We start from the raw sequence: 72,089 nt of genomic DNA on the forward strand, positions 1-72,089 counted from the left end.
AGTGTGTAAATTAAGTTGCTTGCAATGGAAAATCCATGTAGGGAACAGTAAGAGATAACACAGGACAGAGGCATTTAATTTGTATTGGATAGGGACTTAAATAGCAGGCCATTGTATTTGAACATTATCATGAAGGCCACTAAAGAGTTTTCCAGAGGGGACAGACCCATTATATGAAACAGCTGCTATATCCTGATTCATTTCCTCTGCTTCTTCCCCAAAGCTGACTCAACTACTGCAGGCTCAGCCCCATAGCAGTTTACAACCTCAATACCACTATTGGATTAGCCTTTCCAGATATGATGATCCAGCACTGACAGCTGGATTTCCTCAGGCCTATAGGCTCCTTCATCACCAACCAAAACTAAGGTCCAGTGAACTAGGTATAAGCCTGGGGCAATCATGTAGCCAGATGCTGTTGGCTCAGTCCATCAGACTGAGTGTATGTCTCTTATCTTCCTCTCTATTTCTGCCTAGATTAGCCTAAAATCCCAGCCCCCACATTCAACCTATTCCATCCCACCATACACAGAAACTGTAAAACTGGAATCCTGTCTTGAACCTCAATAACCCACAAGGGGTCCCTAATTCTCTGCCTCAGTTATGAAAAGCCCTTTCTTCACCTGATTACTGCACTCTGAACCTGTCCCCCACTGGCGAGGGATCTGCCAAATGGGAAGATTTTGTGACATGCACTGTGACCTTCCTGACTCCCAAAATTGCCAGTTAATATTCTTGATTGCTATTCCCCAGCAGAAGGAATGATTCCTGTTACTATAATTGCCCATTTACTGCTTGAGCTTGTGAGCTTGCCATGGACGAGATCATACATGTAGGTCAGCTTGCCAAAGCTCAGTTTCATCTATTGTATTTCCCTCCCTTTCCTAACTGGCTGAGAATTACCGTAGTCCCAGGATATCTCATAACTATGCCCATCCAAATTTAACATGGGCATCATTCTAGCATTTAAAAAAATCCTTTAATAATTTATCAATATGTAGTGAATAAGGTTCAATATGTACTGAATTCATGCTCCAAACTGAAGTTTCTCAAAAATCTGTCTCACCTTTCCTTTTTTAAATTATCTATTATTATGCAACAAAGCTGATTACTGAGCTACCTCCAGAGTGTTACTGACCTTCTCCCCATATCTTGGCTTCAGCTGACAATTCTTTCTTAATGAGGCAAAACCAACTACCTTCGCTCCTAATACTATAATCATATTCCTATTTCAAGACCCAGTTGAAATCCTACATTACCACCAAAGAGGTTTATTTAAGGGCAGCCTCCCTGGGCTGAGGTAAGAGGACACAATGCTAGGCAGTAGAAGCTACATTAGAAGAAAGTTCCACAAAGGAAGCGACCTCAAACATAATAGACTATAAAGGCCTCTTGAGAGTCAAGCCATAAAGAGCATATCCTTATCCTTTGTCCAAAAGACCTTGTAGACTTTACTTCTTTGTCAGACAAAAAACAGCTTTTATTATAGCCAAAAAGCATTGTTTATATTACCTTAAATTCCCTTTTAATTAGTTATGGCAAGATCAGAAGCAATGCAAATGAAAATGGCATAAAACACAGCCTATCACTTTTAAAAGTGTTAATGAATGCCCCGTGGATTTTTTTTTTTAATTGCATGAGAACAGACAAGGAAATGTCTCCATAAAACTGTTGCTTCTCAAGGGGAAGTGTTAATGCTATGCAAATTAAAATTTGAAAGTCTACTTAACTGAAATCAGCAACACCAAGAGTTGTGCATATGGAAAACACAATTCTTTAGCCCTGAGAAGGAGCTGTCCAAGCTTTGATAGCTATATGTATCTCTAGCTTTAGCCATTTAAGGGAATGCTCTAATTTTATGTTGCAAAGTAAGCAAGGAGTTCTAACAGACTTTGAAGAGATTTTCCCTGGTTGGGAACATGGTGGGGTGAGGAGGGAGGGCTAACCTGATTTCTCTCCTTGAGAAAATTTCATAAAGGCTAAAGAATTCTTGAGAAGTGGACGTAACTGAACATGCATGCCCTTAAGAAACTTTTCATCTAATGTGATTCTTAAATTTCTCCATTAGACAAATGTGATTTCTTAAAAGTTGGAAATGAAATATTTTGTATTTGGCTATAGATATTAAAACATATATTAAGTAGCATCCCTATTCTTCTCTTTACATAATTTAAATGTTTAAAAAGCAGTTACATTCCCATCCTTTTTCTCATTCCTTACCAGCTTCAGACAAAAGATTTTAACCATGTTACTCTCTGACAGCACAGTTAAAAGAAATCATTAGTCACAGTGTGTGTAATCTTTATAAATTTTAGCTTGGCATTAGCTAAGAGAAAGCCTGAGGCTTTACAAGCTTGAAAAGATATATTGCTCTGTTAAGAACTAATAGATATGTATTATGGATATATTGCTTTGGGTGACCAGCTAGAACACTGAAGAAAACTTAACAAGAATAGGAGTATTTTACATAAAGAAATGCAAAATCAGTAATTTAAGCTTTAAAAAAGCCTTTTAATTTACTTGGAGTAACATTTACTATACAGAGTGATTCACCATTTTTCAGAAGTATATATCAGTTTCATTTATTCAAGAAATATTTACTGAGCATCTGCCAGGTGCCCTCTGTGCAAGAAGCTGTAGAACTTAAAGAAGAAACAGAGACATGTGCTTGACCTCAGAGAGCACCGTCCAACAAGGAAGACCATGGATCTAAATATCAGTGGCAATGCAAAATGGTGCATGCTGTGATATAAGCTATTTACAAAATACTATGGGGAATGGAGAAAGCAAACATTTGGGAAGCTGTGATGGTGAACAAAATGGATGTTTGAAAAAAATTTCATAGAGAAAGTGACCTTTGAGCTAGATAGACCTTGAAAGATGAGAATGATTTCAGAGAAATAAGAGAAAGGTCAGTCTGGACAATGAGATCAGACTGATGAGAAAAGCCAAAGTTGCAGGGACACAATGTACCCTTCAGGGACTTTAAGTACTCTAGTACTATGCTTCTCAAAGTGTGGTCCAGAGACCAGCAGAAACAGCATCCCCTAGAAGCTTGTTAGGAATGCAGAACCTCAGCTCTTCTGAATTAGGGTCTGTGTTTTAACAAGATCCCCTGGTGAGCGGTAGGCACATTAAAATTTAAGAAGCACTAGTCCAGAGTCTATGGTAAATGGGAGAAGAATGATGCGAGAGGTGAAGATGCAAAGACAGATGGGCGTCCCTGATATATGCCATGAAGTTTATACTGATTAGAAGGACTTAAAGGGTTTCTTGAGCAAAGGAATGATGTAATCTGTGACTGAAAAGACAATTCTAGTAGCAATATGGAGATATGTTTGTGTGGAGAGGGAACTGGACACAGGAATATCAGATATGGGGCTACAATAACATAAGAATGATAACTACTATTTATTAAGTGACTATTACATGTCAGACATCATGGTATAAACCTTATATTTTACACATGTTATTTTAATATTCCCATAATCCCCATTCTGCAGATGAGAAACAATGTAGGAAAGGTTTTTAAAACTTTTCCAAAGTCATACAATAAGTAAGCTGCAGAAGAATTCTAACCTCAGTCTAATTTCAGATTTTGAGTTCTACCTCCAAAACCCACTCCAAATCCATCTACTTCACTTTATCTCACCCCAGTATATAATACCACCATTTTATGAATTACTGCAATAGCCTATCAGCTTCCATTCTTGCTTGCTACAGTCTTTTATGCAGCAGCCCAAGTGGTCTTTTAATAACAGAAATCCTCTATTTAGTATCAAACGTTTAGTAAAATGTAATTTTTTAACCATAGCCCACAAATCCCTAATAATTTGGACCCTGTCTTATATCCGATATTTCATTTTGTAACACACTCCACCATCACTGTATTCTGTCACACTACACACTGAATGACAGCAAGCTTTTTCCCTCTCAGGACTTTGCACTTATCATATGCTTTGCTTAGGTCACTCTTGTTTCAGCTCTTTGCATGCTGACTGGCTCCAAATCAAAGACAATTTGTTGATCTCAGTCGGCAGAAATCATCTCTCATCCCATGTGCCCCGTATAACTGTTTGCATGCCAGCTGCTGAGACTCTCCCTCCTCTTCTAAGGGCATTAGAGTATCTTTTTGGCTCCATTCAGTGGCTATTTTCACAACTGAATAAAAGTTATCAGCATAATTTTCCATTTCCCATTTTAGAAACAAAATAGCAAGTCGTGGGAAAGTAAGTGGGTAACCAGGGGACAGTAATAATGTATATTAAAACAACTTCCCCTCAACTATAATAATTCTCATTTGGAATTAAGGCTGAAGAACAATAGTTACCTAGCAGCATGCTTTTTCCAAGCTGGTAGAGAAGCTCTTGACTGAATACTACTCAGTAATCTGCCTTCATCTAGGATGCAAGGATGAAAGATCAAGAAGAATGTGCATTAAATTCATATTAAAACTCTCTATGCATACCACTCTGCAATCTAAAATCAGTTTGTGTACCTTTTATCTTATTTGATTACACACTACTCGTATGAATTAAACATTGGGCAACCAGAATTCTCTACTGGGTTACTCTCATCACCATATATTCTCTTATTCCTCTTTATATTAAAAAAAAAACCAAAAACTTCTCTTGAACCCACTTCTCTTCAGAAGCGACCACACTATGTGGTTCTCTTTGCACCAAAAGTCCTCTAAAGACCTCTTAAGTCCACTCCAGTCTGGCTTTTGCCTGCACCATTCCACAGAAACTGCTCTTGGCAACTTTGATGAAATTGATTAATTCTTTACAACACCCAAAGTATCACATCTCACACAAGAGGAAAAAGGTAATCTGAACAGTCCTATATCTATTAAAGAAATTGAATTTGTCCTTAAAAGCCTTCCAACAAAGAAAACTCCAGGTCCAAATATTTTCACTGGTAAATTCTACCCAACCTTTAATAAAGAAATAATATAGGGACTTCCCCTGGTGGCACAGTTGTTAAGAATCCACCTGCCAGTGCAGGGGACACGGGTTCGAGCCCTGCTCCGGGAAGATCCCACATGCCACACAGCAACTAAGCCCGTGTGCCACAACTACTAACTCATGTGCTGCAACTAGAGCCTGCGAGCCACAACTACTAGCTCATGTGCTGCAACTACTGAAGCCCACGCACCCAGAGCCTGTGCTCCGCAACAGGAGAAGCCACCACAAGGAGAAGCCCGCGCACCACAACAAAGGGTAGCCCCAGCTCGCCGCAACTAGAGAAAGCCTGCGCGCAGCAACGAAGACCCAACGCAGCCAAAAATAAAATAAATAAATATTTTTTTAAAAAAGAAAGAAATGATATAAATTATATACAACTTGTTGCAGACAGTAGAAGAGGAGAAAACATTTCCCAATTCATTTTATGAAGGTGGCATTACCCTGAGACCAAAACCAGGTGAAGGCATTATGAGGAAAGAAAAGTACAGATCAATATCCATTAGGAATACAGATGTAAAATTCTTCAACAAACTATTAGCAAACCCAATCCAGCAATAAATAAAAAGAACGGTGGATCATGACCAAGTAGGGTTTACACCAGTATGCAAGGCTGGTGCAAGATTAAAAAAAGAAAAATCAACCAATGGGACTTCCACTTCCATTCAAGACTGAATAAGAGGGGTTAGATTTACATTCCCTCTTCAAACAACTGAAAAAAACAGACAAAATATATGAAACAGCAGCACTCAAAACTTTGGATATCAGGCAATGAAGGACAGTGATCCTTCAGAGACAGGGAAAAGTTCAGGTGAGCCCTTTGATTACCTAGCTTACCGCCTGAAAAAATCTCCACGGTATTGCACAGGGAGGGGAAGGTCAGACAGAGACCAGGTATCTCCCTGAGTTAGGAGACAGAGCTGGGTGTCCAGGAAAATGAAGATGGCTAAAGTTTTCATCACAGAGTACTGGAAGGGACAATGTTTTACAAAGAGAGAACTCTTGAGATCTGCAGAAGTTTTTGCTGAGTATTCAGTGGAGTCCTGATCAGTACATACATAGTGAGGAAACTACCTGAGGCCAGGTAAAGAAAAGATTAGAGCGAGCAGCGTTAGGAGGCCAAACAGGGTCAGGAATAATGTCTGTCCCAACTGTCAAGAGTGTCAAATCTCATTATTAAGGGTCATTGTTCAGAGTACTAAGAAGGGTCCTGCCTCACTAGTTGCGGTGAATTAACTCTAGGCTAAATACAACTCTAGTTTCACCTAACAAAGCTTAAAAGCAAGATCCACATAGGATCAAATGGTTTCCAACTAACTGTATCCTAAAACAAGCTCAAGAATACCTTAAAGAAATACGAAAATAGAAACACCCAAGGTAAAATTCACAATGTCTTATATCAAATTTTAAAATTACCAGGCATACAAAGAAGCAGGAAAATATAATCTATAATGAGAAAAAAATCAATCAATCATAACTGATACAGAAATGACAGAGATGATAAAATTAGTACACAAGGCCATTAAACCAGTTACAACTGTATTCCATATGTTCAAGCAGTTAGAGAAGAGTTTGAAAGTAAGTAAAACATGGAAGATATAAAAGTAGCCCAAATGGAACGTCTAGAGATTAAGATTACAATGTCTAAGAGGAAAAATACATGAGACAGAATTAATAAATTATACACTGAAAAGAAAAAAATTAACAAACTTGAAGGCACAGCAACAGAAACTATCCAAAATGAAATATATAGAGAAAAAAGATTGAAAACATTAACAGAGTATCCATTAACTGTGGGATGACTACAAGCAGCCAAATATGCATGTAATCAGAGTCTCCAAAACGCTGGGAGGAGGAAATATTTAGAGCAATGGTGGCTGAAAATGTACCGAACTTGATTAAAATCATAAACACATAGATCCAAGAAACTTAACAAACCCCAAGAATAAGAAACATGGAAGAAAAAAGGAAAAAACTACACCAAGGCACATTATAATGAAATTACTTAAAACCAGTGCTAAAGAGAAAATTTAAAAGCAACCTGAGGACAAAGACAATATACAGAGACACAAAGATAGTGATGACAGATTTCTTTTTTTTAAATTTTTTTTATTTTTGGCTGTGTTGGGTCTTCGTTTCTGTGCGAGGGCTTTCTCTAGTTGCGGCAAGCGGGGTCCACTCTTCATCGCGGTGCGCGGGCCCCTCACTATCATGGCCTCTCTTGTTGCGGAGCACAGGTTCCAGACGCGCAGGCTCCAGACACGCAGGCTCAGTAGTTGTGGCTCACGGGCCTAGTTGCTCCACGGCATGTGGGATCCTCCCAGACCAGGGCCCGAACCCGTGTCCCCTGCATTAGCAGGCAGACTCTCAACCACTGCGCCACCAGGGAAGCCCGACAGATTTCTTGAAGAAAACAATGCAAGCTAGAAGACAAGTGCAGCAACATCTTTAAAGTACTAAGAGAAAAGTATGATAAACTCGAGGTTCTTTACCCAGGAGAAATATCATACAAAGCAACAAAGTAAAATAAAAACTTTTTCAGGCACACAAAAGCTGAAAGTTTTCATCACTAGAAGATTCACACTACAAAAAATGTTAAAATTCTTCAAGCAGAAGTAAAATGATACCAGATGGAAACCTATATCTACACAATGGACTGAAGATCATTGGATCTGGTAATCATGAGGGTAAATATAAAGAAAGTTTCTAACATACAAACAGCACATACAACTCAACAACAAAAAAACAAACAACCCAATTGAAAAATGGGCAGAAGACCTTAATAGACATTTCTCCAATGAAGACATACAGATGGCCAGTAGGCACATGAAAAGATGCTCACCGTCACTAATTGTTAGAGAAATGCAAACAAAACTACAATGAGGCACCATCTCACACTGGTCAGAATGGCCATCATTAAAATGTCTACAAATAACAAATGCTGGAGAGGGTGTGGAGAAAAGGGAACCCTCCTACACTGTTGGTGGGAATGTAAGTTGGTGCAGCCACTATGGAAAACGGCATGGAGGTTCCCCAGAAAACTAAAAATAGAGTACCATATGATCCAGCAATCCCACTCCTGGGCATATACCCGAACAAAACTATAATTCAAAAAGATACACACACCCCTATGTTCATAGCAGCACTGTTCGCAATAGCCAAAACATGGAAACAACCTAAATGTCCATCAACAGATGAGTGGATAAAGAAGATGTGGTACATATATACAATGGAATACTACTCAGCCACAAAAAGGAATGAAATAATGCCATTTACAGCAACATGGATGCAACTAGAGGTTATCATACTAAGTGAAGTAAGTCAGAAAAAGAAAGACAAATAACCATATGATATCACTTATATGTGGAATCTAAAATATGACACAAATGAACCTATCTGCAAAACAGCAACAGACTCACAGACATAGAGATCAGACTTGTGGTTGCCAAGGGGGAAGGGGAGAGGCAGAGGGATGGACTGGGAGTTTGGTATAGGTAGATGCAAACAATTACATTTAGAATGGATAAACAACAAGGTCCTACTGTATAGCACAGGGGACTATATCCAATCTCCTGGGATAAACCATAATGGAAAAGAATATAAAAAAAAGAATGTATACATGTGTATAACTGAGTCACTGTGCTGCACAGCAGAGATGGGCACAACACGGTAAATCAACTACACTTCAATAAAAAAAGAAAATTTCTAAATTATTATTTTATTATTATTAATCTTTCAAATATAATCAACCATTCAAAGTAAAAATGGTGACAATGTATTAGGTGCTTAATAAGATATCTAGAAGTAAACTGTATGATGACAGTAGCAAAAAGGCAGAGAGTAAAGTAATGGACGTATACTATATTTATATTCTCATTCTATATGTAAAATAGATTATCACTTGGAGGTAGACTGTGATAAGTTAAAGATGTATAATACACACTCTAAAATAACCTAGCAAGTAAGATGGCCAAGAGTTACAGCTAATAAGCTAACTATGGAGGTAAAATGGACTCCAAAAAAAGTATACAATTAATCCATTAGATGACAAAAATAAAAAAGAGGGAAGAGGAATATTGTGTATACTTGATATAACAAATTAATTTTGGAATTTCACAATACTAATTTCTTGCTCTTAATGCACTGACTTTTATTTACAAAGATATAATTTTCTCCCTACCTGCTATATTATAATCACTGCAAATGTCACAATCAGTTATTTAAACATGTAAATCAACACATTTTCTTATGGACTACATTATATTTTAAATTATAATATTTGTTTCCAAGCCTAACCCAAGATTCTTTTTTTGCATCATTCTCAAACATTCTCAAGCAATTCTCAGATTGTTATCTCTATAGAAAATAAAAAATATAAGACAGATATGTCAATGCCTCATAAAACAAAGTGGGAGCATATCCTCTAATTTACTCCTAGCCTCCACATAATATGGTAGGAACATTCTTCAGTGGCATGAAGAATGCTAACAAATGGTCATTCCCATTTTCTGTTCTATAATTCAGACTGGAGGGGAAAAATCATGAAAGTTAAATGGAGGAAATTTGATTTGACCTTTCTAACTAAACTTTCTGTTATCCAAATCTGAACCTCTTCACTGACTAGTAGGTTACCTACATAGCAGAAGCAATTATCATCAGGGATGAGACTAGATGTGCTACTGGTACTTTCCTCTGATGATTGCTCCGTCCTCTGAACCAGCTGCCTCTGAGCTAACTAACTACCTCAGCCTTAAAACTGGGGGTGGATTGGGGGGCACTGAAATTACCTCTCACATATTGATGGACAGAGGATATATCTACTGGGAGGGAGTTCCATGTACCTGGCTTCAGGTTTTATGTAGAAGTTCATCTACTGAAGTAACTAGCCTTTCTGACTTCTGCTCCAACCAGGTGAGGAATGATGTACCTGACTGGAAAGTTTGGGAGAATCAATTGGGCCATTCAATATAAGCCATTCCTCTTTCTGTCACAACCTGACCTCAGGAGCCATGCACAGCTCTCTGTGATGGAGTAAGGGACCTGCCATAAGAGTGAGGCTTGTGCTTGTCAGCTGTGCCAGTGGCAAGATGGGTAACCGTGTCTAAATTGGGGGTGCATACCTATTTGGCCACAGATCTTAAGAAATCCAAATTGTTATTTAACTAGGTAAAATTAGTAGACTTATTAATGAACAAATAACTAGTGGAGGCCTATATTATGAAAAGAATAAGTTTCATTTTGGGGTTAAGTAAGGTAGAAACAACACTCAGTGAACACACGGAAGCCAGAGACTAAGAGTTTAATTTAAAAGGACAATCTCTGGAATTCTCTGATTCTAGAAATCAGCTTTCTTTTTAATAAAAGTGATATATTAAGTGATTATTTTCTTCTCTTGGGAGCCTACATCTGTCTCTATATTGGTTCCAGACTCAGGATGGGGAGAAGGGATCAAGTACTTATTGATCCACTCAGACTCCAACATCTTGGCAAATGGGCAGTCAACCTTGAGAAATAAATAAGAAATGGATGAGGGAGGGGACAAAATAGCATGGGAAATCAGTGTTTTGATCAAGGCTGGGGCTTTACTGTGTTAGGCCATGTGGGTTTTCAAGCCTGAGTGGGGCACAGAGTCAGACAGGTAACTTGAGACTCTTTTGACAGCTTTGGCTGACCTTGCAGGTGTAGCTGAGGCAGGGATTAAGTGTTTTTAGGCATTGTTGGGTGGAATAATATTTGTAGCTTTTATTGTGTCTCTGAGCCAATTCTTCAGACCTGCACTGTGAAGTCCAAGAGTAGATGTGTGGCATGGCCTTAAGACGTGGCTGCTAGGTAGGCCTTGTCCACTTCCAAGACGTGTCACCTGCTCTGGGACCCTCAGGTCACTGTTCTTGGTGTGAGCCCCACACAGCAACAGAATGGGGGGAAAAGCTCTTTAGAGAGAGGAAAACTGTGTCTTTTCCACATGGTCCATTCGAGTCAAAGAGTCTTTAGTAGCAGATGAAAATGCACCCCAGAGGGTTCTGTTGCCTACACAAAATAAATGATGAAGAATGTGAGCAAAACAGAGGAAGTTATGAAGAGTTCTTTGACAATGATTATAACTACCTACGGCACTTGAAAGAATCATCTGGGCCCTATGTGCTTAAATCCAAAATACCTTCAGCATAACAGGAGAGATGAGAAAGAGACAACTTTAATTAATTCTAGGCCATGGAATTACTTTGCCTTAATCAGAGTTTGCATCAGAATTTACGGAAGATATTGAATTGGTAAATAAAACAGCTGCTATTTTGGGCCCTCAACTGGATTTGGATCCTGACGTTGTTGCAGCTCTTGGTGATGATTTCGACTTTGTTACCCAGCATCTATGTGAAAATGATTTTACCCTTCAGGCTGATGAGGAACAAGAGAGGAAGAGGGAATAGATGGAAAGAAATCTAAAGCTGAAAATGGCAGTGAGTGGAAAGATATGGATGGGAAGAAAAGTGATAGGGAGGAAGGATGACTATGATTTTTAAAGCCCATTCTCAAATGAAGATGATTCGTCTGCCTGTGCAAACCTCATGAAGTCATAGGAAGCCATTTTTTTAGGAAGAAGAAATAAAAAGTCACTTCATAGAGAATTCTATTACTTCCTCAGTCGCGAGAAGAAATGAGCAGCTGACCCTACATGAGCAGTTTGAGAAGTTTTATGAACAATTAAGATGATAACAAGATTGGAGCGCCAGATAATGCCAAATTGGAGGGTTCCATTCATGTATCAATAGACAGCAATCGGTTACATGAAGTTTTTAATGACGAATGCAAAGAGAAGGCAGAGAATTGTATAAAGCTGAATACACTTTAAGACTCTGAGGATGAAGGTCTGCCAGTTAATGAGATTGATGAGTCTGAGGAAGAAGAGATGGTTTCTCTAGTTCTAGAAGACGCAAAAGAGAAGTGGGATTGTGAATTCATTTGTAGCATATGCTCACATTTATTCAACCATCCTTAGCTTATCAAATATTAACCAAAGCCCAAACAAATCCAAGTATTTAATAAAACAGGAATACCTCTCAATGGCTTACCAAAGAAAGGACTTAGAGCAAAACAAGTTAATAAGTGCAGATGATTAATGGCAGTGATCTACTTAAGGTATCAACTCAACCACGTTCTACAAATGAAAGCAAAGAAAATAAAAGAGCAAGAAAGCAAGTTATAAAAGAAGAGCACAGGGAACAGAGAGCAGAGAAGAAAGCTAACAAATTAGCCTTCAAACTGAAGACACGAGAGCAGGAAAATGAGTGCTGCATTTGAAGAATGTTGAGGGTCCAAAGTTACAAAAATGGGACATTTAAGAAAAGGCACATCCCCCATTAAGGACTCCTCATTATGTTCAATCATGAATTACAACCTTCAAATGACAAAACTCTGCAATTTTTATTGATAGGTACTGAAAAAACAAGTGTAGTATTTGAACTAATTTTATAGCTCAATTATAAAATAATTGTAGAACAAGTTTTCCCTGCTGACCATCATGTACATCCTGTCATAGTTTTATTTTAATTGTAATGTCTATTTACATTGTTTTGAAGGTTTAATTAAATTTAATGTTATGCTATAAACTTTACATTATCGCTAAAATAAATAATTTCATGAATGTGAAATGTTTGGATAAATTATTAGAAAATATCTTCATGACTTAAATCCAAAGGCAACAAAGTTCCATAAGGGCCATAATACTAATGGGTGGAGTCTTAGTTTTAAATTCCTAGTGCAGGCCCTCGATGGGCAGGTGTAATTCAGCTGCCCTGATAATTTTCCTTCTTACTCTGCTTTAAACTATACTCAGGGCCAAGGAGAAATCTGTGAAAGGGTTCACTTCAGGAGTCATGCATCTTTGCCTATGGCCTCAAAACTTACCCTCTCACCACTATAACACAGACTGTCTTTAATGCACAGATTCTGATGGTAGTTTTAGATATGAGACCCAAACTATTATTTCACCAAGGGAAGAGTGATAGATTTTATCAATGAACAACTAAAAATGGAGGAAGCTGTTATAATAAAAAGACTATTTCACCTTCTTTTCTTAAGGTAAAGAAACAATCCTGAAAATAAGGCAACAAAGCCTAAGAAAGTGATTTAACAGGGATGTTTCTGGAACATTCTAAATCTAGAAATCAGATATGCTTTAGAAATTAGGAAGAAATGGGGGATTTCCCTGGTGGTCCAGTGGTTAGGAATCCACCTTCCAATTCAGGGGACGTGGGTTCGATCCCTGATGGGGAAATGGGATCCCACGTGCTGTGGGGCAACTAAGCCCGCGCACCACGGCTACTGAGCATGCAAGCCACAACTAGAGAGCCTGTGCTGCAACTGCAGAGCCCATGCACTCTAGAGCCTGCATGCCACAACTAGAGAGAGAAGCCTGTGCACCGCAACGAAGAGCCTGCATGCCGCAACTGGGACCCAACACAGCTGAAAATTAAATAAATAAATAAATATTTTTAAAAAAATAAATTAGGAAGAAATGAGAGTGGTTTGAAAAAGATGCCTGAGTCTTATTCGTAGAATTGGAAAATTTTCAGAATAGTAACAAACAAAGAAAAACAGTATCATTAAAATAGAACTAGAAGAAAGTCTGAGATCTTAAAGAGGCAGGTGAGACACAGTGAAAAGGGACATGAAATGATTTCTTCAGAGGCCAGACTAGAAAGACATAAAAAAGAGATGCCCTAAAGGCAGTTTTTGAAAACCCCCAAAGCAGCTCCAGATTACAAACTAGCTCTGCTAGCCAGCTTCAAAGATGCCCTCGATGTTCCCAGCGTCATAATATTCACGCCCCTATATAGTTTCCTCCTACTTTGTATCTGAGTTCGTTGGTGTGACCAATGGAATAAGGCAGAAGTGGTACGTTACTTTCAAGGGTAAGTCATAATAAGATATTGTAACTTTCTTCTTGCTCTCTCTCTTAAATCACGTCCCCTGCTGAAACCAGCTGCCATGTCGTGTGAACACTCAGGATGCCCTGTTAGGCCAATATGCAAGGAACCGAAACCTTCTGCCAAAGTCAGTGAGGAACCAAGGGGCCCTGCCAAGAACCATGTGAGTGAGCCATCTTGGAAGTGGATCTTCAAGCCCCAGGAAAATGGTCAGATGATTGCAGACACACACACAGAAAAAGACTAAAGAAAATGTTCATCTGTGGGGTGTTGTAACCATGAATGGTTTTTGTTTTCTCTGTAATGTTTATATATTCAAAGTTTTCTAAAACTAGCATTGTTTTAAAATTTAAGATTAGAAAAGGCAATGACATAAGTAATAGGCATGGAGGGGCATGCATGGCCAAGAGCGTGGCTTGAACAAAGGCACAGAACCAGAAAAGGATGAGTTTACAGCTGAGTGAGACTGGTGACCCCCCAGAAGAGCCTGAAACTAGGACTCGATGCAACTGATCCAGTACAGAAGTGGAGAGGTGAGACCAAGAAGGGAAGGAAAGCAATACTAATGTGTTCAACAGTAAGATACCAGTGTGGGCAACTGGAACTCAAGTCCATTGGAGACTTCTGGGGGATCCACCCAAAAGAGAAAACAGCTGGGGAATTTAATCACCAACCCTCTTTGTCAGTTTTACATTTTACAGCAATGTACAGCTCTTGCAAACTACCTTATACCTAGACTAAAGGCAATCCTGCAGCCAATGTGCTCATGGTAAGAAGTGTACAGGAACGCAGAGGACTGGGGAAAGATGGTCACACACACAACGAAGAGTCTGCTAATCTGCCACATGAGCAAAGGATATATGTGGGAGACACTGGCCAATGACACTGGGAGGATAGACTGGGATTGGCTTGTGGCTTTCTATTCCTAAATAAAGAGTTTGGACTTTATTTTACGAGCACTTAAAGAACTAAAGAGTTGACTTAAAATAATTTTTATTATGCAAAATTTCAAACATATATAAGATTATAAGGAACAGTATAGTGAACCTCCATGTGCTCATCAACTAGTCTAAGCATCAACTCTGGCCTATCTATCTACACTCCCATCCATGTTTTCTCACTCCATATGATTTGAATCAAATCCAGGGATCATATCAATTACTCATAAATATTTCAGTATGTATGCATAAAAGATAAGGGCCTCTTTTCCTTTCTAATACAACCTCAAAACCACTATCAGATCTAAAAATAATAATTCCTTGGGACTTCCCTGGTGGTGGAGTGGTTAAGAATCCGCCTGCCACTGCAGGGCACATGGGTTTGAGCCCTGGTCCGGGAAGATCCCACATGTCGCAGAGCAACTAAGCCCGTGCACCACAACTACTGAGCCTGTGCTCCAGAGCCCACAAGCCACAATTACTGAGCCCACATGCCACAACTACTGAAGCCCATGCACCTAGAGTCCATGCTCCACAAGAGAAGCCACTGCAATGAGAAGCCCGTGCGCTGCAACCAAGAGTAGCCCCCGCTTGCCGCAACTAGAGAAAGCCAGTGTGCAGCAACGAACACCCAACACAGCCAAAAATAAATAAATAAATAAATAAATAAATTCATTTATTTTAAAATTCCTTAATACCATCAAATGCCCAGGCAATGTTCAAATTATTAATTGAAGGAAAGTTTTTAAGAGAAAAATTCTGTGGGAAAAGTTACTCTCATACCAGTATACAAGATGTATTAAAACCAAAAGAACCAGCACAGAAAAGGGGGAGTATAAATGCTATCACAACAGGACAGACATGAGAAAGCCAAGGTGTGAGCTAATGTGATGGTAACTGGGATGAAAACATGGACCTGAGTGAGAGAGAGACCTGACAGGACTCAGTGAAAGCAAAGATAAAGGCGGCACAAATGTAACTGCCGGGACGTAGAGAAGCACAGGGGACAACTGACGTAGGATAAAAGATGATGAATTTAGTCAGAGATCTATTGGCTTTAAAGAGGAATATCTGGTTGGAAATGTAGAGAGACTACCTGGAAGATGCAGAACCATGGTTTGAGGGAGAGATTGGGATTAGGGATTTAGATTTGATTTAGATGAGAATCTCAGAGGTTATGGCTAACTGAGAGAAAGTGTATAAAAGAGAAAAATAGTAAAGGGCAAGACAGAACTTCATGCCTGCCTTAAAGAACTAGAAATTAAAACAAAAGCCATGAAGGAAGACAAAAATGGAACAATCAAGGAGGTGAGAAAGAAACAAGAACTCAGATTTATCACAAAAGCCAATTTCAAGAAGGATGAAGAATCCCAAAATATAAAAGGTATAGGAAAATACTCTGGGGACTCCAAAGTGCATTAAATACTCAGAAGTATTCTATCATATATTCTGCAACTCTTAAAGAGTTCCCATCGCGTGCCAAAGACCATGCTGGAGGTCCTGGGGATGAGATGGAAAATCTGGCTCAGACCTTTCCTTCTTGGAGCTAACAGTATAGTGAGAGAAGCAGTTATTAATCAATTGATTGTACAAAGAAGTAATTAGCAACTGCAATGAGTGCAATATGGGGAAATCCAAGATTGTAGGAATGAGAGTGCACATTAGGAGAATCTGATCTATTCTGGGAGAGTAGGGAGGATAAAGGATGGTTTCCTTGGAATCTTGAATATATTTGATAACCACATCCGCAGGAATTCTCTAGCATTGCTATTGGACTTGTTAGTAAAGAGTGACATCATTGTTTTTGCCATTAAAAAAAGAACATGGAAACATGTCATCCACATTTCCTAGTGAAGTCAACTAGACCTCATTTTGAAGGAAGGAGGACTTTAAGAAGTTTTTATAATAGGTTCCTTGTTGAGACATTTTGTACAAACGTTTACAAAGAAAAGAGACATCATCAAAAGCAATGTGTAGGAACATAAGATCTGACATATGAGTGTCATAATGCAAAATGTGTATTTTGCCTTCAATTTCTGCCATAAAAATATTTGTCACAATTGAAACAAATATTTTCTTTTGGAAATCAATATTTTGGTTCTCAGGGCTCAAGCAAAGGTTTTGTTCGGAAATTACTTTTGTTCATACTTACAGTGAGGACAGAGCTCTGCAACAGTAGAATACCATGCCAGCAACCACTGATCAGGCCTTTACTGTATTCCGACACTGCTCACATCTGATGAATTCATATATGTAAAGTTACCTCCAAAGAGATGAAAATCAAAGGCTTTAAGACCTCATCTATGCAACAAATAGTAAACTTTAAAGTTGATGTTTCTAAGAATTAAGAAAGCAAGCTCAGAGATTTGAGTGGTGCTCAAATGTTTTAGAAAACACTTGGATGCAAATTAATTGTTAAAATATCCTTGGAATACTCTTGGGATTGTTTTATTATTATTGGAATATTATACTTCATTATTTTTAAAATCAAAAGTCAGACTTCTTTTAGAAACCTTCCTTGAGAAATAGGCCAAGCTCAAAAGTATTAAAAGTTTATTGATATGGTTTCAGATTTCACATTGCAACTAGTCTCTAACAAACTATTACTTGTTGACATTTGGTGTAATATTAAAGAAGAATATCCACAATTAGCTGAAAAAGTTATTAAAATTATCCTCTCTTTCCAACTACATATTTGCATGAAGCCAAGTTTTCTTCATATACTTCAACCTAAATACCATATTGCAACAAATTGAATGCAGAAGCAGATAAAAGTATCCAGCTGTCTTCTGTTAAGGCATATATTAAAGACATTTACAAAAATGTAAAACAGTGCCACTCTTTTCACTACTTTTTGTTGTTATTCTGAAAAATCTGTATTATGTATTTTAACACATAATTGGTATTCATTATTATTTTAAGTGAATTAATAAATAAATATTTCAAAGATTTCTCAGATTTAATATCTAATGTGATAAATACTCATAGATATAAGCTACATAAACAAAAGCTCTCTGGGGGCCTTCAATAATTTTTCATAGTGTAAAAGGGTTGAGAAATCCTGGATAGATACAATTTCTGTTTACCATGTTTGTTTACTGTCTGTTATTTTGGGTCATTCCTGGGATGCTTTAATATACTCCTTATAGTTTACAGTCATTAAAGTATACCTTCCACTGAGTGGTTTATTTCAACAGTATGGACAAATCAGCAGTGCCAAGGAAAGAACAGGGTACTTGCCCCTACAGGTTTCACACAATTTCAAGAGAAAAGAAAAAGTTATTGTCAAACTATATTATAAAATTATTATCAAGGGACTTCCCTAGCAGTCCAGTGGTTAGGACTTCGCCTTCCAATGCAGGGGATGAGGGTTTGATCCCTGGCTGGGGAGCTTAGATCTCACATGCCTCACAGCCAAAAAACCAAAACATAAAACAGAAGCAGTATTGTAACAAATTCAATAAAGACTTTTAAAGTGGTCCACATCAAAAAAAATCTTAAAAAAAAATTATTGTCAAATTACGTATCACCTATGCTGGAATTGTATGTTTTTCTGAAACTGAAAATATTTATGTTTTTCCTAACTATAAAAGAATCATAAAGCCTATACTATACAGTAAAGAAGATTTAATAAGTCACCCCAAATCTACCCATCACCCAAAGATATACATTTCACTATATTTTCTTTCAGACTTTTTTTTCATACTATAGTGAATGTGTGTGCCTGTAAAGGAAGAAATAATCCATATATAAATTTAGCTACAAGAGTTCCATGAAAATGAAGAATTTCAGCTTGGAAATCTCTGGATTCTGAAAATCATTGGGATCTGAGTAAGAAAGCTATTGTATAAACCTAAGTGTTAATTTCATTAAATTAAATGTACACTGCCTGATATGGTATAATAATTAAATTAAGTTTAAAATCTAAAATGTAGCTGAGTAACAGATCTGGACATTAAACTGTCTTCCAGCTAAAATTTTTAATATACAGAAGTTCTTAATATACAGAAGCTATTCTACTAATCATATTGAAATGCTGTTACACATTAGAATAAGCGTGAGTGAACATCATAGTTCTATTTTGGTATCTGGTATTATTAAGAGTGGCTGTATTTTGGACTTCCCTGGTGGCGCAGTGGTTAAGAATCCACCTGCCAATGCACAGAACACGGGTTCGATCCCTGGTCCGGGAAGGTCCCACATGACGCGGAGCAGCTAAGTCCGTGCACCACAACTACTGAGCCTGCATGCCACAACTACTGAAGCCTGTGCACCTAGAGCCTGTGCTCCGCAACAAGAGAAAGCCACCGCAATGAGAAGCCCGCGCACCGCAATGAAGAGTAACCCCAGCTTACAGCAACTAGAGAAAAGCCTGCGCGCAGCAACGAAGACCCAATGCAGCCAACAAATTAATTAATTTATTTAAATGTTGTTTTTTAAAAAAAAGAAGGCCTGTATGTAAGAAATCTTGTTTCATTGCATCTCTAGCTTATCTACCAATTTAGCCTTAAAACCTTACTTAAAAAAGTAATATAATCCTATACATTTACCAACAGTTGTGTGAAAGGTAAGAAGTAATTAGCAATAAATGTTTCTTAAAGACCATCTGCTTTCAATTTTTCCTAAGATGTTTTTATCAACCTTCACTATAAAAAATATTAACTTTCCACAAATTAGGCATGTTTGAAACAATTTTTAAGAGGGGAGAAAAACTGGTAGAACTGACCATTATACAATAAAGTTGAATGGTAACATACAAAATACGCTGGAGAATGTTTTTTTTCTTAACTCTCTCGCAAATGTTTCAATGCCATGCTTTTAATTATGTAATCTGCTCTCCTAAAAAAGGCAATAGGTAATTTGGGGCCTCCTGAATTATTTTTGTATCACTTTCAGGCATCACTGATAAGTTCCAGCAATCACATTTTGAACAATGATTATCTAAAATAATTTACTGAAGCCTTAGAATTTTTTTGGTTTTACCATATTGAAAAGTATCTCACTACATTTCACTATCTTAGATTAAATGGAGTTGTGAGCAAAATTAAGTCAATTTATAGTTTTAACTTAATACACATTGCTTATAAACTTTAATTTTTAATTATTTCTTCTTGATTTCACAGTTGCCTCACACTGCCCATTTGCATAGAGCATGGGTATGAACTGAAAAGGCACCAGACATGAAAAAAGGCATTCACAAACTAATATAAATGCAGTCCAAATAACAAATATGAGAATCATGTTAACTTATTGTATTTTCAGTCTAAAAAAATGTTAATTTAATAATTAAGTTATTGTCATTGATGAGCATACTTAATAAACATGAGCACCTACTAAAAACATATACACTAGTTTTAGATGTTATCAAAATCACAGTGTAATTCAAATGGGTATTAAAATTTTGGACTTAAAATAGTTCCATTTATATGCATGTAGATGTTCTCACAGGCTGTAGAAAGTCCTCACCATGTTCATTTTAAGATGGATATATACAGCATTTACTTCAGTTCACAAAGTGTGGGCATAAAACAATCTACAGAAGCTTTTTACAGGGTTTAAAAGAGTTCTAATCACCCATGCCAACTGCACTCCTCTCTCAACACAAAACTGCTTTTGAAACCAAGCATTCATTTGCTAAAACAAGGCATCTGCTGTTAAAGAGATTGATTATCCTGGGGCCTGACCTAATTGGGAGATTAGATATGGTTCCCTACTCTGGATGGCATGGTTTATAGAGAGAGAGAGAAAAAAAGAACAAACTTCTTTTGAACTCCAGTGCACTTTTACTTAATTCTAATTTTCTTTAAATAGAAAATAAACAGCATTGCAAAGCAGTATTCACCAGTATTGTCAGGTTGGTGAAATTGGTGTATTATGAATTATGAATTCACTGAGTTTATCAGGTCATTTCGTTAGTAACAGGTACATATCCACTTTTATCACATAATCCAAACACTATCCAAAAAATGACTTTTTTGTCATATCCCACTGAGTTAAGATCACTATAGTGGATACACACACACGCACACACACACACAAATCTGGCCTTTTACTGATGGTATCATTTCAGTTTTTTCTATAGCCAGTTAGGTATCAGTTTTTCCCCCAAACACAGACATCACCTCATTGCTGTGGCTAATTGCATTTTTCTTCCTAGCCTTTGACAACGAGACCTTTGTTAATGCTATTCACCAATATATCAGACTTGGGTCATCCATCCAAAACATGACAAAAGACCCAGATGCTCATGTAAATTGCACTCCCCAAAAGTACTGCCCTCTTCCTCCATGCAGATGCAGATCCATGACCCCCTTCCATTTCTGTTCACTCGCTTTGTTTTCACTTAATCTGTCATGGTTGGAAAAAGTATTTATTCACAGACTTTACGAAACAGTATGCTTTGTTTACTCAATAGATCAAATAATCAGATAATTATGAAATTAGATACAATTTTCTATACAAAATTTAACAATTGCTTATTCCAGTTGAACTCCGAAATCAGATCCATTTTCCAGAATAAAGACTTCTTTCTACTCATTTTTTACTCCTTTTTGAACTCTCAAGATAAAACCAAGTTTGTCCTCTTTTACTGAAGGAAAAAGGTTTCAAGCAGAAGAGCAGGACTGAATCATTCATAAATTACCTCAGAATTAAAAAGTTAATGTAACTACTTGATGCTTTCTTATTGCTTTCAGTAAAATTGCATTAAGTATTACTTACTCAGAATTTCTACTTTCTAAAGTCTCAAGTAACTTAAAAATAATTTCAAGAGACTTAGAAACTATCAATACTATAATGATGCCTTTAAAGGGAGATTATTATGGATTCAAATGGCATCAGGATCATACTATGTGTGTAGATATATCTATACTACAGGATCAAGACTTCTTTCTATTCATTTTCACCCTTTATATATTTTCATCTCATATATTTTAATATCCACTATGTTTTAGATACTAAGTCACAGTAAGAGAAGGCAGAAATAGATAATTTTTTAAATAAAAAACAATTTATCCAATAGCAATCAACAGCAATATTTTGGTATTTTAAAGAGAGTTAAAAATCAAATTAAGGTATATGAATTTCTGATCTCAATTTTAAATGTTTTCAAATTTAATTAAAATTGAGTGAAAACTTAGTAAAATGGTAAGAAACTTCTAGGGTTCCTAGAGCTACTATGCAGTCACAAATACAACCACACTAAATTTACTACGCTCATCTGTTGGTCATGATACCAAAAAGAAAGGCAGAAATACTTTACTGAACTTATTTAATAAAATGATATCAAACACTAGTAGCCATAGAAAGCTTAGCAAATATTATGGAATATATATGTAACGTTAGGAATTGAGTGACGCAGGCCATCAGTTTATTGGCATTCTCTATGATGAGGCTGAAACGTGCAGGCCTCTCTCTCTGAATCAAGTCAAGACAGAGAGCAGGACAGCTTATACAAAAAGAGCAACGGAAGACAGGGCACACAAAGCCAAGAGGAAGGATAGGAGATTTTTTAAATGACTGAAAATTTGGAGGAGTTAAAGAACCAGAAATCAAAGACACCAAAGATGTCTTTGGAAAGGAAAAAAAGGAGGGAAATTGATGAATCTATGATAATGAGGCAAAACCTGGGATTCTCCTGGTAATCATAGCACTCACCAGACTTTAAACAGTGAAGAAATACTCGAGTGCTTCTTGCCTTGACTGTTACTATAACTCTGCAATCTGTACTTTACATCAGCTACACTGATGTTACTGAAACATCACTCTATGTTGTTCCCAAGTCCAAAAACCTTCAATGGCTCTCTAATGTCCTGGAACAGTACAAATTTTCCAGCCTGCCACACAAGACTCTCTAGAAAAAAGACCCAGATGTGATCTAATTACATGAGGACTGTGTCCCAGGTAAAGTGAGCTAGTTTGGTGCTTAAACTTTGGGTCTATCGATTTTAAGTTCTGTGCCTGTAATGTCCTACTTATATGTCTACATCTACTTTTTCTTTATGACTCAAATTGGAGTTAATATTCTTCATTAAACCTTCCCTAACCACCACCCACATCTGCCAGCCAGTTCCAGGCACTCTTTAAGTTCTCTGTCCTCCAAGAAACATTCCATAGTTATCTTTGAATTCATTGTGCATTTGCTGCATACATTCACTTGATACTCATCTGATACCTCCTATTTGCAGCTATTTTTCTGTATCGGCTCCCCAATTAGATTTGCCTGGCAAAGAAAGGCTGTTTTCTTTTCCCTCTTGCAGTCACACAGTACCACATCATGAGATAAATAGTACTCAATATCTATAGAGAAAAAATATCTATTGAGAAAAAAATGCTCAGTATTGTTATTTCTCCTTGGTTGACTTTTCTTCCTATTGCCCACAATGGCTGCTCAAAAAAACCTTGTCTATCTCTGCCCTCCCCCACTTCCCTATCTTGCCTCTTCCTCCACTGAGAACTAAAAGTTATTGCAATACTGTGATTTATAGAAAATTTATATATTTGGTCATCCAGATGACCAAATATATATGAGAAATATATATATATACAAGCATACATACACAATGGCCAAATATATATATATATATAATGATAAATATTTGGTTTTCATCCACAGTTCCTGGCTCACAGCTCCCAAAGCCCTTGAAATTTCCTGATCAAAAAGGGCAAAAAAGATAATATTTGGTCTCTTGCCTTCACTTCCAGAAAAAGCTCCAGGGAAGGTGACTTTTGGGTCCCACCCAAAGGATGGGGGCTGGTCGCCAGGAAAACCAACTCTGTGATTAGAGGGTTAGAACTTTCAGTCCCACCCCCTGATTTCCTGGGGAGAGGGGTTGGAGGTTGAATCAATCGCCATTGGCCAATGATTTAGTCAATCATGACTATGTAAAACCCATAAAAACCCAAAAGGACAGCTTTTACCCTTTTTCAGGGAGCTTCCATGTAGGGAAACCAGAACACCTCATGTGCCACACTGCCAGGCTCCCCGCTCCAAGAGGACAGACGCTCCTTTGCTCAGGACCTCACCCTATGTATCTCTTCATCTGGCTATTTATTCATATCCTTTAATATTCTTTTATAATAAGTTTGTAATTAGTGAGTAAATAAGCTTTCCTGAGTTCTATGAGCCGTTTTAGCAAATTATTCGAAACCGAGGAGGAGGATGTGGGAACCTCTGGTTTGTAGCCAGTAGGTCAGCAACACAGGTAACCAACCTGGGCTTGAAACTGGTGTCTGAAGTGGAGGGTGGTCTTGTGGGACTGAGAACTTTACCTGTGGAATCTATTTCTGGGTAGAATCAGATCGTGTCAGAATTGAGTTGAATTCTCAGACACTGCTGGCATCAGAGAATTGCTTGCTGCTGTACAAAAGCCTACACACACACACACACACACACACACACACACACACGCTGGAATTGGGTCCATGAACCCTTTGCAATTATCCTCAATGTTTCATTAAAAATAAAAATTTCTATACTCTCACCTCTTCTTTCTTGTATATTTTCATTTCCCAAGAAACTGTCTCTTTTAAGGCTTATTCTCCACTTAGGTCCTCGATGCCACTGTTTTCTGTGGCCTCTGGCTCTATTAGTTACACCTTTCCAACTTCCAACTTCAGTTTTTATATTTCTTCTGGCTCTCTTTCCTCTATATTCCTAAAAATAAAATTCCCAAGATCCAGCAATTGTTCATGTTATTTCCCCCACTCTCCAAGCCTCTAACTCACAAAACTTTTGCTTCTATCTCATTATCCCTCACTTCCGAACTCCTTGCAAAAGACTTCCATCCCCTCTCCATGCCCCAAATTGCCCCAAATTGCTTCCTCTTAGTTCACCAAAGATCTCTTGAGTGCAAAATCAAATGATGTTTTCCCAGTCATTCTTAGTTGTACTGAATTGCGTAACGAACTACTAAAATATTTTCCCACCCAACTCAGATTCACTAAGTAGGTTTTTAGGACATTCATTTCATGATTTGCCTCCTACTTCTCCATTTCTTCTGAGTTTCCTTCATTGTATCTTCTTCCACCATGTGACATTTTATTAGTTACTACCCCCAATTCCTTCCCTGTCTTTTCCTGACCCAAACTCACTTGAACTCACACAAACTCATCTCCATGTATACAATTCCACTATGACCTCTAAGATACCACACTTTATTCTTCAGAGTTCAAACACACGAACACATTTTCAAAATGTCTCTCAGATTTGTCATCCCTTTACATTTTTGTTGTACTGGACATCCTCACTTCCTTTCGTCGGAACTATCCACAGAGTTGGCGAGCTGAGCAGCCGGCTGGATTTCAATCACCAATCTGTTCCTTAGCCAGAGCATTTGTACAGTACACAGAATAGAAAACCATTTCTGCTGTTGCAGTCCTACTCAGGGTACCCTTTTTAGCTGCCTGCTCTTAACCTGAAGAGACAGTACTTCACCCTGGGCCCCACCTCTTGTCTTTCTTCCTCCACTTCTGGCCTCTTTCCCTTGCTCCAACCCCTATCCTAAGCCCAGGGTCTTCTCTCTATGCTGAAAACCTATGTTTCCATTAGGTTTCCAGCCATTTGGCTTCATTGTGTTCCATTGCTGGATGAGTTCCAGGAGTTTCACATCAAAAATGGAGGGAAGGACAGGGCATAAGGACCCCTCAAGCTAGATTATTGAAAATCTAGTCAGACCTTCCACACTTTCAGGATTCATATCCTGCTATCATCTAGATGGCCTGGACCTTGGATAAATTAATCCAACCGCCTTCTGCAACTTAGTTTCCTCCATTGTAAAAAATGCAGGTAATACTAGTATGTAATTCATGGGCCTGTGAAGGGGTTAAATACATTGATTCACATAAAGCACTTAGAAGAGCGCTTGGCAGAAAATAAGTGCTCAATTAATGGTAGTTAGCATTATTATTACTTCTTCTTTGTCATAATGTTAAGAGAGCATCTGTCCCAATCTCTGCCTTAAATTGCTTTACCTAAGGACTCCTTTAGTTATCCTAGACTAAACAAGTACCAGACAAGTACCAGGAGAGTTGCATGGGAAAGTGGAGGAAAAGCTACCTAAATAATAATAATAATAACTAATAATAACAATAATATAACAATAACAAGAATAATATATTAATAGTAAATCAAAGCTTCACTTGCATTATCTAAAGGAATCCTTACAGAAAATTTATGTGGCAACAAGTACTATTATTACCTCCGTTTTACACATAAGGGAAAAAATTCTTAATTTTTCTTAAATTGTCCAGATAGTCTGCCTCTAAAAAGTTTCTAGAACATGCTATTTTGGCATCCCTTTCTTGCACATTTGCCTAAGAACTCTGCTTCTGATAGATTGCTTGGAGAGTCCTGCTTCTTTAAGCAATGTCATGACACTCCACCTCCATGCTACCAGTAGTAAAGCTCTTTCTCTTGTGATCCAAATGGACTTCTACCACATAAGAATTTGTTGAAACTCTGAAGAGGGTTTTTATTCCATGCCTTCAGCAGACTTAAGTGGAAAATGAATGAATGGGATTCAAAAGTCTGGGGCACTCTTTCCCAATAAAGATAATGTATTTTCCTCATAGGATTGCTCTGGCAGAAGCCAGCAAGGAGAACGAAAACTCAAATTTCTATACAGGCATGCAAGTTGGCCAACCTAGCTACATCCATTCCATGTCTGCCTGGGAGAGGGGACAAGCAATGACCATGACCATCCCCAACTCCAGGTGACATATCCTTCAGCCAACAGGGTTTCTGCATACATTCCCAAAACCAATTATTTCCGAAGTGGGATGTGTGCACAAAACAATTCACTGGGGTACAGGAAGAAATGTAGAATTCCCACTTATATTGACTCTTTAAGAAAATAAACTAAGCTGTACTAAAATGTAACAAATGGATTGACACTGACACCCTTACAGTCTGCAGGACAGAAAGTCACAGGTCACGACTAGTATCCCCAAAGAAATGAAAGTCAACCATTGCAAATGTAATGGCTCTTTCTCTGTGCAGCTAACAGTTGGTACTGTGCTATCTAACAAGAATTTCAGAAAAATTAACATTCATATTCTTTCAGAGAAAAAGTGACTTTTAAAATGAAAAAATTTTTTCAAGACACTCAAGCTACTGAGAGAGCATGTCTGTGTCAATTATTTTTTTTAAAAAACTTCATCTGAAATTGAAAAACTTGGAAACAAGTTTTTCTAATCTATTTATAATATTTCTAAATTACAAATTAGTTCCAAGGGCAATTAAAAGATAAAAACAATTAGTTCAATTAGTTCCAAACTAATAGAAAGGTGTTGTGTTTTCATAGTTTTAAGAAATGGACCAAAACTGCTTAAAACTTCGTTTTAGACCCATTTTTTAAAATTATAACAATACAACACTTTTTAGTTTGTAAGAACATCTAATTGGCACCAGGAAAATGGGGAATTTAATAATAACTTTTCAAGGCTTTGCATAATTGCTAAATACAGGTAAATAAAAATAAGAAGTCAACAATGAACTCTCATTAGGATCTTCATATCTTTGTGATGTAACTTTTTTAGCTCTGATGGTCAAAAAAACAAAAACTCAAAAAACAAATCAAAAAATCCAAGTATTAAATTAAGCTGAAGTACCTGACTTTTAAATCACTCTTCACAAATAATTAAACCAAGATTTTTAAGAATAAGGAAGCATATTAACCATGTAAGTCTTAATACAGTTAATATATTTAGTGAAAGTAAAATTATTTTCTAGTGATACAAGAATCATTTTTTAAAATAAATATTTCTTTACCTCATCTTTCTTAATTTCCTACATACATATACATACACACACACACATATACACACACTATACCTAATACTGTGGAAAATCTCTATAATTTAGAGGTAGATAAATCTATATTGGCGTGTATTCATTATCTTCTCTGTTACTGATGAGATACACTATTTTAAACAAGATCTTTGAGAAAGAGAAGAGGAAGGTACATTTACACTTCCAGAGTCCTTTGAATAATCTTCCTTCAAGTTCCAGTCTCCCAGAAGGCATAGGCAAGTGTACTTGGGGCCTTAAGTTCTTCCCACTCTCCTGATCTTTTTCCTAAGGCAGGCAGCCATCCTAGGAATAGCAACACATAACTTCTTAATTCCCTAAGATGTTCAACTTCTGTGTTAACAGTAGCATTTTTGGCTGCTCTTGAGAAGTAAATATCATAATTTCTTATTATTTTAAAGAAGATTAAAGGTAACTCAAAATTAATAAGAATCTTAATGTATAATTCCAAAAACAAAAAGAAATCTATCTTATTAATAATTTTTTAGTTATACAAACTCATAGCCACACATTACTTTTAATAACAAAATTCCGTGAATACATTTTAAAAACATCTAAATTTATGTAAACTAAAATGCTACAGTCCATTGTTTCACATACTAGAGTCTGCAAGAATATTCTTGGAGATATACTAATTAAATGAAACTTGATTTCAGGTTTTCTTTTGTTTTGATAATGGCGTAACACAGGTTTAAAGAGGTATATACTGGATAACCCAAACAACTGCCTTAAAACAAAACTGCAATCTATTTTGGAGTAAAATGTTACCATCTATATTTACAACCATGTTGGGACTAAGCAATCATAAAAAGACACGATTTAATATTTAATCCACTTGATCTCCAACATTAAACCAAAAACTGTGGAATTCAGTAAGCCTTTTTGCTGTTAGTTGATGTTAAACAGGTTATACACATCATTCAAGAATTAAAAACACTGTCATAGCCAATTTATATGTAGAAAACCTCAGCACAAATAATAGAATTAATGTGCATGACTGATCTGTAACCTGATAAATATGGCTTGACTACTGTATTGTTTGAATGAGCTATAAACACAATGCAAGTTATAAGACAATTGTTTCAGTTGAAAAAGCCAAGTTTATCTAAATAGAAAAATATAAACGAATTTAAAGTAAAGTGATCTTCATGTTCTCACAAAGCTTTTTTTTCCCCATAAATGTTTTATAAAATGGTACTAACAAATATTTGAGAAAGACCCAACTTTATGGCTTATTTATTTTATTTTGTCTATGGAATGTCTCGAAAAATACTTTTCCACTTACTCAAATAACATCTTAGTTGCATTACTGGTTGGTAGATTCAACAGAACTAATTCACCTATATTTACATATTAAGCAATAGTAAAAATGACTCTCACCTACAAAAGATTCAGAAGCAACAAGCTTAAAATGTACTATAGGCATAAAATATTTAACCAAATTTAATATGTAATTATAAAATCATTTAATGCATTAAATCTGTTTTTATTAATTTAATTGCAACCATGGCTTTTAATTCTTCACAGATGCTTTGTGTTGCTAGTTTCCATTTCAGACACTCTCTGAGCTGTTTTCACTTACATTTTAAAATATACTCTGCTGTCAAAGTCAACTGATTGCAGAACCCATTCTTCATATATATATTACACACACACACACACACACACACACATATATATATATAAATGTTCCAGTCTCTGAGGATTAAATAGGAATAAGAGTACCTACCTTTCAAGTTATGCCTTTTGGTGCCTAATCATGGTTGAGCTATGGAAGACTTCTAAGTGACTATATATTACTTATCATAATAGAATTATGATAAAATAATACAACATGGTAATACTTTCTGATAAGAACAGCCCATGTTTTTCATTACAAGAAATTATGGAATTATTAATAAGTTTTCAATAATTTTTGTACTTAATTTTTACTAAAGATAAAATTTTAATATCCTATGTATGCAACTGGATCATTAAAAATGATGAATTATGCAGGTACAGAGATATATTTGTTAAGTTTATTAAGCCATTGCTTATTAATAAAATTTCATGATTCAAATTTGTTCTATCATTTTGAACATGTGGACCAACAATCAAAGAGTCCTCAGAAGGAAAGTATTTGGGTAAGATGGATCTTTAGGAGATTTACATTACACAATTTAATTCTTCAGCTTATGAAAAAATGTAAACATTCATTAGATCTACAAAATAAACCTTAAGTAATCAGAGTAGAAAATTTCTGATTTTAATTCTTGCTCTTCACATCAAATGAGAAATGATCGATATAAGAAATAGAATAACTAAGACTTATGACAGCATCCTTTCTTTTAAAGAGAGCAAATTCCCCACACTGACATAAATATCTATGTGCATAGAATTTTTACTCTAAATTTAGTGGATAAATTTAATTTAATTTTATTAAAATTATCATAAAGATAAGTATCCCTGTTTACCCATTTTAGAACAAAATGCTCTATTTCAAGATATTGGACTCAAGAATAAAATAACACCTGGAAATGTGATGGAAAACTGTCATAAGTCTATCAGAATAATGACTCAACTACCTAAAATGTTTTCTTTTTCCAGGTAAAAACAAATATGCAACTTAAATGTAAACGTAAATAAATATGTTTTCGGGCATGTGTGTATGCATACACGCTACATGTTTAAAAGAAGTGTAACAGTTCTGTAATATATTATGATCCAACATTTCATTCTGATGTGTTCCACACATACGAATACCTTAGAAATCACTAAATTCTTTTTTCCTCATTTCACTTTGAACTAAAGCACATATACATGGACTGTTTTTTAAAGGTATTATTTTACATGTAAACAGTGCCATCTTGTGGCGTTTGAAACTATTTGCACACTGGCATAAAATTCATTAAGGACTGCAATTGCCATTTTCTTGACAAGTATACAGGTTATTGAACACCCTTAGTCTAAAATCAGTTAATATTTTAAAAATAAGAGCATTTTCCAGCATGTCTTCAAAGAGAAATAATTTTAAAAGAAACTAAGTCAAGAACCCTAGATTCTATTACTATAAATCTTCTACTAACCCGATATTGAATCTTAGACTATGTAGTCACTCCGGACCTCAGTTTCCTCATCTCTAAGACCGTCCAGCTAAGTTATTAGTTAACTGCCTAAAATTCCATTTGATTCTAGCTTTGGAAATTTTTATGAGTATTTCTGATTTTAGCATTCTAATATGGAATACAGGTCTGTTTATGACATACGTTTTCATACTCATCTCTTTTATAATTCTAGGTTATTTGATTATGCACTCTGCTTGAATTTTCTTCAGAAATAAATCTTAATTTATGCTTCTCCCTGTCCAAATAACCTTCCCCTAAACAATACACATTAGAAAGATGTCACTGAATTGTGAATAAAAGTAAATTCAAGTAACTGAAAACAAGTTTTTTAAAAACCTTCTGTAAAGATAAGGGTGCATGCTTTAGGTAAGATGGGATCAATGTCAAACCAAGTACCCAAAAGCTAATGGGAAAGAAGTTCCACCAAAGCTTCTAGAATCATAAGTGTTACAGTGAAACAGAACAGTCTCAGAGTTGAGCAGCTCTACCTAACATCCTGAGAGCTTTGACCAACTCTACTGTATATGGCAGGCTTGCCACCTTGGATTCTGTACTACCATTTCATTCTTCCTCCATATCAGTCATCGAAACTCAATTCTTTTTTCAAAACGTCTTGCTCTGATGTATACTTTATTACTTAAACTCTGGCATCCATCTAGTCCAGGAACTCAACCTCCTAGGCCTGCATTACTAAAACTGCCATCATAGTTTACTGCTTTTCAAAGAGTTATTTAAGAACTTGCATCAGAATCATTTGGGATGCTGGTTAAATCATGTCATCTTCTAGACTCCAGAAAGTAGACCAGCACTGTCTAATAGAAAGATGACAAAAGTCATCTACGTAATTGTAAATGTTCTGGTAGACAGATTAAAAAACTAAAAAGAAACAAGTGAAATTATTTTAATAATATATTTTATTTAATCCAATGCATGTATAGTATCATTGCAATATGTAATCAATTACAAAAAAAAAATCAATATACTTTACATTCTTTTTTTATACAAAGTCTTAGAAATCTAGTACTTTATACTTGTAGCATGTCTCAATTCACACCAGCACACTTCAAGTTCTTAAGTCACATGTGACTAGTGTCTATGGTACTGAACTGAACCAGACTGAAAGAAGGAGGAACAGAAGCCAGGAATCCACATAGCTTGCAAAATACCCAAGTCATTCTTTCACATGCTCAAGTTTGAGAACCACCACTCTAGATGGTCCACTACACAATCTATTCTACTACCATTACTGAATTTACACTTGAAAAAAAACGCCCCTTTAATTACAACAATCCTAAGAATTTAGAAATCCTTGTACCTCTAGTTCAATCAACTCAAATAGGTATTGGTATTCAAAGCTCCCTAAAAGTGGCCTTACCGCATCCATCCAACCTGCTCTCCAACTGGAAAACATTTTGGGTTCTTCCATGAAGTTTTCCTAGGCAAATATTCAAATATTCATTTAACAAATATTTGTGGGGCACCCAATAAATGTCATCATGAATCTCTGCCAAAACAGGAAGATACAAAAGATACCTTTAAATAACGATAATGTAATTGTTTTCATTGCAACAGTGAAAGCAGTGCTCTGAAATAGCACTATGGGATACTATGAGAGTGCGTAAGAGCAGAACCTTATACTCTGAGGGGTAAAAGAAAATTTCTTTAATGCAGTAACATTTAAGTTTAAAAAGTATGAACATAATCAGAAATTTGAACAGATGAAACTCAATTTCTGGGCAGAGGAAAGCACCTTACAAAAAGCCCTGAGTTTGAAACATTACTAAAGGAGTAGGCAGGTTAGGATAGTAACCTGAAAGGAGGCTGTCAGGTAGGCAGAAGCCAGATAAGATCAAATTTATGAGCCTTCAACTGTTTTTTAAGTATGCATATTTAAACAAAACTAGATTACAAATCCTCAAAAAGCACAGACCATGCTCTCTAAGCCTTAATTATTTCTTACACCTCCTCCTAGAACACAAAGAAAGTATTAACAAATACTTCCTCTATATATGGAAATCTCATATATTTTGCCAGCCTTCTAGAATCTCCAAAATTATACTAACGATTATTTGCATCTACTATATTATTATGAAACTGAAGGAAGTCTTTCCTGAAGTGCTAAGTAGTAAGTTCCTTAGAAAGAGAGACAATTTATATATGAAGTAAGGTGGGCATCATGTTCTACCAGCGTGATGCCAGAATTCTGGCTCTAACCCAAAATCCTGGTGGAAGGAATGAAAAGGTGGTGACTTAAACACACGCATACACACTTGTACCACAGAGACTAAAGAATGTAAGGAAAATATTTCACTGGGTCAAGTCAGCTTATTACCTATTATACCTGTTTCACTCTTCAAACTGATCAAATTCTGATACATAACACTGTGACTAGGCAGAGTTCTGAGATGGCCCCCCAAATTTGTGGCTTCTAGGGAGCATATACTATATAATCCCTCCCCTTGAGTGTGGCCAGACATGTAATTAAGAGGCAAAATCACTTTGAAGATTAGCTTCAACAAAGAGGAAATTATCCGGCCGGGACTGACCTAATCACGTAAGCCCTTTAAAAGGACCTCCCTGAAGTCAGAGAGACTGGAAGTGTGAGAAGGCCTATGGAAGGACTACCTGGCAAAAGCACAAGACTGGCCTCTGGCCAACAGCTAGCAAGCCAATGAGAACCTCAATCTAAGAACAAAGATATTAATTCTGCCAGGAACCAAGTGGGTCAAAAGAGGACCCCAGATTTTAGATGAGATCCCACCTGCAGACAGGTGCCTTTACTTCAAACTTATGAGACTGTGTAGAGCACCCAGCTATGCCATGCCCCAGACTCCTGACCTAAAGACTGAGATAACAAAATGGCTGTTGTTTGAAACTAATTTATGATAATTTGTTACACAGCAATAGAAAACGAATACACTCAGGCATTTTTCTCATATAATTAAGTAACAGTACATCTGGTAGTTAAGTTTCTCAGACTTCATTTTACGAATAATTTTCCCACCTGCTTTAAGTATAAAATTGTTTCGCATCTCACATGAATATTAGCCGTGAACTATCTCCTTAATACTTCTCATCCTAACATTAAAAGTCATTGAATTTGTGAGTCAAAATTCACTGAAAAGCTCTTCAGTTCTGATGGGCCTTTTTGGTGAGGTAACCTTACTCCCGACCAGTCGCCTAGGGGTGGACGGGTACACAGTGCAAGCTGGTCCAGCAGACGCAGCCTCCTGCTGCCCCCAGACTCCGCCTCGCAGGGGGGCGGGGCATAAACGTGAGCTGAGCCCAGAACAGACAAGGGATAGAAAAATGCAAGCAGTTCGTCCCTTTAACCCCTAACCCAATTTCTCAAGAAAAGCCGCCCACACAGTAATCCCTCTAAAACTGTGGCTGGGCGGCCGCGCACGCAGCTGCTTTACGAATTCCCAAAGCATCTAGCAAGTTCCAACCGCCCACTAAAGATCCCTGGGGCCACTTATGGCGCAGCTGGCGGACAGTTCATATCACTTTCAAAATATCTTTCAAACTCGGGAACTGTGCTCCTTGGTCGCTCTGTCTCCAGACCTAGGGAGCGGCCACTAAAACCTGGACCTACCATCTTCCCCCCCTGGGCGCCAGGGAGCCCGCCGACCACAACTACCGGTGCCCAACAGGGATCCTCCCGAGCGTAACCACTGGGAGTAGCGTCACCACGCCTACCCACTGCGCCTGCGCGAATGTCCGCTCCTGCGAAGGCCCGGAGATCTTGCGGGACCCCGCTGCGTAGGGCGGGGCCTAAAAGCTTGTCGCGCCTGCGCGAGGGGCCGACGGCGTCCTGCGTCGTTACTTTTGAAACGAGTGGCGGGGAACTGCTCTGGAAACCCCTGGTGTTGCTGTCTGCCGGGTGGAAGCGCGTGCCTTTATCCGTGGGCCTGGCCATGGCGCTGCAGCTCTCCCGGGAGCAGGGCATCACCCTGCGCGGGAGCGCCGAAATCGTGGCCGAGTTCTTCTGTAAGTCCTCGCGCAGGCCGTAGGGCGGGGAGAACGGAGCCCAGGCCGCCCGGCAGGCCCGCGGCTCGGCTTCCGAGGCGGAGGGAAGCCGGGTGGGCCGGAGCGGCCCCGAACCCAAGCCCTCGCAGCCCCGCCCTCCTGCCCGGCAGGAGGAATCTGGGAAGAGGCGGATGCAGGCGCCTTCTCCAGACGCGTTGCTAATGATGGAGGAGGACGCCTAGGTGCTGCTGAGGCCTGCCTCGCGGTACAGCCCCTTCGCCGGGAGCGTTTCTTTAAAGTGCAGAGCTCACCCCTCACCATCACCCGCGCGAGGTGAATCTGGTCGACGGTGATGGACTAGACTTCGGGAAGCTCCGTTCTGGACCAGGCCAGTTGTACCTTCTGATAGAACCTGGCAGAACTTGTGAGGATAAAAGGAGGAAAGAGAGAGGGGGAGAGGCTTGCCTGGGCTTTGGACTAGTCAGTCGGTTGCCTATTTTGACATCTTCTAACCATAAAATCTGAATTTGGACTTGTTCTACAATGAAATGAATTTTGCCACTGGGAGATTAATGCAGTTTGGCATTTTTCTTTTATTGCCACATAAATGCAGGTATCACTTTCTCTCTTACTTAAAAGCAAGATTTTAAGGATTTTTAATGCCACTTTGTACCTATTCTGCTTTCAGCAAAACACACAAACACGTGTGTGTTTAGACATTTACAGCTTTACACCATTAATGAAACCACATCCAAATATGCTTTATTTCCCGAAGTTACAAAGTGACAATGACTTTAATATTTCTTGTTTTCAGCATTTGGCATCAACAGCATTTTATATCAGCGTGGCATATATCCATCCGAAACCTTTACTCGAGTGCAGAAATATGGACTCACCTTGCTTGTAACTACTGATCCTGAACTCATAAAATACCTAAATAATGTGGTGGAACAACTGAAAGGTAATTAATTGTTGGAAACAGTTTTGAGTTTTGCAGGCCTTCTATGATCCACATTTTCTAGCATCTTGGTGCTCATTTTTCAGCTCTGCACATGGTGGTGTAAAACACACTACCATCCCATAGTGAATCAACTGGGAGGAAGCAAATAGCATATAAATTGAAAGACGTCCCACCCTTCCTCCACCACACTTTGAGTAGGCTGAATATTTTAATGTTAGAAATCTGATATGGCTTAAGGAAACAATCTCCATTAACGGAGTTTATGTGACCAGATGGAACATGTTTGAATTTTACTATTATGATGGTGTTGATTATCTGAGAAAAAAATCCACTATACTTAATATATTTTTTTGTAGCTGCTTGCAGTCTAAAACCATCATTATATTAAGATGAAGTAACTAAAACTGAATTCAACCTGGGGGACTAAACTTAAAAAAGAAGAACTACTAAATAACAGAGCGCTCGTTAGAATTTTCTTATTTTCACCTATTTCCATTTGTCCTTTTTTTTTTAAATCCTGCCTGAGTCAGTAGCCTTTTCTATCTGAACACTCATTTTTTCCTTTTAGCTCAAGAAGTTGCAGTATTGTTGGATCAATATTTGTTCTCCATCTATTCCTTTTCTTTCTTTTTCTAGAATTCCTATTAGTTTCTCTTTCATGTTTCTCTCCACTTAGGAGTCCCATTTCTGATTTTTCTGTGTTGTGGGATATTTTCCCCTATCTACCCATTTGACCTTCCAAATTACTAGTTCTAAAAAACACTACAGCCGTCATCTTTTTTTTTCCTTTTTAATTTTAAAATTCATGAATCATTTTTTTGTTGTTGTTTTAAGTAACTTCATTTTTTAAATTACATCATTGTATTTTCATTAACTTCAGGGCTAAATCACCCATAGTCATTCATAGGGCTGCACTCGGATTATTTGGTGTGGAACCTCTTAGAACTAAACTCAAACCCTCCCTGAGTCAAATTTTCCTATTTTATGCTTTCATTGTACCATATTTTGCACCTGCATAGCAGTTACCACAATTTTAATTTCACGTTAATTGGTGCAGTGATTAGGTTAATGCTATCTTCTACACTCTTGCCTTGGATTAGGATGGAAGTACCGAATGTTTACGATCCTATCCTCAGCACCCAGTGCTATACCTGGTATAAATACTGAGAATTTGAAAACAGGAGCTAGGTTATTGATGGGGCAAGTTTTCTGTATAATTTGGAGGAGATCCAAAATAGCAGTGGTAGAAATTTGCTGAGGATAGGAAGTGGGACCCGAGAAAAGAGTTGCTTTGTAATGCAGTGAACCAAAAAAGATGCCTTGTTATGTATTACAGAATGGTTATACAAGTGTACAGTGCAGAAATTGGTGGTAGTCATCTCAAATATTGAAAGTGGTGAGGTCCTTGAAAGATGGCAATTTGATATTGAGTGTGACAAGACTGCAAAAGATGACAGGTAAGTAGGAATTTAAATTATTTCCACTTTCATATGCTTGTTCTAAAACTTGTTTTCTTTACAAAATGAGTTCTAATTATATTGAACAAGTTTCATATAAGGTATAGTTTTTTCTAGGATGTTTAATTTGATCTTCAGTCTCCTGTGGAAAAGAATTGTGCTTACTTTAGCATGTCATTGACTTGTATAGTATTGCCTTTAGTCTAAATTGGTGAATTTCAAACTGTAGTATTTATGGTGGTATATGCAAAACGCCATACAATATACTAGGTGGCCCATTTTATGAATTGTTTAAAGGTACTTTTAAGCATAAGGGATTATCCTAGACTCTCCCAGCTTAAGAAACTGTGTTTCACTTAATGCCACAAATTTCCTAAGACACTTCATAAACTCTGAAGTTTCCAGACTACCTGAATGGGAAATGCCCATCATTATATGCTAATGACTAGCATTGTCCTAGGCATACTTAACCTGTAAATTCAGAACCATTTCTCATAATGAAATGTAGTTTGCTTCTGAAGCCTTTGGTCTCTTTTAGGAAATGTTTAGCTTATAAAAATAATTTGATATACAATTTAATATCTTCTTGAGACAACAGGGAATTAGACATTTAGGCGTTACTAAAAATGCCAAAATGATTATACCAATTAAATATTTTAGATACCACTGTTATTTTTTTCTTAAGAGGTACTGAAGTTTTCCTAACTTGAAGCACTTGGCAAATTTTCTGGTCATCTGATATAAAATGACCTGATCCTAAGACCAACCCTAAAAAATGATTGGAAGGATAAATGAAATAATAAAAATACATACTATGCCTACTGTGGTATTATGGGTCCTAATGATGTACTCATTTTCTAAAAAACTCCTTTTTAATGTATTACTTATTTGATTTTGGAATCATTTAATTAGATAAATAATCTTACAAATGGTTTAAATAACTCATTAAAACTTAAATTAATCGATTTGGTTCCTTTGGTAGTGCACCCAGAGAAAAGTCTCAGAAAGCTATCCAAGATGAAATCCGCTCAGTGATCAGACAGATCACAGCTACAGTGACATTTCTGCCACTGTTGGAAGTTTCTTGTAAGTATTATATAACGTCACATTGCCTTAAATTTGTTGGGGAAGAGACTAAGCTACTATTTTAAGAATTACCCCTTTATTAAATTTTTTCTTAATTATCAATATCATGTAATAAAAATGGGAAAGCATTATAAAGGAAAGGTAATGTTATATGCATTCTGGAAAATTTGGAAATGCTGAAAAGGAAAGTATTCCACAATTCTCACTCGAATGTTTTGATGTAATTTCTTTCATTATCTTCATTTCTTACACACTTTTATGTATTGATATATATTTAAGACTATAGCTATAATTGTGTCTTGCTTTTCTATCTTCCTTACTCCTTCAAACATCAGATATGTCCTGAAAACCTACTATATGTCACACTCTGTTCTAGGCACTAGGATACATCAGTCACAGAACCAAGATGTTAGCTTTACTGTAGGTCACATTCATGCTATCCCATGTGATTGATTATACACTTTCTACAAATATTTTTAATGGTTTTTTCTTTAAAGAAAAAAAAAACTTGAATTTTTCATAAGATAAAGTGAAAGGAGTGCAATATTTTCTGTACTACAGTAAATTTCCATTGAAGAAAAGCAATGAACTAGTTATTACAGACCAGGCTAAACTACGTTTCTAACACTATGTGTGGTTCAAAATGTGAGGGAGACAGGGCAGGTAGTTTTACTTTTGAAAAAATAATGTACCTTAATTATTTTATCCCCAATTTAGGTTCATTTGATCTCCTGATTTATACAGACAAAGATTTGGTTGTACCTGAAAAGTGGGAAGAGTCAGGACCACAGTTCATTACCAATTCTGAGGAAGTTCGTCTTCGTTCATTTACTACTACAATTCACAAAGTAAATAGCATGGTAGCCTACAAAATTCCTGTCAATGACTGAGGATAAGCTAAAGACAGTAACGTACTTGTATTCTCAAATGTGGTTTTCCTGAAACCAAATCAACTTTAGTTGATATGTTTTATTTCATTGGTTAATTTTTAGATGGGGAAAACTTAACATTATACTTTACTGAATCTGTGCATAGTTGTTCCATTCCTTGGTACCTGTTTCACTTTCCATAGGGCTGATGTAAGTTATTGCACACTGTTCCAAAGGGAACTAGCAGATTACATTAGCATTGTAATGTCAGTTCCTTTGAAGGTAGTAACTGTAGATGGAAAAACTTTTGCCATAAAGCTAAATGTCTTTCTAAGTCAGACCTTTTGGTCAAGCAGCTTGACTCAGAATATAGAGAAATATTTAAATATAAAATAGAGCAAAAGAAATATGAATATTCAGAATATTTGTTTAGATCCTGAAAGTAACTAATGATAGTCCATAAGTAATGAAATATTGCTCCTATTAGGTCCTTTTGCCATTTATTTCATTTGTATAGTTTCCATATTGAAAAATTTTCCAATTATTTGATTTTAATTTATATAACTTGAACCTATGAAGCTATGGATATTCCTACTGTTCAAATTGCTGTGATACCAAACTTTTAAGAATGTCCTTTTATGTTTTATAAAATCAAGCTTTAAATGACAATGATGAAATAAAGTTAAATGTGTATGTTTTAAATTTGTCTTAAAATATTTTCATATTGGTGTGGTGTTAATACAGTTAAATAGTTATGATGCATTCAGTACAGCATATTATTTCTTGTGCCTACTATGGTTGTAGGGCCTAAGAATTCAAAGTTGAGTAAGTCTTGAGGTACTTTCAATTTAATGCACAAGCATTTATTGTACCCCCCTTCATCTCATAACAGTAGATTTAAAATAAACATTCTTTTTGTAAAATGATAAATGTTCTTTGGAATTAATTCAGTTTAGCAAATTTTGGATTGTAGAACCTTTCTATACTCTTAGCCTATTGTTAGTCTAATTTTCCATATACAGTTGACCCTTGAACAGTGCAGGGACTGGATCAGTGACCCTCCAAGCAGTTGAAAATCCCAGTATAACTTACAGCCAGCCCTCCATATCTGTGGTTACTCCATACCCATGGATTCAACCAACTGCGGATCGTGTAGTACTGTAGTATTTATTACAGTACTGAAGCTTGAGATCTTATGAAGGAGAGGAAAATATATGGCAAAGGACCATGAAGTAACCAAACAGGTTTACTTCATTATGTATTTGTCTTTATTATTTCACCTGGATAATCTTATCTCTGATCCAATTGTGTGCTTGTTAAGAATAAAGGGCAATGTCTTACATCCTTTCATCTCTTAGAGCTGCTGGACAAATAGGTGCCAATTTTTGATGATGGGTATCGTGAATGCTGTTGCAAAGGCCAGTCTCTAAAGAGTTGTTGAAGCTATCTAACTGAGGTTCACGCACAAGTCTTCCTGAATAAGAAAGTAGGTACTCAGAAATGGAAATAATGTTTATTTAGGGATGGTCAAGAGTCAACATTTGAATTCTTGAGCTGTTCATCATCTGTTTAACATTTGAAATATGCATTGAGAAGGAAAGCAGAAATAGAGCTTGAGTAAAAATATGGAGAGAGTTGAAAATTATGGTCCTATTTTTAGGAAATATGTTTGAAAGTTTTTATAGAAAGCAATGACTGCTTCAGGAAACACTGAATGCCCCTTTGTTAAACAATGGGAATAATAAAATGTGGTTCTTGACCCAAAAAAGCTCACCAGCAGCAACATTATATATTGCTGATAACACATTTCTGTCATTTATGTTTCTGACAAATTAAGTGATCCTAATATTACTACTTTTGTGATTTATTATGGTACTTACTTCTCTCTCCTTTAAGAGTTATGTCCAGAAATTAATGCTCTGGATTTGAATGTTACCCTCAATAACAGGAGCTTCTGCCATACAATCTATTGCCTGCAAGTTACTCTATAGTATCAGTTCTGCATCAGCTAGGCTCTTCTTTTTTTGAAAACAGAAAAAAATTGGCTTTGAAAAAATTTAATGGAAGAATATTAGCTATGTAAAGAATCAAAGGAAAGGCTGAAAACCAGAGAGCTACGGCAGCCCCAGGGATTTTCAGTGACAAATCTGTGAACTCTGCATATCTGTATGTAATATAATAAATGGACCACTGATGTTACCCAGTGATCTATCCAGATGACTCAGATTGCTGGTTTAAAAAAAGTGACAATGAAAAGCTTTGTTTGCATTTTAACAAGCTGAGATGTAACACTAAGAATTCTGGGAAACTGCATTTTTAAATACTTTGATCATTTCATCTCAGCGAACATCATTAACATGGTTAAATTAGACTTCTTACACCATTTGCATGTTAACTATTTACTCTTGTGAGGATTCTGAGGAGCCAGTCATGATCTTCCTCGCCTCTTACAGATTATGTATCAATTCAGAAATATACATATTGGAGTTGAATGGGAGCCAAGCTATGAGCTTTACTGATAAAGCTAGATTGGAAAAGCTTTGGCCTAAGGTTCCAGCTGGACTTGTCCCACCCTCCTTCTATACCTTGAGGCTCACCCTGGGAGGAAGATATCTAAACCAACAGATGAAAGAATTGTGACTGACTTCATACCATGTTAAATAGAAGCTAAGATTCCAAGAGAATCTGGTGGGCCTCTAGACCTGCCTGGGCTCTGACTCAATTTTGCTTACCATAGGTAGAGGAATGAAACCATGTTCCAGTTGAGCCCATCAGGGTTTGAAATAGAGCCCCAGAAGGGACTGAACCACACCTGGTCTTCAGGATCCTTCTCTCAGTACCATCAATCAGACAGAGAAGTCAAGCCTCCATGGGAATTTTTACACAGAGGTATAACAATCTCATGTATCAACTGGCTTTTGTTGTAGAGCAAACAACCATAACATAGCAACAATAAGCATTTTTTCCTCCTTCAAGTCTACAGGTCAGCTGGGGTGCTTGTCTTCATTCTCACCTAAGTCTACAGGTCATGTGTCGTTCTACCACTGAAAGGGCAGTGACTAGCCAGAATTCTTGAAGCTTAGTTTCAGAACTTGCACACTGACACTTTTCCACATTCCACTGGCCAAGGCAAGTCTTATGGCTAAGCCAAACTTCAGTGGGGAAGGGAAGTATACTCCTCCCAAGGAGATGGGGGAGAGGTGTGAAAATATGGTGAAAGGATCTAATAGTCCAGGGGTTGGCAAACGTTTTCTGTAAAGGGTCAGATACTAGTTTAGGCTTTGCAGCCATATGGTGTCTTGCACCTACTCAAGTGATTCCGTCGTAACTTGAAAGCAGCCTTAGACAACAGGTAAACGAATGAGCATGGCTGTGTTCCAATAACAAAAACCAGATGGTGGGCTATATTTGACACAGGGGTTGTAGTTTGCTGACCCTGTAATAGATCTGTTTGCTGTTTTGTTCACAAATATTCAAACCCCTCCCTGGCTCAGAGCAATTGATTTTGTGATATTCAAGGCTTACATTTAAAGCAACATCATTTGTTTTCTCCATCCATGGTATCTCAAATGGGATGGCTCTTTATCTCTATCCCATATTCTGCGAAACACAACTGGCTATTTCTTTAAGGTACTCCTCAGGACACCCCACAGTGAATTTTGATCTGAAAACTGGGAAGGGAGGTTCTTTGGCGCATGATGCGTACGAAGAGATTCAGAATAGCATAAAGGCTACACGCCTCTATTTTTAATCACTATATAAACATGTATGCTGAATAAATGTTACTATTAGAATGCATTCAAGTTTCTTAGGTTCATTAACCTCCTATATATTTTAGCATATGAACTCCAAAATCATAAGCATAATAAAGTAGGTATCCACATAGACATTTAATTTTTCTTTACCTTCTGTTTCCATTTAATTGCTTAGTCTGTAAAATTTATCTTAATTTTATTTTCTGTGAAAGATCAGAATAGCTATGATGTTACATTGTAGTGCCTGTATTTTCCACCAGGTGTCACTAACGTTGTAATACTTAAAGTGAATTTCTTCTGACTCTAAATTAGACTAATATTCTGCTTTTCTTATTGGAAGTTAACATTGGGATTTCTGTCTACAAAAATATGAAGACATCAGAGGGAAAAACACAGCATCTGTCTTTTGCTAGGCACTTTACATGAACTATTTCATTTAATTCTCATGCTTTAGTGCACAAGCAGAATCGTGGGGTCAGTGGGCATGCAAATGACACTATGTTTTTAAAGTTTAGATGGCCTCTTTTGACCTCAGCCAAGGAAGCTCATTTGACTCCACAACAAGCACATCAAAAGCAATTCTTCACCCTTTTCTTAATGGTTCTTACCTTCTACATCCTTTTAGCAATCGAGTGTCCAGAGCAAATTACTTTTCCTTTACTGGGCTTTGAGTTTCATTGGTGAGTTTGTATTTACACTTTCCTCAGACGACTCTGACCAATGAATGGAAGAAACCAAAACAGAGAGGACTTTATCCTATGCCTTATCTATATTGTTTATAGAATAAATCAAGTGTGAATTTTCAAGCATCTGTGAAACAGTTTTCCAACTAATCAGAAGAATTGTTCATTTAACTACCTCAGTTACTCCTTGGGGAATTAATTTTTGGCTTAACTTGTAAATAATATTTTCTCATTCTTTTTTTATTCAGTGTATGAAATTATATTTCAAGTTATTTGGTTCAATGTGACCATGATAAAGGTTTGTGTTGGAACAACTATGGAATAGAACCTGTCTGCTAAACTTCACATTAGTTATATTTTCTAAAAACAGATCTTTAGCGATCTTTCCATTCTTGAATATGGCTTTGAAAGTCAGCAGTATTAACCTATGCTTATTTAAAAAAAAAAAAAAATCTAGCTGGGAAAGCTACTTAATCTCCATTAGAGTTGACAATCCTGTTCCAATCTGGCAAAAACATTGTAGCCCTAGCAACAAAACTATTAGAAAAGGCCTAGAGAGAAAAATGTCAGAGTTGACCCTCTGATTTCACAAGTCAGTTTATGTTACCACTTCACCTATTTTTGTCCTCCTACCATTTGATCTATTTTTATACTAGAGAAACATAATATAGTTTCATTTATTTGTGTAAAGTCCATTTTCATCTACATTTATCTGCATCATTTTGCTATGTAAGCTTGTTTGCACAAAGGAACTTACATCAGATCAAAATCTTTATTGTCTTGGAATTTTATCTGTGTGGAAAAGGCTTCTGAGTATAAGCAGGCCAACCATACTCCATTGCCATGCAAGGGAAAGATCTCAAACGTCTTTAAAAACTATATAGATATGGACATATTGAGTATATGCCTAGACATGGATATGATTTCTATCTAAATGGCAGTCTCCCTGTCTAAGTGCAGAAGTTAGTGGTTTTAAAGATTGAGTCAGTGATATCCAAAATATTTCATGTCTAAAATACAGTTCTTGTATCACTGTACTCAATCATAATAGTCAACACAGCTCTTTAGAAACCAGTTCAAAGCTTCCAGATCTAAGAAAGGAAATTTATAGCCAATGATCATCTACCATGTGCCAAGTACCAGTTAGGTGCTTTACACCTTTTCAGCCTGGTTCCTTCTAGGTGCATAGAGGCTGGGGCTGGTGGGGAAGTAGGAGACTTGGGCTACAGCCTGTGGTCTTGGAAACTGGTGATGGGACATGGGGAGAGCCATGAAGCAAAGAAAATGATGAAGTCTGAGTCCCAAATGACAAGTCCTCTGGAGTAAGGAATAGCTCCAAAACCTCAATTCAGGGCTGTGAGGGGAGAACAGTGTGGAAAGAGAAGGACTGGATCCAAAATGAAGGTTTTATAACTGCTGATGCCCAGTGAGTCCCAGAGGATAACCATGAAGGAACACTGCGTAGGGAGAAAGAATCCTTCATAGAGTACCTTAGGCTCAATTTGTGGGCAGGGAGGGGATCCGGCATCAAATTAGTACATGACATGCATTATCTCAATCCTCACAACAACCCAATGAGAGTTATCATCCCCATTTTACACCTGTAAAAAGTGAGATTCGGGAAGGTTAAGTAATTTGCCCAGCTTCAAACATCCAGAATACATTCCCAGGCCTGACTCCAAAGCCTGTATTCTTACTGTATCTCATTGCCTCTCAGAGACTAGGGAACAAGGAAGGGTCCCCCTGTTCCAGTATGCAGACTCAGCCAAGGAGACTACAATACCACCTGAATCTAACTCCAGCTGGGGAAGTGAAAACTCACAGCCACAATGTTTGAGCGTCAAGGTACATTAACTTTTTGAAAAACTCTTTTTCATAATAAGCTATCACTAAATGTTTATTAACACAGAGCCTTTTGCTGTGTAACAGGAGCATTCATTTTCTTCCATCAACATTTTCTTCTCTCATTCCTTTCACTTGTTTTTGTAACTAAATGCTGTGTTGGAATTTGGGCTTCTGCTTTATGGGCTTTCACCAGTTTGAGAAATAGACACAGAAAACAGATTGAAATGTATGTATTATCATCTATATTATGGGGTTTTCTAGTAAAGCTGAGTAGGAGCAAGAGGCTTACACCTAAAGCAGAAATAGGTTTGCTACTACTCCCCTATAAATGATCTGTGGAACAGTCAGACAACTTCGGTCTTCCTCACTCAAGCCCAACTCCAGCATGGGAGTAAGAAGTGCCACTCCCTGAACGCCAAGGACAGAGTTAGAAAGCACTGTACCTGAGCTCCGGCAAGCCTTAGAAAGAGTTCTTCTTTGTTGCTTGGGATGGTGTGAGAGAGAAGGTGGAGAGAGGGGCCCCCAATATTTCTCCAGTACCACTTTCCATCATCAGGATCAGAGCAGAAACCTGAAGAGTGGAGTAACATGCATCCCTCCCAGTATTTGCCAGGTTTTTTTTTTAATATAAATTTATTTATTTTATTTATTTATTTTTGGCTGCGTTGGGTCTTCGTTGCTGTGCACGGGCTTTCTCTAGTTGCTCCACGGCATGTGGGATCTTCCCGGACCAGGGCTCAAACCCATGTCCCCTGCATTGGCAGGTGGATTCTTAACCACTGCGCCACCAGGGAAGCCCATTTGCCAGGTTTTTAATCTTTTAGCATATTACAATGCCAGTGTGTTCCACTGGCATTATGCCAGTTGATTTTAGGTAGCAGGGTGATGGTAACAGGCATTTTTTAAAAATTTTAGTAATTATGTATTTTAATCTGTATTCAGAAAAATATATAGCATATTTTAACATATCATGAGCTAAAGATTTTTAAAGTACATACATTATTTTTTTAAAATGTATCAGTATTGGGACGGGTGATTTGCAAATAAAAATCACGAAGGCAGCACATATATGAAGGAAGGCTGGGAAATGATGTCATAAGCCATTGTACTTAAGCAAGTCAGAAGTAAGCCAGGGCGGGCTGTCCTCTCAGCAGGGCGGGCTGCATGCTCAGAGTGCTGCTGTGCTCTTACCATCCTACACTCCACTTCTTTCTACACTACGTTCCCCTCTGGAACTGCTGATGGGCATTTCACTTTTGCCCACAAAAGCCTCTAGCAACATGAGTCAGACAGGATTCCACGCAGCACCCTAAGCTCAAAATTCACTCCCTATTCTATTCTTATCACTAATTATGTCCTGTCACATTGTCCAAAATAGATCATCAGACTTTATGAAACAAATACAAAGACTGGATCAACAACATAAAAATGTCCCAAATTTGAACAATAGGAAACTCTTATTTTTCAGCTTCCTCAAAACTAAATCCCCTTGTAAATAAAAGCCCATAGAAATTAAAGTCCAAATGCCTTCATTCCCTATTTTATACAATTGGCTCAGTCTCAGCCAGAGGGTCTTAGTTGTCTGGATTCCTATATCTGCAGCTGTGTCCTAGGCTGTCTTTCATAGGAATATAGCTTCTTCAGCCTCTTTAAATTCAAATCTCTAGTTAGCTCTACTCTCCAAGGGGTCGGTAGCCACAAAAGAAATTGCAGCTCCACTACAGAAGTTATCACAAACAAAATTATGATCCCCAAATTAAGTGAATGGTATAATGTGGTTTGACATTGCTATTCTCAGCCAAAGAGCATGGCAGATAACTTAGTGGTACCTGTGTTGGAGACAGTGAGGACCTGAGAACACCTCGTTTCAGTCCCATGGCAGGTCAGCCAGCTGCACTAGTGTCGAGTCCACAGCCTGGGAATCTGTGTTTACAGACCAGAAACTGCCCAACAGTTGTGCTTCTACGTGTATAATATATTTGTGTATTTCTTTGTGTTTTTTTCTTGTTTTGTTTTGTTTGGGTGATGCTTGTGGGGCTCTCCCCATATATATTGCGTACTTTCTCTCAGAGAGTGACATTTGAGACATTACTGCCTTCTTAGAAAATTTAGATATTCTGGTTTCTTCGTTTCCTCCTGTCTATTGTCTCATGCAAGATTGTGGTCTAGAGGAAACCTCTACTCCCAAATTCTTCCAAGTGTGTTCTCTGTAGGGGAGAAGTACACTCTTCTCTATGAAAACATGAAGAATGGGGTAGAGACCATCACCCTACTTCTTAGCACTATGTTTTAACTTAATAATATACACTGTTTTATTTATTATGATAATAGTGATTGTCATCACTCTTCCATAAATTTTTTCCTTCTTACCTAGGCAGGTTGAGTTGGACCCAGCTAGGCAGTAGGTGACTAGAGTCAAAATTAAATTAAAAAAAAAAAAAAAATTAAAACACCGGGATCACAGTAAAGGCCAGTGAGTCAGCATTACTCTTGTACATGGTCAGTGGGAATGTAAACTGGTTCAGCCACTGTGGAAAACAGTATGGAAATTCCTCAAAAAATTAAGAATAGAACTTCTAAATGATCCAGCAATTCTACTTGTGGGTATTTATCTGAAGAAAACAAAAACACTAATTTGAAAAGATATATGCACCCCTATGTTCACTGCAGCATTATTACAACAGCCAAGATATGGAAACAACCTAAATGTCCAAGGATGGATGAATGGATAAAGAAGATTTAATGTATATATATACACACAACAGAATACTATGTAGCCATAAAAGAAGGAAATCTTGCCATTTGCTACAACATGGATGGACCTTGAGGGTATTATGCTAAGTGAAATAAGTCAGATGAAGAAAGACAAATACCATATAATTTCCCTTTTATGTGGAATATAAAAAAAAACAAAACAAACAAACAAAAGAAAAACAAACTCGCAGATTGAGAGAACAGATTGGTGGTTACCAGAAGGGAAGGGATTGGAAGAAGGGTGAAGTGAGTGAAGGGGATCAACTGTATGGTGATGGATGGTAACCAGACTTAAGTGCTGGTTACTCTGTAGTGTATACAAATAGCAATTTATAATGCTGTATACCTGAAATGTGTATAAATGTTATATACCAATTTTACCTCAATTAAAAAAAAAAAGAAAAAGTAACAGAAGGATACCAAAGTTTAGCAAAACTTTAAGGAGATTCTAGATGTCACAGATTAAAGTACTCAAAAGTTAGTATTCCAAAAGGTTGGGCCATTGAAAAGATAGAACACAAGCACAAACAAACAAAAAATACCTAAACCTGAACTTCAGGGCAGAAACTTTTCTGTTCTTACGCCTTCCTGTCTCAGTAGGATCTGACCATTAGTGTAAGGAGAGAGACTGCAGCTGTGAAGGAAAATGGTGCCAAGAACTGCAGCTGCAGAAATTTTGGGGTTTTTTTTTTCACTTTTTACTTTTGACATGTAAAATTAATACATACACAAGTTAAAAAACATCAAACAGTACAGAGTGGTACTAAATGAAAAGTAAGTTCTCTACCTTACCTCGTTCTCCTACTCCCCATTTCTAATCCAGCTCCCTTGGAGTATAGTTGCTTTACAATGTTGTGTTAGTTTCTGCTGTACAGCAAAGTGAATCAGCTATATATATACATATATCTCCTCTTTTCTGGATTTCCTTCCCATTTAGATCACCACAGAGCACTGAGTAGAGTTCCCTGTGCTATACAGTAGGTTCTCATTAGTTATCTATTTTATACATAGTATCAATAGTGTATATATGTCTATCCCAATCTCCCAATTCATCCCACCCCCCCACCAGCTCCCTATTTTTAAACATTTTTTATTCTGCTGCTGGTTATTACCATACCTCTGAAACTTATGTTAATTTCTCCATTTCTCGTTCATCAACTTTAGATAGTATCTATTAAAAGATGATAAATTTAGTTCATATTTCTTTATCCACTACTAAGTTTTTCCAGTTACAGTATTTTGGTTCTTCTGGTGTTTATCTATAATTTTAAAGAATATGCTTTAACCCCACATTTTGTTACATAAATTTTAGATAGTATATCTTGATTCCTTACTAGATAAGGTGAGAAAAATCTGTATCTGACATTACCTTCCACATCTCTCTGCTGCCTTAACAGACTTCCGTTTTTTTTTACATTATCAATGTTAATATTAGATTCTCTTTTATAGTTACTGTTGTCTTCCAAGTTTTGTTTATATGTTGATTCTACAAACTGAAATAGCATTTACATTATTCCAATTATTAAATTACTCCTTACTGAAAGACTGAATAGCTCTACCTATTGAGGAAAAAAAGGTAATCTATATCATCAAAATGGAAAGATGAATGTTCCAAGTGTCAAGCTCAAATGGGAGTCCTTAAACCCAATCTTCAAGAATTTCTATTAAATTATTCATTTAGCCAATGATACCTTTAATTTACAAGAAATCTTTTTTCTTTGATTATTCTTGTTACCCAGCCACCTATTCTTTGGCTTCTTGACTCTGAAGATGTTAGGGTTTGGGGGGTTTTTTTAATCATTTTTTCTTTCAGTTCTCTTTTTTTTTTTTTTTTAATAAATAAAGTTTATTGACATTTTAGGACAGAAGAAAGTTAAACAGGTATGTTCAATCTGTTATGATTATTTTAAAATTTTATAATGGCCTATTGCTCTTCTTAAAAAAACATGAAGACTTCCCATACTCAGGACCTTCAATGGTGTTTATTTTCTTTACTTGGACACTTTCATTGCATAGCTCTTCCTTAACCTTATCCAGGCAAGGCTCTTCTGATATGTCAGCTTCTCAAAGATGTTATTAAATTAGCACTCTGTCAGTCACATTCCATGCTTACTCTCATTCATTTTCTGAGCATTTCTTGTAATGTATGACTGCTTTCAATAAGTTTCTCAGATTTGTATGAGAATATATATGTACTCTTAAAGAACATCTTTGTTGGATAAAGACTTCTAGATGGACATTTTTTCTTTCAGCACTTTAATGATGTTACTCAAATGTCTTCTAACTTGCATGATTTCTAATTAAAGGTTGGATATACTTATATTTGCCGCTCTGTATCTAATGTTGTTTGTTCTCCTCCAGCCTTCAGCATTTTTTCATTGTCCCTTTCTTTTTTTTTTTAATCAGTCATCAATTTTATACACATCAGTGTATACATGTCAATCCCAATCGCCCAATTCAGCACACCACCATCCCCACCCTGCCGCGGTTTTCCCCCCTTGGTGTCCATACGTTTGTTCTCTACATCTGTGTCTCAACTTCTGCCCTGCAAACCAGTTCATCTGTACCATTTTTGTAGGTTCCACATACATGCGTTAATATACGATATTTGTTTTGTTCAGTTCTCTTAATTAACTGTTTTCTTCAGGAGTCAACTGTTACATCTGTTCCACTTGGACCTTCTCATTTTTGCTGTTGGTTTCTTCTAAATTTTCTGGTTTTGTTTTTGTTTTTTTTTTCCATACACATGCATGATTAAAAAGATTGAGCAATACTGGTAGCATGATTTTCAACTGTGCTATTATAGACCTGTCCCTTGAATGAAAAGATGAATGGTAGGGTCTATGTACATATAAGCTAGTACAGTCAGCCCTATGCATCCATAAGTTCCACATCCACAGATTCAACCAACTTAAGATCCAAAATATTCCAAAAATATTCCAGAAAGTTCCAAAATGCAATACTTAAATTGGCTGTGCGCTGGCAACTATGTACCTAGCATTTACATTGTATTAGGTATTATAAGTAATCTATAGATGATGTAAAGCATACAGAAGGATGTGCATAGGTTATATGCAAATACTGTGCCATTTTATATAACGGACTCGAACATCTGTGGATTGTGGTATCCACAGGGCATCCTGGAACTGATCGTCCACAGATACTGAGGGATGACTGTATTCTTTAAGGGTACATTTGGATATTTTGTTAACCATGTATTTTTTTTTTGAAATTTTAAATACATTTTTAATGTATTTTTTTGAAATTTGACTTTTTTAAAAATGCATGAAAATATCATTTATTTTATTTACTTAGTTTTTTGTGTGCCAGAATTCACTCACTCACTATTATGAATACGCCTTGGACCGAGGGCCTGAAGGTTAAACATAATTTCCAGGTATGGTCAGCAGAGGGCAGCAAAGGGTAGTGGAACAAGTGCTCACTGCCCAGGCCTGGGCATCCCTCTCTTCTCCCTTTTCGTGGAGGTAAAAACCAATTAGCAGGTAGTAGAAGGGCCAGAGTGCCAGAATCAGGAGAGAAATTACTCACAGGGACAGTGACCCTGAATGGGGATTAGGCTGAGGAGACAGTGGAAAGGTTTAGCCGCAATTCATAGCCTGGTATCTGTCACAGAGATGTGGACAACTAGACATCAGGAGGTGAAGCATCAATTAGAGCACTTTCACAGTTCTGACTGCTACTTCCAGCCTGTCTAAAACCCAAGGTCTGGCTCCTTAAGGTAACAGGAGTCGACTATCCACCTTGGGAACTGATACAAACTTCCTGTCTGAGAGTTGATCCACAGCCAGCCATTTTGAGGAGGAGAGAGTGGGGTATGGGCACCAAATGCAAATGCTGACAGTTAATGTAAACACTCAGATACATTCCAATTAAATAATTTGGGAGTGAACCTAAACACGATGTGGCTTAAATATATTTTCTTCCCTCCTCCAGAGGGGAAACATTGTTTAGTTGTGGAAACACTATATGACTTTGGAATTAGACAAATGTGACTCTATGAATTGTTAGGTATATGGCTCTCAGTTACTTAACTCTACTGAGCCTCAGTTTCTCCATCTGTAAAACTAGAAATAATGATTCTTACCTCACAAATCTGCTGCAAAGAAATGAGATGATGTACATAAACTGCGTGGCAAAGAGCTTGGCAACCTGTAGTCAGTCAACATTGGTACCTGTTCTGTCTCCCTGTCTTTATCTTGGAAGAAGATCCATGATACTACTTGCTATCTTTGAATACAAAGTCTCGCTGTCTCCTAAAAGCATACTAACATTAATTGAGGGATTACTGTGTTAGGTACCATAGTAAGTTTTCTGAAGTGCTACCTCACTTAATTTTCATAACCAGCCTATAAGGAATGTACTTTTATCATCATCTCCATTTTACAAATGAGGACATTGTAAACTGGTTTTCCTAGTCTTCTCATGTAGGGAGTAAAGAACAAGGAGGGATTCAAAACAGGTCACTGGATTCCAGAACTCATGCTCTTGACAATACACAATCTGTTTTCCAATACAGACATTTAGTCAAAGATTTAAAAATCTAAGGGAAAAAATAGAATTAAGAAAATAGTCTTGTCTTTGCAGTGTGTTTAAATGTTGGTACTATTGGCATAGGATCACCTCTTCTATTTGATATTTAGGGCAAAAGTTCAGTGTTCAATGAAATAAATGAAAACACACTTTGTTGCAGACTTAGAGAACAGACATGTGGACACAGCGGGGGAAGGGGAGGGTGGGATGAACTGGGAGATTAGGATTGACATATATACACTACCATGTGTAAAATAGAGAGCTAGTGGGAACCTGCTGTATAGCACAGGGAGCTCAGCTCAGTGCTCTGTGATGACCTAGATAGGTGGGATGGGGGGTGGCGGTGGGAGGGAGGTCCAGGAGGGAGGGGATATGTATATACATATAGCTGATTCACTTCACTGTACAGCAGAAACTAATACAACACTGTAAAGTAATTATACTCCAATTTAAAAAAATGAATAATTTAAAAAAAAAAAAAGAAAACACACCTTGTCATTGTTATTCCATTTAGAGTTCTTTCATAAAATTAAAAGAACTAACAACGGTATTTGGAAGACATTCAGCTTTAGCTATTACATTTAAAGATAACTATTACATGACTAAGGAAAGCTTCCTTGATCTTTCTGAGAAAAGGTTTTCTCTCTTTTGCGTCACTATAAGGGGAAGATGGTACAAGAACACTTCTTTCTCAATGGATGCCTAAAAAACAATCACAATCCTGGTTACGTGTAAGAATCATGCAAAACGCTTTTTATAAATACAGGTTTTCTGGATCTGGTGACTCAAAACCTCTGGGAGAGTACAGCCTAAAAAGCTCCTCAAAGCAATTCTGATGCATATCAGAACTGATTACCAGTGACTAGATTCTAGAAGGGGAGACATCTTCCTGGCCTCTAAACTCTCCAAAAGGGAGAGGCAGAGAATGGAGATAATTTGGGAATTGGGGAAGGTGCAGAGATACGTCTGCCTACATTTCTTGCCTTACATAGATTCTGCGAAATGCTTGATGAGAGGCCAAAAAGTGTTGCCCAATGAGCCTCCATGGTTCTAAATACAGTCAAGCATGTCCAGACTAGCACTGTCCCTTTAAAAGTGGTGAGCAGTCTCTGGAGGCCACCGTCTATATGCCGCATCTGTGCTAGTTTGGTTTTAAGAGGAGAGGCCTTAACAAGGTCACAGAGGACCTAAAAGACCTGTGCTTCTGGCTTCCACCCACCCTTTCAGACTTATTTCACCTTCCTGTACCTTCTGTTAGTGTCTCCAATCTAGCAAACTCTTTCATGTCTCTGAAATTTCATATACTCAAATTCTACCCCATCAGCATGAAATATGAAACATCCTCTCCCGGACTTCCCTGGTGGCGCAGTGGTTAAGAATCCACATGCCAATGCTAGGGGACATGGGTTCGATCTCTGGTCCAGGAAGATTCCACGTGCCGCGGAGTGACTAAGCCCGTGCACCACAACTACTGAGCCTGCGCTCTAGAGCTCACGAGCCACAACTACTGAAGCCTGCGCACCTAGAGCCCGTGCTCCGCAACAAGAGAAGCCACCACAATGAGAAGCCCACGTACCGCAACGAAGAGTAGCCCCTGCTTGCTGCAACTGGAGAAAGCCCACGCACAGCAACGAAGACCCAACGCAGCAAGCAAGCAAGCAATAAATAAATAAATAAATTTATTTATTTATTTATTTAAAAAAAGAAACATCCTCTCCCAACACATATTCTTTTCTCTTCTTCTTCTCTCTCTCTTTCCCTTTCTCTCTCTCTCTCTCCCTGTCTCTCCCCCTCCTTCCCTCCATACCTATTTCCTTCTCTCCCTTCCTCCCCCCCCCCCCATTAATTCCAAATTATCTTTTAAAGCTCATTTCAAAGGAGCTTTTCAAAGAAGCCTTCCTTGCCTGCCCTCTCCACCATCAAAGTCAGGTGTCCGGTCCCTCTTGTAATTGCTCATCTCACTCTAATTTTTCTTTGTAGTACCTGCCAGACTCTGGCATTAAGAGTTATTGGTGAGACTCTGTTTAATTTCTGTCTCCCCAATTTAAATCTAGGTTTTGTGAGAGAGATGGGCCGGAGTCCCTTTTGCTCCCTGCTGCCCAGACCTAACCAAGTGCCTTTCTTTCAGTACAGGTTCAAACACTCTCTGTTAAATGAATGAAGTAAAAGAAAGAGAGACTATTTTAGATTATTCCTTTCTTCCTTCATCCACAGCAGAAAATTATTTCATAAAATGTTTTGAATTCCTCCAATGTGCCAATGCCTGTGAGAATTAAATGATAAATCAAAAATAGACTCATTCCTTGAGATCCTTAGAGTCTAGTGGGGAATAAAAGATATGTATTCAGATAACTATTACAGGAGCCTTACAAGGGAAACCACAAACTTCACTATATGATCAAATTTCAGTCCTCCACCGTTGTCAAAGGAAAGAGACCGTCCCTGTGAGAAGAGGTTAGGGGGTCTCGCTGCTCAGAGGCTGGGAGTCAGCTGGATTTGAATCCTGTAGTTGCACTGTTGCTGCTTGGTTTCACGGTACCTAAAATATCTGTGCATCAGCCTCCTCAACTGTACAGTGGTCAGTTTTCAAGTGGAAAGAGAAAGGTGTCTTTACATAAAATGTTTTTAGCAGATTACTGTAGGTTCCCTAACACTGAAGAAGATATACAGATGGCAAATAAGCACAAGAAAAGATGTTCAGCATCATTAACTATTAGGGAAATGCAAATTAAATCCACAATGAGATGGCACTACACAGCTATCAGAATGCCTAAGATAAAAAATGACACCACCAAATGCTTGTGTGTACTTGGAGAAACAGTCATTCATACAGTGCTGGTGAGAATGTGAAATGGTACAGCCACTCTGGAAAACAATTTGACAGTTTCTTAAAAAACAAAAGATACGACTACCATACAACCAGACATTTGCACTCCTGGGCATTTAGCCTAGAGAAATGGATACTTATGTTGACACAAAAATGTGTACACAAATGTTTGTTGCAGCTTTATTTGCAACAGCCCAACACTGAAGACAACCTGGGCCTTCCTTAACAGTTGGTTAAGCAAACTGTGACACATCATTATCATGGACTACTATCAAGAGTTACAAAGAAATGAACTATTAATACCTGCAGCAATCCGGATGAATCTCCCACTATGCTGAGTGGAAAAGAGCGAATCCCGAAGTGTTACATACTGTATGATCCCATTGATACAACATTCTTGAAAATGGCAAAATTAAAGAAATTGAGAAAGATTAATGGTTGCCAGGGATTAAAGAGGTGGTAGAAGTGGGAGGGAAGTCTATGTGGCTGTAAACGGGTAATATAAAGGATCCCTGAGGTGATGGAAATGTGCCATATCTTGACTGTTTCAATGTTAATATACTAGTTACGATATTGTACTATAGTTTAGAGAGATATTACCATTGGGGAAACCTGGGTAAAAGGTTATAGACTCTCTCTGTATTATTTCTTACAGCTACATGGGAATCTACAGTTATTTCAAAATAAAAAAATTAATTAAAAAAAAGAAAAGATGGAGACAAAGTCAGGGAAACAAGTATGGCAGTTTGTCAGTTACGGCATGGCCTCAGAATTGACATCATAATGGCCAGTGATCTTGACTACTACAGAATCCTCAGGCTTTGTGGATTTGTTCACCGTACTCTGCCAAGTGCTGCAGACATCCTCAAGTTTCAGTGCCAAGAACTGGAGAAAAAGGATGTTTATGTCAATCAAAGAGCACTTGGAGCTTTCTGGTGGTCATTCAAGGCTTCACCGCATCAGGTAGCCTTTTAATATACTATTTTTGACCATCAAAACAGACTGGTGGTCACAGGAGGTGTTTTGTTTTATTTCCTCTAAGACATGTGAGCTAATTTTTAACTTCAGCACTGGTTTCCTGAAAAGCTGCTGGTGTTCATAGGATTCAGTGCTGCTGAACACAGGTGAGCGGCTTTACATTCTTGGGGCAGAGAGGGTGTGGTGGGAACACTTTTTTGGTTCCACAGGGGAGAATTTTCTGTAGAACTATGAAAACTTCTGCTCTATCACAGTCTTTATGTTCAGTTTAGTTGTTTTACCTATTATGACCAGAGAGTTCTGTTAGAGCTTAGTCATAGCTCAACCAAATAATAGCTAAGCACTGCTTTGTATTTAGAAACTTTTGGATGTTTCCAGTATTATTTGCTGATCTTTGAGAATTTTCCCCAAAATCTGAATATGGATTTAGATAAGATTGGGGTCAATTTTCCAGAATCCTGCGTTATCTAAATTTTTATGTTAACATGACACCAAATTGTAGTTACGTCTTTGCAAATCTCCATATCATTTTATTTTATCTATATTAGGCCACAAATTGTCCTACTTTGGGTGGTTGTTGGTTTTTTTGTTGCTGTTGTTGGTTACCATCTTGTAATCCTCTCTACCTTTGGCCTCTCGGTTCTCCTCTTCCTAACAGTTCGTGCCCAGCTTTGCTGCTTTCCCCGTTTCCCCACCTCTAAGAGTCCACGTGCGCCAGGCTTTCTTCCTGAAACTGTTCTCTGCCCATATCAACTCCCTAAGTGACCTAATTTCTTTCAATCACTTTCAATAACTTACTGACTCCTGAATTTGAGCTGTGAAGCCCTATTTGGGAGATTGAGGCTAACGTTTAGAGTTGTGTCAACCTGAACATTTAACATAAACTCCATCATATATTTGACCAGAGACGAGCTGTTCTGTGGTGTTTGATGTTTCGCAGGAGAAGCCCTTCCGTTGAGGTGGACACCCACAGTGAAAATACTACATCATCTGAGGGAGCCAATCATACCCTGCTGATCCAGAGCCCCGTAGAACTCAAAAGAGGCTGGAGAAGGCAGAAGCGGCCCCTCTTCTTATTCAGTGATTTGATGCTTAGGTCTAATACCAAGTGCATATACATTACATGCTCTCCCACTTATCATACAGTTCCACGTTCGCTAACCCTTACTGTAAGAAAATATGACAGGCAGTGTCTCTCTTGCCTGGGGCTTACAGACAGGTGATAAAAATAAGAGGGGGAAATTACCGATTGTGATTAGTGCTTCTGATACTAAGTAGCTAGGGTACCATGTAGAAGATGGGACCATATTACAGAGGGGTTGTCCAGGAGGACCTCTCAAGGTGGCAGCCTCTAAGCTGGAGCTGTGGGGTGAGAAGCAGCCACCATTTCTAGCCAAGGTGGCTGGGCCTTCTAGGCTGAGGAAGCAGCAGGCGTAAGTCGGTGCAGCTTAGCCCCCTGGAGGGAGGACTTCAGGGAAAGCCAGTGTGACTGGAGCCTGAAGTGGGGGGCACGATATTAGATATGATACTGGAGTCAGGGGTCCAGCCACACAGGGTCTCCACAGGCCATAGTAAGGGGCTGAAATACTATGCTGAAGGGTGTTTAACTAGGACAGTAACCATATCTGGTTTATATTTTTAGCAAAATTTTCTGACTATTGGTAGATGATGGATTTTTGGGTAAGCAAGAGTGGAAGCAGGGTGACTAGTTAGGGAAGGCAACAGTCCCGATGAATAGTAACAAGGGCTCCATTTGGGGGTTGGCAGTGAAAATGAAAGATTCAGCCAGACAGATTTGGAATATATGTTGGAGACAGAATCAAATGGGTGCACTTTCCTCTCAACCCTGAATACAAATGCAACCAATACCATAGACTTGGTGGCTTAAACAACAGAAATGTATTTCCTTATAGTTCTGGAGGCTGGAAATCCGAGATCAGGTACCAGTATGGTGAGGTTCTAGTGAGAGCTCTCTTCCTGGCTTGCAGATGGCTGTCTTCTCACTGTATGTTCACGTGGCATTTCCTAACTGCGTGAATGTGGGGAGAGAGAAAGAAATCGCTCTCCCTCCTCAAACAAGCCCACAAATCCTACTGGATTTGAATCTTACCCGTATGACCTCATAAGCCTTAATTACATCCTAAAAGCTCTATCTCCAAATACAGTCGTATTGGCAGTGAGGGCTTCGGTGTATGAAGGTGTCATGTCAACAGGGAGAGGGGGAGACACAGTTCTTCCACTGCAATGACTAGCAGTACTGAGTGCTGCCACCTTGTATGAGTTTTCACCACAATTTTTAGAAAACCACCTACAAGATCATTCCCATAATAACATTTAGGTATATTCATGATCGTTATTAATATGAAAAATTTGTTTTTTCTTTTTCCAGAAAGAAACAACAATTAAAAAGAAATAGCCTCCTGTGATATCTCTTCTCTGTCATGCCTCATCCTTGATGGAGGATTGTGTTATGCCCTGGATCAGTCTGTGCAAATTAATAATCTGAGTTTAGCACCTAGTTTTTCCACTTAGCTGTAAAAAGGGGTGGGGGGACTGAAGTTCCCTTCTACCTCAGCTCATCTTCAGACTTCAGTTGAAAACTCATCTTTAGGTTGATGCTATAGAAATCAACACAAATGGAATAAATAGTTGACTAACTGCTACCTATGTATTTGGTCAGAGTAAGTAAATTTTAGCTTGTATGTAATAATAAGTGTAAATGTTTATTTCTTGCCAAAGAAATTATATTTCTCCAGTTGTGTGGGATGTTAATATTCAGTGAAAATTATTTTGAGATTTTTGTCATTTTCTTTTGTACTACATACATTAGAAACTTCTGTTCTCAAGAATTAAACTCAGATGAAACCTTCACTATCACTTTTGATATTCATTAGCATGCTTAGTAAGTTATTTTTCAAATAAAATTATCACTTTTGTTTTTTAGAACAGGATCTGCTTTATAAATATTAAGATATTAATACTAGCAGAGGCCCATGAAGAATTTACAAATGGGAAGGGACTGTACCTAGTTCACTGTCTTTAGACATCACTATCCTCATATTTAATTATTGAAAAATACAGAAACAATGAAAAATGAATTTTACTTAGGTCAAAAGATGACGATTACTATTAACTTATCAGTGAGATGACAGATACTTACAGAATATACCACAACCCCTCCTCCTAAGCATCTAAGGGAACACCCCTGTGTTAGAATAGGAGAAATCTCCCTAGAATCCTATAAATTTCACAAACCATTGGGGCTTACCCCCTAGTATAAGGCTGAGGTAAAGGAAAGGAGAGGGGTATCCATAGTAAAGGATACACAATAGAAATTAAAACTGCAGCCCTCTTCTCCCTTCTCCTCAAGTCAGTTTACATTAGATCCGTTCTTTCTAACTTCTACTGAGAAAATCTCACTGAGTTGTGACTGAGTGTGAAGAAACACCATGAGACCCTAGGAGAATCCACTGTAGTATAAAGCTTTGTTGTGATACAGTTTGAACATTTCCAAGCTAGCATCTAGCTTTGTTGGTGTAGTATCATGAGATTTATCATCTCACTCCACAAATAAAAGAATAATCCCATCAGAAAGCCTGGTGGCTCTGGGGGAAGAGATGAGGCTCAGGATAGGAAAGAGGAGGAGGGTTCTTCAGGGAGCTACAGGTCAACACCCATGGAGGCCAAGTGGTTACAAGCACAGGCTCATGAGTTAGGTTGTCTGAGTTCAAACCCTGTTTCTGTTGCTTTTGGCAACAGAAAACTCTGTGAGTTTCCTCATCTGTAAAATGGGGCTAATAAAGACTACCTGATGTACTTTACAATTAAATGAAATAATGTTTATAAAATATTTAGAACAGTGCTTGGCATATGGAAAGTGCTCAATGTTACAGGAGAGTCAAAACCATGCTCTGGACTTTTGGATAACTCCTTGGTTTGGTTTCAAGGGAGTGGATAATCTTGGCACTGTATTTCACTAAGAAGAGAATTATTCAAATGACTTTTTCCAGGTCAGTGTATCTGGAAGTTTCCGCACAGTACCCTGGGTGTCAATACACATAGATATCTACATCAGAAAAAAAAATCTATAAAATCCAGCAGATATATGTCTATCTTTCCCATTCGCCATATAGTTTTAGCTTGATAATGCCTTTAGAATTACTATGTAGAAAAATAATTTTATCTGATAATTGTGTTTCAAAGAAATCTTCAAATACACAGACATAGGGGAAAATGCTGAAATTAACTGACTACATAATTGCAAAGAAATAAAGCCATACTATAAAAACACAACTCAGGAAGAGAGAAGAGAGTCCAGCTCCTTCTTTTTAAACTATCCCTCCTCCATTATGGAAAAAGCATTAAGGTGCTGATGACCAGCCCATTTGCCCTCTCAGAATTCTCAGACTATCTCTTTCTTGCTTGAGCTGTGTTTCATATATATATATATATATATATATATATATATATATATATATATATATATTTTTTTTTTTTTTTTTTTTTTTTTTTTTTTTTTTGGCTGCGTTGGGTCTTCGTTGCTGCGCCCGGGCTTTCTCTAGTTGCAGCACTACTCTTCGCTTATCATTGTGGTGGCTTCTCTTGTTGCGGAGCACGGGGTCTAGGCGCACGGGCTCCAGTAGTTGTGGCACACAGCTCAGTAGTTGTGGCACGCAGGCTCAGTAGTTGTGGCGCACAGGCTTAGTTGCTACGTGGCATGTGGGATCTTACCAGACCAGGGCTCGAACCTGTGTCCCCTGCACTGGCAGGTGGATTTTTAACAACTGCACCACCAGGGAAATCCCAAGCTGTTATATTTTGTGTGCCACAAATCCTTTCTGTTTTACTGAAATGCTTTCTACTAGCTTCATTTTATATAAAGGAGTGGAAATAAACTATAATTAGGGGTTTGTGTTCTACATGTGCTTTACTTTGTCATTACCTGAATACAAGCTTTGCCTTTAGAATATGGATAATAATTTAACAATAATTATTTACTCACCTGTTTAAATTTTTTTAATTTATAGCAATTTTTCTTGCTTCTTTTTTGCAGTCTGTAACTATAACAGTAACAAATTCAGACACAGTGAATGATGTTATCAACATGTCACTTTCAAAGCTAGGAATAACTGTAAGTTACCTGCAAGTTATTTTTAGTTAAAAACCAACTTTGATTTTTGAGATTCGTGTGTTTGTGTGTGTGTGTGTGTGATGTACCTACCATCATAAGACAGCTGATTATTACAGATATGTAAGTCATATTTGGTGCCCCTAAATTCAAAAGTTGAAGGCAGCAAAGCTCTGTTATTAGCCTATACATGAGTGTTGTATTCCCATTTTAAATTCTGTGTGAATTGTAAGTCATAGCATAATGAAATCGGGCTATAATTTTAGAGTGCTATGAAAACATGCACTTTACTGTATATATTATATACCTAGACAATAAAATATTTATAAGATTCTAAATATTTCCTCCTCTATTGGACTGTTCTTTCTGTATCTTCTTTCCTCATTCCTCCCATCCCATCCCCATTTACCCTGATTGCCACCTGACGACTCAAATCTCAGCATGAGAAATCCTAAATGATATCTTTTGTTGTAAATTTGACATAAAGACCACCTGGCTAGAAGCTACATCCCCTTGATGCAGGTTCTGAGAATGAGATAGCTAATGCCTCTTGTGAACTGGTAAAGAAGACAAGTTCTGAATAAAACCATGGATCTGGGGGCATTTGTGTACACATCACTTTCATCTTGTTTTGCTTTCAAGTGTCTGTTCTCCTTTATGTTTTGATAGGACTGTTATGGCTTGTTGAAAATTTTTTGGTGAAAGAGATGGCTATGTTTGGGGATGAGGGTGCATAAGGGAAAAGAGAGGGAAAGGGACATTCAGATGGACAGAACTGAAGAAAGCACTTGTAAAGCATGGCTCCCTATATAAAATTATATATAAATATATAAAATTTATATATATAAGTAGATATATATGTGAATATATATATTTATAAATGTGAAAATGTCTTGATATTGTGATATGACATAATGACAATATTTGTATTTAAGTTTTGTCTGACTCAATGGTATAATAAAGCCCCTTAAAAACTCAGGTCAGCCAGAATTTGGTATAAGAAATCAATGATTTCTGTAAAAATTGAATTTAATAATACATTTTAAATAAAACTGAATTTATATGCATTGAGTAAAGCACCCCTCTGCATTGATTTCTAACCTATTTGATATATATGTCCTGAATAAGAATTAAATCTTAGAAGAAAATGGTTTTAGGGATAAGGTTGGGGAGATTAATGTTAGAGCTCATTTTATTTCATTTTGTAATTTTCCTTTGCTTAAAGTGATCAATCTCACCAGACAAGAAAAAATTTCTATTTTAATGAAAAATTGGGGTTATATGCCTATACACGTGTTCCTGATTTAAGGGATTCCAACATAGTTTTTCCAATCTTTACCTTAAAAGAAAAGATTTTTATTAGCTCTCACTTCTTATTTGCAATACAGCTTTGAGCAGATTTAGCCGTGTGTGTGTGTGTGTGTGTCTGTGAGTGAGACTGCTTCCATACCGGGACCCTGCCTCTTTCACAGCAAGGCCATGATTTTTAATCAGGAGTCAAGGGCAAGCATACATAGTACCTATCACCAACAACTTTATTTCAAACATTTCCTCTCCTGGAGGTCTCTTTAATTCAGCAGTCTTTATAATTTAGACTTGTTTCAAATGGGATACCCAGTATTCCTAGGCAGTGATTCCGCTGGGAGTTAATGGTTTTCTGCATCTGACTTAATCTCTAGGTTAGAGTCTTTGTCCCTTCTTTCCCTTGAGTGGCGCTTGTCTGCATCAAAGCCAGGGGGCTGAATTAACTCTGCCATCTACTCAAGGCCTCTTGGGCATTTGTACCCTTTTGCTCATGGTTGCTGAGCTAATGATGCCTTTCTTTTTTTAAAAAAATTTTTTATTTATTGATTTGGCTGCACTGGGTCTTAGTTACGGCACGTGGGATCTTCGGTGCAGCATGAGGGATCTTTAGTTGCAGCACGCGGGATCTTTTTAGTTGCCGCATGCGGGAATCTTACTTGCAGCATGCAGGCTCTTAGTTGCGGCATGTGGGATCCAGTTCCCTGACCAGGGATCGAACCTGGGCCCCCTGCATTAGAAGCACGGAGTGCTAACCACTGGACCACCAGGGAAGTCCCTAACGATGCCTTTCAAGTTTTAATTTGCTCAGAAATAGTCATGGCAGAGTATGTGACTCTCTGGACAACATGCTTGCCTGGGCAGGGACATTTGAAGGCAAAAGCCAACAGTCTCCAAGGAGTCTGGAGACAGCAGAAAGCAGGACTCCTCCAGCGTGAAGGAGCATTACCATGATTTTTTTATGCCATGGGCCGCCCACAAAGTGAGGGGCTGATTGCATGTGGTTCCAAAGATCCCCACCCTTTATCAAAAAGGACAAGAATCTCAGACAGTCCATTGGAGGCTGCAAGAGGGACAGGGGTTACTGAAATCAGCCCTGTTAACTCAAAAATTGTAGCCACCCCTATGGACCAAATAGCATTTATACTAGCCCAAATTCTTTCTTTTTGGAAGTACAGAAATGCTAAGGAAATGTGTTCTTCAAGTACCTACTGGGAAGATTTGCTGTGACACATAGTTCTTTTTGTCTCCAAGGGCTCTGAGAAAGATTACCAGCTGTGGGTCAGTTCTGGCAAGAAAGAGGCCTCATACCTACTCACTGGTTAAGTGTCAGGGAAAACCTAAGATGGGGATGATTGGGTTCAAAACTGTGACCCTAAAGTCTCAAAGTAATGGTTGATCAGTCTTAAGCTTAAATACCCTTAAAAGTGAAAATACCATGCAATATTTATTCATTCATTTATTAAATAATTCCAAGCACTTACTCTAGTCTAGTGGTCTAGTTGGGGAGAGAAATGTGAATGTGAATTTTTCTTCTTTGCTTTTTTCACTTGACAAACAGAGTTATCTTGAAGATATTTATTTACTTACTCTTTACTTACTTACTTAGGTATGAAAGCAACACAAAACTGGAATTTCTTTTTCTCATACATTATTTTTCATATTCCAGTCTTGAAGTCCTCTGTTCCATTTCCTAACTACTAAATAGTCTCCATTTTGTGAGAATCTTCTAAATCCAGCCATGCCTCTGAACCCAAGTACATTTATTTAATACCTGCTCTGTGCCCACAACTTTTCTCAGCATCATAAAGAAAATGAGATAATCACACTCAGACTCTTCAAGTCTTCACTGACTAAACCACCTGTACTTTGCTGTTTCTCAAGCTGAGTTTACCAGCATTGCTCTTGAGGTTTTTGATAAACAGATTACACCTTTCCTAAAATAGTTACTGTAGCAAGTTAGCTAGAAATAATAATACATACTCTTGGATTAGCAAATATGTTCAGTGTAGTCAGTGAAAAAAGAGGGATTAAAACAAGGGAAAGGACAAAATCTGTAGCAGAACTTGCAATATAGTAAAGGTGACAATGATTTCTGCTAGAAAACTTAGAGCATTCCCTCTTACATGCAGTATCTTTTTTTCTTTTTTAATCTGTTCAATAATCCTGTGAGGCTATTACTCTTTCAAGTGATCTGAAGAACGTTTTCAAGTGATCTGGAAAATCCAATCAACTGAGTTTTTTCTACGATATGTAGAGTCCCAGTCTTAGAATACATGGAGTCACCAAGTACATAGCTGAGGACAAAATCCCCTCACCCATTTCATGTGTTTTTCTTTTTTAATGTTGACATCTTTGTAAAAGTCAGTCAGCAATAAAGTGAAAAAAATTGAATACTTAAATATATTTATTTTAATAAAATGCATTAATTTAAACAAAACCACATAGATGACAGCTTTTAGGCTTCGAACAGCTTCACTCACCATGGCTGGCTCTAAGGACTCCTAAGAGCCTGTCATTCATGATGATACCTTAGGAGTCATTCTGAATGCATTTAACATGCTCTCAATTCACAATTATGGATTAGCTCCTGGTTATCCTGGTGATTTGGTTGTATTTTATTGCTGTCATGGAAGTTTCTTTTGCTTTAAAGGATGTAAGTCGCTGTGATACTTGTTCTGAACAAAGCACTGACATTGCATTTATGCCAGACGAAAAGCAAAAGCAAGAGCTCCCCAAGTTACATTCAATAATAAATCAGGGGACTTCCCTGGTGGCACAGTGGTTAAGAATCTGCCTGCCAATGCAGGGGACACGGGTTCGAGCCCTGGTCTGGGAAGATCTCACATGCCGCGGAGCAACTAAGCCCGTGCGCCACAACTACTGAGCCTGTGCTCTAGAGCCCGCGAGCCACAACTACTGAAGGCCATGCACCTAGAGCCGGTGGTCTGCAACAAGAGAAGCCACCACAATGAGAAGCCCACGCACCGCAACGAAGAGTAGCCCCTGCTCGCCACAGCAATGAAGACACAACGCAGCCAAAAATAAATAAATTTATAAAAAATAATAATAATAAAAAATCAGAAATGAAAGAAAAGGAACTTTCATTCTATTCTTAAAAAATGAAATCCATGTCACAGCACAGGGTCTTTGAGAGTTCTATGGTGAGGAAGCAATTTAAAGCCTGAAAGAGTAAAACAAATCACTTGGCAGGTAACTCCCAATGATTTCTGGTGTAGTTTTCCACTCCGTAAACACTGTTTTGCACTTTGCTTCTGGGTTTCCACCACCATGCAGCCTTGCCTCTGATCACTGCCTCGCAGGACCCCCCTCAGAGGGAAGGCAGCAGTGGGAGGCAAACATAAAGACAAACAACCCCACTGCTCTGGAATAGCTCTGGCTATTGAACTGACAAAAGGAATGAAAAATCTGTTAAACTGATGTGTGAGAGAACAGTGATCATAGCAATTCTTAACATATATAGTCCAATTATTTTTAAAATATTAAGCACCAATGTTTATTAATATACTTACTTTTATCCTTATGAGTCTATGTGAGGGTAAGCATTTCAAAGGAGGAATGTAAGGCAAGTACTTTGCCTAAGATGTACAATCTAGTGAGTGTCAAGGCAGAAACTAGAAGGCCTTCAATATTCTCAGATGGAAACGTAATGAAAGTCAACATTGTGCAATGCACTGACGGATATATACAATCCAAGCCAAGCAATGTGTCTAAAAACATTTTTCTCTGCTCTTTTGCTTGGGCACCTGCTTTCTGTAGGGTGTCCCCCATGACAGTGCACTTCATGCTCACTCAGGAGGCAGAGCCTTCTCTACCCAGAAGGCCCAGAAGAACGGCAGCCACACCAGTGTGGTGCACTTGCTCATGGTAAGGTAGGTTTGATCGCGCCCATCACCATCAGCAGAATCTACATTTAGATTTTTCTCCATACAGGGCATGAACATCCCTATGGAATTAAGATGAGCCACTTCCAGCTACTGTGCTCCTGCAGCGGGGACTGTAGGACTCCACCTCTCCTTCCGCCCTCCAGAAGGCCTGCCTCCTGAAGCAGGAGTCCCAAGAGATTCAAGCCCGGTTTATCGTGAAACCCAAGCACTCAGCCAGGATCCAAGCCAGGAATCAGCAGGGAAAGGTAAGCCCCTTCCCTTCCTGCAACTGTCTTCTCTTGGCTCTTGTCTCTACTCCTGAAAGCAAACTCATGACATACAGCCGATTCTCCATGTAGGGGTGGAGGGGGGGCAGTATAGGCAGGCACCAACACCTACCCAGAATCAAGCTCAGAGAAACCCCAAAGGTCTGAAATCAAGACCCAACTCACTTCTAGGAAAGTTTTTTTTTTTTTTTTAATTCCTCTAGGTAGACATCTCCCTTCTCTGTATCCCCAGAGCTCTCCCCACATATAATTATGTCTGTACACATCTGTGTGTCTTATTAGAACATGAGCTTCTTATGGCCTGGGAACACATCTTCCCCATCCTAGGGTTTTGTCTAGCATCTCATACCCTCACAGGAGGTGGTTAGATGAGTGTATGGCTTAGATAAGACCTGGAATCTGTTCTGGGCTTAGGCTGAAGTGGCCTTGGGGGTTCTGGTTAGAACTGAACTCTCAGTTCTAACCCCATAGCAACCTCACTTTCCACGTATGCTTCAGACCCAGGTTGCGACTGGAACTGGACTGAATATTTTCGGTTGGGGTTTTTTAAAATCTTCCCTCTTGCAATTTTTTTTCCCCTACCATTCCAATATTGTCCCATCAATATTTCTTTCTCTGAATAAAATGTGTTATTAATTTGGGAAGTATTGGGGCCAGAATAGAATTTCTACTTAAAGTATTTTTATTGTTATGATTATTATTCTATAAGCACAAAGTTTCAAAAATTTTATTTTTTAATATTCAAACCCTAATTTGAGCATGAGGAAACACTAACCTAAATCTTACCAGGACTGTTTAAGAAAGATGAGGTTATAAAGTTAGCTTGTTTAATAGTCCCCATATTTTTTCATGGCTATAGCATATACTTTTAATGGTCACAGAGGCAACATGAACTCTAATATCAAACAATGTACATTATGAAAGGTCCAACTAAGCCTGAAAATATCTTTGAGAAAGTATAGGACTCAGCGTCTATTTTGCTTTCTGTCTATGCTCATGGAGTAGCTGGATATATAGCTTGTAGCAAGGGATAGAGCACTCTTTTTAAGAGCATTCTTATTAAAGCTGAACAATGAATGAATACGTTTGGATAGTTTTAGAAATAATACAATCAGGTTAAGAGTAGGGAAACCAGGTTGCACAAAACAACTCAACCTATATACACATGTATCTTAAACATGTGTACATGTTAATGTAGAAGAATCTCCTCCTGGATTTAAGAATGTATTTGCTTTCTTCATTCTCTCCTTTTAAAATGATGGAGGTATGCATGTCAGTGCAGGAAGAGCCTAAGGTAGAGTGGTGGCATTCCTTCATGACTGCATATCTTCTGGAGGCTGCAAAATCAAATGGAGAATGGGAGTGGGGTCTGCTTTGGGGGGAGGAGACTGATGTCTAGGCTGCCGTAGGCCCTCTGAGGGGGGAAATTACCTTTATCAAGGCTGCTATGAGCCATGTCTGTGTTGAGTAGTACATTACACTACGTAGTCCAGTGAGGTGTAGGTAGCATCATTTATGTTAAATTTGAGAAGCCAAAGCTCAAAGAGTTTTAAGTAACCTATCCAACTAAGTGGCAGAACAGGAGCCTTCTGGTTCTCTCATCCAGCACAGGTGTTTCGCCCACATGAGTGGACATGGTGACGCACTCCCTGTGTCTCAGAAAAGACAAGTGGATGGGCGTTTAAGGATATTTGGTAAAATGTTGCCCATCTGTTTATTTTTCTACAACTTGGCTCCTCTGTTGACTTTTTTTAGTTGGTTATTTAAGCAGGTTTTTTAAGCAAATGTTAAACGGGTTACTTAAGCAAATATCGGGAAAACATTCATAGCTAGGCAGTAGAAACTTTGAACTTAGCTTTTCATTGCTGATCACTTATTTTTGAAAAGCCCTTTGTCAGCATTCCTTTGACAGGGGCTGTTGGGTAGTTAAAAATCATCTCTGGGTAGCTGGGTAGGGTGTTACAGGAAGATGGCCACCTGGCATCTTACCATATAGCCAGCATTTAATGACTACTTCCCAAGGACCCTGACTGCAGAAAGTCATCTATGGAGCTGCCTGAGGGTTGTGGCCTACCAGAGGAGAGGTCCAGAGGATGGCTGAAAAGTGGGGTCAGGCAGGATGTGTCATGAAAGGCAGATCCTTTTGATGGGAGAAAAGTTGACCACGGTTGGGTACTCAGAAAGCCAAACAGGAAATCTAAGAGTGGGAAGAAGCCTACTACAAAAGTAAATGATTACCAAACTCTGCTTGATTTGAATACCAAATCTTTTTGGCTTTTAAAATGAGATTTGACACCTCAATCCACTGATAATACTTAACATCAGGAAACTTGTATAATACAGGTTAAGTGACTCATGACACAGTGCAGAGGCAGTAGATAGCACTGTCTGGGGAATACTGCCACTCAGAGAATCAGCCCTGAGTCTAATCAAGCCTCTAGGTTTAACTACTGGTTTGCAGGATATGGTGAAGAAGAATACATTAACACCACAAGGATGCCATTAGCCAATTTCAGAATGTGCGAAATTCTATACAAGAAATGACTCAGTTTCTCTCTCTTTCAGCCACTGCAACGAACATGCTGTAAAATGTAAATGGTGGAAATCAGGTTAAATGAACTAAACTACTATTAGTAATAATCTCTCTTCTTCCTTAGGTTCAGGCCAGAAGACAGTTAAGAGGAGTTCAGTCAAAAACTGGGCCTTCTGGCGGAGCTCCGGCACTCGTGAGGACTACCAGTGCCCAGCTCCACCACCCACAAAGCCAAAACAGCTCTTTGGAGTTTCTCTCGAGGATGTGTGAGATAATGACCACCCCAGTTCTGGTAGGTTCCATCTTGGTCTTCTGTAGCCCTCCTGAGGAGGGGAGCTCTGAGAGGGCAAGTGTTCTCATCCAAATCTATCCTCAAGTGGAGAAGTCATTAGACAGCCCCTGGCTTTGACTGAGTTTTGTTAATATTACTTCAAAGAATAAGATCTGATTTAGGTACTGCAGAGTCATAAGGCAAATACAACAGGAAAAGATACTCTTGTCCATTCCACTGGTTTCAGCAAAGACCCACCTACACCTGCTCAGATCAATTAAAATGGGCTCCGTGTGTAGGAATCTGAGAGTCCACCTCATCCTCATATTCTCTCCTCATCTCCTTCCTTGAACTCCACACTCAGTCTCAAGTCTCCTTCAGCTGAGTTTACTCAATCTTATGACTCAAAATATCTCACATAGATTTCATTTGTAATTCAAGTGCTTAAGCAGAAAGACTCATCCCCTGGCAAATATGAGTCATTTAATCCTGACAGACTGCATCAGATGAAAGTCAGAGTTTGACCTGTGTTATCTCAAATTAGCGTACTGAATTGTCAGCGCTCTCCAAGCACTATACCACATGCAGGGAATCTTATGCTATATGTGAAGATATTTATCACACTACTGATAGTTACATGCTAGCTACTACCCCAGTCCTTGCACTTTTCACAGCAAATTTAGGGGGTAACTATGATTATCATCTTCCCCACTTCATAAATGAAAAACAAAAAAGCCTCAGTAAAGTATGTGCTGTGCCCGAAGTCATATAGCAGATGAGTAGCGTAACGGATTCCAGATTCCTTGGATTACCTGACTCCAATACCTGTTACCTCTCTACCCTGTAAGCAGAGGACATGAAGACACAGCAAAAGGAAATGAAAGACAGATGAGAAGGGAATCTGATCAGAGAAGGAGGAGAGGGGTTTTGAGCCTGTTTTAAAAGAGGGGAGGAAATACAGGAAGTAGAAATGGGGTATACAGTCACTGAAAGGAGAGTAAACAAATGGGAAATTAGTATGGCAAAAAGATTTCTACACTTAGTAAAGAGCATCTATAATAGGGAATAATGAGAAAGGAACAGTGAAGGAGGAGAGGGTGATTCTACAAAGGCCTCAAAGCAGAGAAGTTTGATTTAACAGTGTAAATTTACTAAAAAGGAAAATCTGATTAAACAAGTGTTTAAAATGTTTCAGTGTATGAATGTAAAATGGATTGTTGGGTAGAAAATATATTTGGAAACACTGAAAAAAAATTTCAAATGGACTTCAGTCCTTCCAGCTCTAGCACTGTACCCTCATACACCCCAGCTCTGTCAAAAAGGGGGCAAGCTTGTGCTCCGGGCTTGCAGATAGGAAATGCCACATAGTTTTCTTTTCTTCCCTATAGCATATGCTTTCCTTTATCAATCAAAAAGGGCCTCTCACAGAAGGCATATTCAGAAAATCAGCCAGTATAAAATCATGCAGAGCCCTAAAGGAGAAACTAAACTCTGGGGACAAAGTGAACTTGGATGATGAATCCATTCTTACGGTAGCATCCATCTTAAAGGTAGGGAAAATTCTAGCATTATCCACACACACAGTAACTCTGAAGCTATATGACTGGTCCTTCATCATGACTGCCCAAGAACCATAATAGGCATAATATAAAAACACTTGACAAAGTCAAAATTGAAGGAAGCTACTTTGGGTGTTAAAAGCCCCACAATGTTAGATATACTTTCCTTTTTCATCACACAACGCCCTCCCCATCTTCATTCCTGAACACTCCATGCAAAAGAATAAAAGTAGTAAATTTCAAAACACACGCTTACACATACAGAGTGTTTACCAAAACAAGCTTCCTGCTTTTGATGACTTCCTCGCCACCTTCCTAATGAAGGTAAAGTTCATATTGCAGAAAATTCATATTAAGCTTTTGGAAATAGTTACACAAGTTTACCACAGTAAGTAAACATTTGCCTTACGATGAATCAAGAAATGCTCAGTGAGGACACCTGATCCCTTCATCATCCTTCCTTCCCCTGTCTCTTAATGCCTTTTACTTTAAAATTAGTGTAGGGATGACTCGACCCTTTGTTCCTCCTTTTTCCTCCTTTTACCACCTTTGGCATCCTTTGTTGATATTTGTTGTTTAACCCACCACCCGTGGTTATAGTTACATGGTAACCAGCTCCTACCACATGCCTCTTCTTATAAATCTGACT

General features: G+C 37.9%; 1 protein-coding gene and 1 pseudogene across 1 annotated transcript; both read left to right on the top strand.

The window, feature by feature from the left end:
* Positions 1 to 5,735: 5,735 nt before the first annotated feature.
* LOC133091750 (protein LTV1 homolog) lies at positions 5,736 to 34,077 on the top strand (annotated as a pseudogene).
* Positions 34,078 to 34,546: 469 nt separating this feature from the next.
* Positions 34,547 to 39,463, top strand: MAD2L1 (mitotic arrest deficient 2 like 1). The gene is made up of 5 exons (XM_061191123.1): positions 34,547 to 34,728; positions 35,522 to 35,668; positions 37,005 to 37,125; positions 38,108 to 38,211; positions 38,929 to 39,463. Exons 1-5 carry the CDS (start codon positions 34,656 to 34,658, stop codon positions 39,099 to 39,101), a joined length of 618 nt encoding a protein of 205 aa, XP_061047106.1. The 5' UTR covers positions 34,547 to 34,655; the 3' UTR covers positions 39,102 to 39,463.
* The last annotated feature ends 32,626 nt before the right edge of the window (positions 39,464 to 72,089 follow it).

This window comes from Eubalaena glacialis, chromosome 5, assembly GCF_028564815.1.
Source record: "Eubalaena glacialis isolate mEubGla1 chromosome 5, mEubGla1.1.hap2.+ XY, whole genome shotgun sequence".
Classification (NCBI taxonomy): Eukaryota; Metazoa; Chordata; class Mammalia; order Artiodactyla; family Balaenidae; genus Eubalaena; species Eubalaena glacialis.

Excerpts from the sequence above, each read along its gene's own strand:
- MAD2L1 (XM_061191123.1), top strand. The coding sequence starts at position 34,656 with ATGGCGCTGCAGCTCTCCCGGGAGCAGGGCATCACCCTGCGCGGGAGC. Across the intron at positions 37,126-38,107 it reads AAGACTGCAAAAGATGACAG|TGCACCCAGAGAAAAGTCTC; the intron begins GTAAGTAGGAAT and ends TTCCTTTGGTAG. Across the intron at positions 38,212-38,928 it reads GCCACTGTTGGAAGTTTCTT|GTTCATTTGATCTCCTGATT; the intron begins GTAAGTATTATA and ends TCCCCAATTTAG.